The sequence below is a fragment of the Bidens hawaiensis genome, unplaced genomic scaffold, assembly GCF_021521415.1.
Source record: "Bidens hawaiensis isolate Kalapana, Puna unplaced genomic scaffold, B.hawaiensis_p1.1 tig00036308_1, whole genome shotgun sequence".
In the NCBI taxonomy this organism is placed as follows: domain Eukaryota; kingdom Viridiplantae; phylum Streptophyta; class Magnoliopsida; order Asterales; family Asteraceae; genus Bidens; species Bidens hawaiensis.
In genome coordinates this window covers 63,512-135,600 of record NW_027496325.1, presented here as the reverse complement: position 1 = coordinate 135,600, position 72,089 = coordinate 63,512, and the positions used below count along the sequence as shown (strand labels likewise).

Genomic DNA, 72,089 nt, shown 5'->3' with positions numbered 1-72,089 from the left:
TATTATTATTATTATTATTTTCAACAACACTTTAATTAATACTAAGATTTTGATTCTTTAACTATTATTATTAGTATTATACTATATTAGTATTATTAATAATAATTATTGTTATTATTATTATCATCATTAATATCGGTATTGTCAAAGTTTAATATTATATTAGGCTTCAACCCATTTTAAAAATTGAACCAACGTCAGGCATAGTTATCATTAACGTTACCATACTCGTTTAAAGGTTTCGTAGTTATATTTTTATTCTCTTAACAAAAATATTATCACTATATTAATCTATAATATTAATTAATAATATTATTATGAACTTTATTATATCAAATCACTTTATAAAACCGATCCTTTTGATTTAAACTCCGGTAATTTTTATTATATATTATTTTAATCATTTAAAGCAATAATATAATATTATTTTTATATTCCATTAGCGATAAAGGGTAATTTCCAAACGTTAACAAGGTAATCGATATTCGATTAATAACCGAACCTCTCATTATAAGTTTCAATATATAATATTAAGTTTAGTTATACTTTCACGAAATATCAATATTAATATTATATTATTTATTCTATTTAAGGTGTTTGTCATTTCAAGTCGGATCCGTTCTTTCTCGTTCGCTAGCTTGTGCATCATTTTATCTATATCTATTATTCTCGGTTTATCAATCGAGGTGAGTACTTTCATACCCTGTTTTCTATCTTTTATTTTGGGGTGACATTTCATACTTATTCATCTAAATGTTTTATACTTCAATCTTAAACCACAAACGTTATTGTATATTTTACTTAAATACTTGCTCGATTTGGTGTTCTATGATTATATGCTTACGTGTTTATCGCTTTTGGTTGGTGGAAGTCTATAAATCCTAGACTACTTGGCATCCCCTTTTAGAAAGGTGTCGTTAACATAATGCAATTAACGATAACTATAAAATCCTAGACTATCTGGCATCCCCTTATAGTTAGGTGTCGCTAACGTAATTCTATTAGCGATTTATCTTTTTATCGAAATTATTGCTTTTATTTATTGTTTCGTATACGAGTTTTGTGGCTTTTCCTTACTATATACTATATGCTCAAACTTATGAATTGCTCACCAACCTTTGTGTTGACAAACTTTATTTTATGAAATGTTACAGGTTTGACTTTTGTTGACTCATGGTTTTGACGAAAAACATTACCAAGACTATTAGGATATTATAGTAAAACGAATATATTTGTTTATTTGTGTGACCAAGATGTGTTTGTTTATTGATTTATGAAATAAACGAGTTGATTAAATATTGTCACTTTAATAGTGTCTTGTGTTTTGGGCAATCGGTTGCACCCTGGCATGTTCCGTCGCCTTTGGTCGGGGTGTGACATTGCATGTTGAAGAAAATGATTTTTAAAATAAAAAATCAAGGTTAACTCGTCTTACAGTTGAACTAGGAAATGATCTCCCGGAGGACACATCGGAAGACGATTGTGTTAGGAGAGCAAGAGTGTATATACTATACTTATTGGGTGGTACTTTGTTTCCCGATTCTTCGAGTTGCAGCGTATTTTTCTATTATCCAAGTCATTTACGAGATTTAGATAAACGTGAACGACTTAGCTGGGCAAGCACAGTGCTTTCATACCTTTTCAAAAATTTATGCAAAGGAGCATCTTCTAAAGCCATAGAGATTTCTGGCCCGCCAATGTTGTTGCAATTATGGGCGTGTGAGAGAATAAGTCTTGTTTCACCAACACGCTCAATGGAATATCAAAGTGGCAAAACATACAGTTCAAGGTATTTATTAAAATAATGAGTGTTTCTTTTTCTATTTTTAAAGCTCTCACACTTTTACGCCCTGTTCTTGAGTTTTTTTTTAAGGAGGGAAAGGAAAGAAAAACCAAGGATAACTAAAATATGGGTGTTCTTGAGTTTTTTTAAGGAGGGAAAGGAAAGGAGTATGAGGAGTTAGGAGGGAATAAAATTTTTTCCAATAAGTTATCCTCCCATTTTTGGGCTGATTACTAAGGAAAACAACATCTAATTACAATATTACCCATTAGAAAACACAATCGGCCTTTTCATCTGTGGGTTCTTCATCTTCTCATGATCGGCCTTTTCATAACACTCATCTTTTTCATCTGTGGGTTATTCATCTTCTTCATTTGGCGGCCTCTTTCATCTGCGATTTGTACCTCGGTAAGTCATCTTCTTCATCTGGCGGCCTCTTTCATGATCAATTTAACCTAATTGTTCAATCTCTTATATTATTTGCTGCTGTTCCCTTTGTAATTGATGACTTTTTGTTGAAAGTTTTTATTTTTGCTGAAAGTTCGTATTACTTGAGACACCTGATTCGCAAGCCAAGTATCCAAGTTTTTCGAAGAGTAAGAAAAGAAAGCTTGAGAAGGATGATGAATTTACAACAACGCTTATGAGTTCAATTAACAGTGATGCTGATGCTATTGGTAAAAGCACAAAGGTATTAAATCAAATTTTAATATTATTTTTTTTCCTAAAATTTATATATTTATCTTCACATGATTTCGTTGCCTAATACATTTAAACAAAAGTGACTATAAAAACAACAACTGTGGCTTCATGAAAATAAATAAAATATGGAATAATAATAATAATAATAATAATAATAATAATAATAATAAAATTATGCAATCATCTACAAATGTATAGTTTTTTGGCAAAGCAAAGGTGGTTATAAAAAATCTACTGAAGCTTCATAAAAATAAATAAAAAAATGGGAAATAATACAACCTGTAATGTCCACTGTGACATTGAAGTTTTAAGCCTAATGAGAAAACTTGCAGGGTAAATATATTCATTTAGTTGTACCACTACACCACCATGATCATCATTAACTGCAGGAAGTAGTTGAACATTTTCAACTCCGTCTTTAATTGTCGATCCGTGAGATATAATATCCAGGTTTGGGTTGTATTGCAACTTGCAAGTACTGAGTACTCTTTAAATAGCTTTTCCTTGATAGACCTGAAGTTTAATTTTGGGTCTTTAGGTTGTACTTTTGCTCCTACTGTGGTGAATTAAACCTTGTAGTAACTAAAACGACCATGATTTCATTGCCTAATACATGTTGTTTGTTACTATTTTAGGATTTATGCAAGGTAATGGAAGGTTCTCGTGCACGTGTTCACTCAGAGGAGGAAATCTACAAAGAGTTGGAGATTATGGGCATAGTGTCAGAGGAGGAAATCTTTGATGCGTATCTTTTTTTGGTTGAGCGTCTGGAAAAAGCACGGGCTCTTTTTGGTTGTCCTCTTAACAAGCGGGTGAATATGTTACGTAGAATGATGGGAGCATGGGAATGAGATTTGAAACTTTTTTTGAAACTTTTATGTTTTTTTTGGAAACCGAGTTGAACTTTTTTGGAACTAGTTGGTTGCATTTCTTGTTAAAAGTAGTTGGTTATTTTTTGGAGACGATTGCTTATTAAAATGTGTGTTTGTTTTTGGAGACAATTGCTTATTAAGGATGAGGGGTACAATTGTAAAAGTGTTATTTTCCTTTTCTTTCCATCTAACTTAAGAACATAGTTATCCTTTCCTTTCCTCTAATTTCCTTCCAACTCAAGAACACACCCAATTAAAAAAAATTTCCTTCCCTTCCCTTCCCTTTCTTATCATTCCCTCTCCTTTCCTTTTCTCACACTTTTAGATTGTTTTACTATTTATTAGGTGGAATTGTCATTTAAGTTTTCGTGAAATACCAAATCATGCACTCTCCCACTACCGTTCAAAGTTACAATCTTTACAAACATATGAGGTATCCAAATTTTATTGACATATAAACTTTATTCATATTGTGATTGGGTGTTAATATAATTTATTTTTTATTAACAGTTTTAAAGGATGCCGTATTTTCAAGAAGAAGACCTTTTTCCGGAAAGTTGTTTAAGTGGAAAAGATAGTTGGAGATGTGACATGACTCTCATATTTTGGGAAGTTGTTGAACCACATTTACCAAGCAGGGTTATGCGCCCATTTGGAGTGGTACATGATGGTCGGTTAATTTGTATATGTTTTAGTTCGTTTATTATTTAGTTTTAACTGTTTATTCTAGAACTATCGATACTTCATACGTGTTTTATTGGATTTCAGGTCATAGGCGTTAAAGTACTCATTATGGACCTGTCGTGACACAGAATGAAGACCCGGGATGTCCAGCACGCAAAACAATGAAATGGTTAAAGTTTGCTGTAACAGGGTCCCATCGCGGTACGCGATGGGCTTGCTGAGGTCCCCATCGCGTACCGCGATGGGTTATAAAATATCTTTGACTTCGGTCAATCGCGCTACGCGATCGACCCTTAAGAAGGCCCGTCGCATACCGCGACGGGTGTGCAGACGGGGTTTTGAGTTGATAACTTTATTTTCATCAAGAAGAAACCCTAACTCCGTTTTTGAAGAATAGAGGCGATTTCCAGCAGTTCCGATAGGCGATTTCACCATCCTAGCTCGTGTCAAGACCATACCTATGATCCATATCATCCGTATTGAAGATTCGATGATGTCGCGGCTCGGCTAATCTCCTAGAATCGCACCCGGGATGTTTAGTTTGTAACCTTTAACAGTTTTTCTCATGTGATTAAGAATACTTATGTTTTGTTATTGATGATTAATATATGATTATTGATGTTTGGTATTTCTGAGTGTTCGGTCGGTTTAGGTTTACGTTGGTCTGAACGATATGTTACCAGTTGCTAGATAATTAGTCATATAACTGTTTGGTTAGATTGAATACAATAAAAAATACAATTACCCTTAACTGAGTCACACTGGAAAGGACTGTTTTATAACCAGTGCCGTGTGTAAAGTAATTGTTGATGTCTAAGGTTTTGTCTGATTGATCAGTTTTCAGTTAATCGTTAAAAATTAATCTGTTAGGTTGCATGAGATACTGTTGGTTGCTTACTTGAATTCCCGGGTGTGATTTGCTTTGTTAACTGTTTGAAATTCGTTTACTTGTTCATTGCTTAGTTCTCTAAATTTACTAAAAATTGCTTGTGTGATCAGCACTAAAAGTTAGTCACCTCATAATATTAAATCTGTTACACGAATACATTGACCACATACTCCTTGTGATACGATACCCTACTTGCTCTAACTATTTAGAATAATTAGGTTTTTGATTGACTCAAACGACGGTCATCAAAATGGCGTCGTTGCCGGGGAGTTAGTGCGCTTAGTTTCTTTCGTGTTATCTAATTTTTGTGTTTAATTTTAATTTTAGTTTTAATTTTGTTTTCAATTTTTAGTTTAAATTTTATCTATCTGTATTTTACGCGGGTTGTGTTAGTTGTGCAGATTACATGTTTATGAACACCCGCCATTTGGGCCGACAGTCTCCGTTAATTTACGAGCCCGAAATTGAGAGGTTAGCTCGACAGAACCGAGTACAAAACAGAAACTCTGAGATGGAAGAACAAAACCAGAACCAGAACCAGAACCAAAACGGAAACCAGAACCAGAACAATAACCAAAACCAAGATCCACTTCCACAAACCAACATGTTTCACCCTGACAACATACCCGATCCACCAAACTTCAACAACCAGAATAACCAAAACAACTCAGCTCGTGCCTCCAGAACCCGGAATCAAAACCGAAACTGAAACCTTAACCGATACTTAAACCTTAACTTTGACCAAGCCGGACCATCCGCTCCAAACAATAACCCCAACAGCCGAGTTCGGATAAATATTGATGATGTTCAACTGAGTGTTCCGACTGAAGAAGAGGATGAGGGGGAAGATAATAATAGAAACGAGGGTTTTCGGGCAGCTGATGATAAGGTAGATCGATGGGTTAGAAGGAATCGAGCGGTTGAGCTCGAGAATGAGGTTGATGAACCAGAGATTGAGGGTAATAATCAGTATGAAGAAGAAGTGGAAGAGCCGGTAAATCGAAGACGGCCTGAACCCGTTAACAGAAACGGAAGGAATCGAGAAAGGGTGAATCGGGCGGAACGGCCTGAAAGAGTTCGTGATATTCCAGTTAACTGGGGAGGTATGGGAAACCCCGGGGGGGGGGGGGGGCAGAGGAGAAATTACATAGCCCCGGCTCATGGTGTTAACAGTCGGTTCAGACCGGCTATCTCAGATGGAGCATCCCCGTTGGTTCCATAGGAACGAGTGCAGGGACAACCAACTTTCAAGTCCCGACCATCTTACATCAACATCGTTCCTCACTTCAACGGGATGGCTTCAGAAGACCCGTATTCACACTTAACTGATTTTTCGGCTATCTGCGGGTCTATCGGTGACGGTACGTTTGATCAAGATGAAGTCCGGTTGCGGTTATTCCAATTTTCCCTAAAAGACAAAGCGAAACTTTGGTTTAACTCGCTATCGATGCACAGTATCAAAAACTGGGCCGAGATGCAACAAGTTTTTCTAAACTTGTTTTATTCACGGTCGAAGACTACCGTGGCCCGTTCCGACATTCGTCACTCTTCACAGTTACCTGGTGAGTTATTTCACGAAGCCTTTACTAGATACAAAGACATGATCAGGAAATGCCCACATCACCAGATCGAACTGTGGGAACTGGTAAAGTGCTTTGTTGATGGTTTGACATACGAGGACCGAAAGCATCTTATGGCCTCGTGTAATGGTCTGTTGCTGAATCAGCCTGAGGAAGATGATTGGGATTTTTTGGAATTTATGTGTGAAGATTCTAAGGCAGAAGTAGCAGCTGAAAGACGAAGACGTGGTAATTCCTCCAGGTCAGTTAAGCCAGTCAAGTCAGTCACGAGTGAATCTGAAAGAATTACTGAGTTGGAACGCGAACTGGCTGAGTTGAAAAAGGGTAAGAAAAGAGAGTTCGGGAAAGTTGGTGTTAAATTCCCGGTTTGTGAAGATTGTGGTGAAATCGTGCATAAGGCAGAAAATTGTCCCGAGTATAATGATGATGTGGAGGATGACACCGAGGAAGTTAATTATACTTACGGGGATTCCAAAGGCCAAGGGTTCAATTCGAACACATATCACCCGGGCCTGAGGAATCACCCGAACTTTCGTTACGGGAACACGTCTTCTCAGTTGAACTCGAACTTTCAGGGATCGAGCCAGAACAGATCGCAGGGTAATTACCGCCAGAGCGGTTATCAGCAGGATTCGAGTAATCAAAACCGGGGGTATAATAGAGACGGTAACCTAGGCGGAAATTCTTCGGGTAATCAGGATCAACAGATAGGGTCCTCGGGAAATTCTGATGATTCGGTGCACTCGAAGTTGGATGCGTTGTTGAAAGTCATGACCGATCACAAAACCGAAACGAAGCAACAGTTCGAGTTACGGGATAAGTCGTCAAAGGCAATGATGAAGCAGATCGGTCAGCTCGCTTCAGATGTGGCAAAGTTACAGAAAAACATGAGCCAACTCCCGAACGACACCATAGTAAATCCGAACCACTACAGTTCCAGTTCGTAAAAGCATGTCAATCAGGAAAGTATTTTACGTAGTGGTAAGAAATATGATAATAAGGTTGGAGGTCCACCACCATTGGTTGATGGGGTGGTGGAAGAGATTGATGAAAATCTCGTCAGTGATGACGAGCCGGAACTGATTAAATTAAATGAATCTAACAAAAGTGAAACTAAAAATAACAAGTCGGTTCCGAAGGATGACACCAACAACTCTAAGGATAAGGAAAAAGTGAAAACTGTTCCATATCCCGATGCTTTGTTGGCACCATCAAAGGCGAAGATGGCATCAAAACGTGGCCCGCAACAAGAAGAAATTTGGGAAACTTTTAAACAAGTTAAAACTAACATTCCTCTTTTAGAAGCCATTAAACAAATTCCCGCCTATGCCAAGTACTTGAAAGAGCTGTGCACACAAAAAAGGAGTCATAAGATTCCTAAAGAAATTGATTTTACCGATAATGTGAGTGCAATTCTTTCGGGTTCGCTTCCACCGAAGCTACAAGATCCGGGAACGCCCATTATACCCATTCAAGTGGGTGATTTTAAAATGACTCGGGCGCTTCTAGATTTTGGAGCTAGTATCAGTATTCTCCCGGGCAGTTTATATGACCAGTACGATTTTGGCCCGCTTCGTGCGGCTGCCACTACGGTTGTCTTGGCTGACCAGACACCGAAACTGCCCCGAGGAATATTGACTGACGTTATCGTCAAGGTGAAAGACTTTTACTTTCCAGTTGACTTTTTGGTTCTCGATTATGTTTCAGGTGAAAGGACCAAACAGCCTACGGTTATCCTCGGTAGACCATTTTTGGCTAACGCAAATGCCAACATTAATTGTAGAAATGATACTGTTGACATGACATTCGGTAACCATAAGCTGAGAATTAATGTTTTCACACGTGGAAATAATTCGGTCGATGACGAATGCTTCATGGCTGATGTCATTGACGAGTGCATCCCGCTATACGACTCTGTCGTCAGTTCGGATGGCATAGCGGAGACGTGTTTTTTGTTTGACAGGTCACAGGTGGAAACAGACAAGTTGCTGGAAGAGGAGGAAAGACAAATGGAGATCGCAGCTGTGCGAGGAGACCGTCCACCATGGTCAGTTCAGGTGGAACCGCTTCCCGAGAAGATTGATACCGGGTTGAAACCGTCAATGCTGGAAGCACCGAAAGTCGAGTTGAAAGAGCTCCCAAAGCATTTAAAATATGCTTTTCTTGGTAAGAATAATACGTTGCTTGTTATTATAGCTTCTAACTTATCTATGGAACAGGAAAATGATTTGATGGAGGTGCTGGTTGCGAATAAAGAAGCAATCGGGTGGACGATAGCGGATCTGAAGGGAATCAGTCCCTCAATTGTGATGCACAAAATCTTAACAGATCCGGCTGTCAAACCTGCGCACAATGCTCAGCGGAGGTTTAACCCGAACATGAGGGAAGTGGTGAAGAAGGAAGTGCTGAAGTGGTTAGATGCTGCCATTATCTTTGCCATATCAGACAGCACGTGGGTGAGCCCGACACAGACAGTACCGAAAAAGGCGGGCATCCAAGTCGTTAAGGATGACTCAGGTAACGAGGTCGCCACCCGGCCGGTAACCGGGTGGCGCATTTGTATTGATTATCGTAAACAGAACGCGGCAACATCAAAAGATCAATTTCGCTTCCGTTTATCGATCAAATTGTCGAAAAGCTATCTGGTCAAAAATTTTATTGTTTTCTAGATGGGTATTCCGGGTATAACCAGATAGCTATTCATCCTGAAGATCATGAAAAGACCACGTTTACGTGCCCGTATGGCACATTCGCGTTTAGGCGAATGCCATTCGGGTTATGTAACGCCCCCGCCACCTTTCAGAGGTGCATGATGAGTATCTTTTCAAATATGGTGGGGGAGTCTTTGGAAATTTTCATGATGATTTTTCGATTTTCGGCACATCTTTCGAGTCATGTTTAAACCAACTTGAAAAAGTTTCGAAAAGATGTGTCGAAACGAGCTTGGTTCTTAGTTGGGAAAAGAGCCATTTTATGGTACAAGAGGGAATTGTTTTGGGCCATGTTGTTTCGAGTCGTGGGATCGAGGTCGACCGGGCTAAGGTCCAAGTCATTTCCACTCTACCTCATCCCACCAATGTCAAAGGCATTAGATCGTTTCTGGGGCATGCTGGGTTTTATAGACAATTTATTAAGGGTTTTAGTGACATTATCAAACCCTTATGTAATTTATTACTTAAGGATGCCCCGTTTGACTTTAATGATGAATAAACAATACATTTGGGATGATCCGGATTTGTTTAAAATCGGTGCAGATCAGATGATCAGACGATGCATACCCGAGGAGGATGTCAGAGCGGTGTTGGAACACGCACATTCGTCTGCGTGTGGTGGTCATTTTAGTGGCCAGAAACTGCTCGAAAAGTTTTAACGAGTGGTTTCTTTTGGCCATCCTTGTTTAAGGATGCTCACGAGTTTGCGACACATTGTTTAAAGTGTCAAAAACTCGGGAGTATTTCAAAGAGGGACGAGATGCCCTTGAACCCGATCCTTGTTGTTGATATTTTTGATGTTTGGGGAATCGATTTTATGGGCCCGTTTCCTAACTCGCACGGTAATCTGTATATCCTAGTGGCCGTTGATTATGTGTCTAAATGGGTCGAGGCAATAGCCACCAGGACCAATGATCATGCCGTCGTTTGCAATTTCGTTCAAAGTAATATTTTCTCGAGATTTGGAGTCCCCCGAACTATCATAAGTGATGGGGGATCTCATTTTAAAAATTTTAAATTCGAGAAATTGCTTAAACGATACTGTGTTGATCACATAATTGCAACTCCTTACCATCCACAAACAAGTGGACAAGTGGAGGTTTCTAATAGGCAAATTAAAATTTTTTTGCAGAAAACCGTTCGGGCGGACCGAAAAGATTGGTCAACTAAGTTGACCGATGCTCTATGGGCCTACCGAACTGCTTTTAAAACTCCAATTGGAACCACCCCTTATAGACTTGTGTATGGAAAGGATTGCCATTTACCAGTTGAAATTGCACAAGAGCATTTTGGGCTACTAAACAGGTTAATATGGATTATGATGATGCAGGTAAAGCGAGGAAATTGGCTTTGTGCGAGATCGAGGAGTTGAGAGACGAGGCATACGATTGCGCGTCCGCTTACAAGGCAAATATGAAGAAATTTCATGATGCTAATATCCGGTTGAAGAATTTTGAAGTTGTTCAACGAGTGTGGTTGTACAACACGAGAATGAAACTCTTCCCGGGCAAGCTAAGAAGTAAGTGGACGGGCCGGTACTCGATTGTAAGAGTCGGGAATCATGGTCAGTATGAGATTGGATATTTTGATGATCATTTGAGGCAAGTGGTAAATGGCTATAGACTGAAGCCATATTTGGAGATGAAGGACATACACGAGCTGGATGAGGAATCGGTGAATTTTATTGTAACTTCACCGGTTTATGAAGATAACTGAGTTCGAGGCACTGTCGAGCTGTAGACTTTAAATTCAGCGCTTACGGGAGGCAACCCGGGGTTTGTAAGTGTCTATCCAGTTTTGTTTTTATTTTATTGAGTCTTGTACTTAGTGTCATCTCGAGCTTTGTGCAGTAAACGCCAAGTGTGGGGAAACTGGTTGAAGAATGGGAAATTAGAGAAGTTCGGTAAGCATGGGTGTAGTACATGTCACTCCAGGTATGTAAAGGTATTTTCAGTTTTGAACGTGTCCAGGGTGATGTCGGGATGCCAAAACAGGTACGTTTTCGATAAAATTAAATTCTGATTTCTGAACCCATCGCGGTATGCGATGGGCATGGCATAACACCCCATCGCTCTACGCGATGGGGTTAAAACCCTAATTTCTTCATAATTGGGTGGTGGTACGCTCCCAGTCCATCTTAACCCATCGCGTACCGCGATGGGTCTCGGATCCCCGCCTGACCCGACTGTTTATATATCTTCGTCTTCTTTCCTTCTTCCTTTCGTCTTCGTCTTCTTCCCTCTTCTTTTTTTCTTCTTTCTCCGGCGAACAACAACCACCACACTGAACCACCCACCATCACCGCCGCTACCCTCCCACTCTCAATCACTACCATCTCCGTCTCTTTCTGTTTACCCCACCGTCAAAACCCTGTCAACCACCACCTCCGCCCACTGTAACCACCCACCACCACTACCATCACCGCCGACTACCAACCATCATCCATCCCTGTCCACCCACACCACCGCACACCCGTACCACCACTCACCCTCACCACCACTGTCATAACCATCCACCACCGACACCACCCTCCTACAATCACCACCACTGTCGGTCGTCCGCAGTACCACCGTTTTCGATACCTATTTAGTTTGATATTGGATGTCGGGAAGGGTTCGTTTGTTACTTTGTTAATTTAGGTTGCGGGATTGTTGGATTGATTTTGCCGGGCTATTTGAGTTTGGGTTCCGTTTTGTTTAGTGTGTCGGGATAATTGCTTTATTACTTGTAGTTTTGAGAGTATTGTTAACGGGTTATGGGAGTTACTTTGGGATTATGATTTACTAGTTAGTCGGGTTGATTATTCGGTTGACTAATCGAGAGGGTTCAATGTGACGAGTCGGGTTTTGATTTTCACATTTAAAAATCATTATTTTATTATAAAATAAATGATAGTGTTTGTTCGATATTAAACGATTTATGTGAACGTATTTTTAAAATATTTACTTAATACTTCAAACCCCAACTCGACATATTAGTTGTTTGCTTTGCATGTTTTTCGAGACAGTTGGTCAGTTTGTGTCAAGTAAGTTTGTTTTGTCTTTTGTTTTGTTTGGTTGTGTATGGTTAATCGAGTTGTGTCGAGTCACATTTGTTTGTTTGTTTGTTTGTTTGTTTGGTTGTGTGTGGTTATTATTAAAATAATATTAATATTTTAATATTATTTTATTATGTGGGACGACCGCGAAAGAAATGCTATACGGTTGTCGCCACATTGACCGTTGACATATCTAATTTAAATGTTTGATTTTGCAGATATGTCTGATGCACCAGAGTCCTTGCGCACCCGCTGCAAGAGGCAGCGGACTGACCCTCGTGTCATCCGCTATGACAGTGAGGAGATACAGATTGTAGAGGGCATCGAGCCAGCGGATATTATGGACGATGATCGTATACCTCATCAAGTTCTCCGATTCTATTTGACATCAGAGGAGTATACGAGATATCCGCGGATCCGACAGATGCAACTTCTCCACCACCGTTCATTTGATTCGACATTGTTGCGTCAGTTGGGGATTCACGACCAGGTACGTGATTTATTGACAGGTCTGTGGGAAGATGTGCTTGCGTGTGACTCGATTCCGTATGTCGAGCTCACACGTGAGTTTTATTCAACTTTTAACTTCACGCCCACGGAGTTTAGTGAGCCACGCGCGGTATCATTCTCACTGGGACGACAGTTGTATGAGATGTCCGTCCCAGATTTCGCGGTGGCCACTGGATTTTATACGGTCGAGCAGGTTCAGGCGCCTGCCTTCCTCCAGAGTATACGTGGTTACACGACACATACTTAGGACCCCTGTGAGTACTGGCTCACGGAGGCCCAGCTCGGCCAGTATTGGGCGGAGATCGCCGATGGGGCCCCCTCCAGTGTTGTTGTGGAGTCGTCTATTCAGGACCCCGTCCATCGCTACATTCACAGGATCATTGCCTGTACTCTTGTCGGCCGACATTCGGGCCACGAGAAGTGTAGCAACTTAGATATGTTGTGCTTATATTCTATTCTTGGCCAGCGACCGGCCAATGTGGCGATGCTCCTGCTCACGTATTTCGCTCAGGGTAGCAGACTACAGGGATCCTCGGCACGCTTACCATTAGGGCCTTATATTACGAAGCGGCTTGGGGTTTTTGAGCGTTATCCGACTAGATATTTTACCCGGGGGCCACCTATAGGCGTTTTTGGGACATTGGAGGCCCGTCGGGCCGGGATCGTTGAGGAGCATGATCCAGTGGCTTTAGTACCGGTCCGACAGGGTCCACAGGCACCACCACCAGAAGGGTCGGAGGCTGCTGTTTCTCTACAGAGAGGTATTCCGACACGCCGTCAGCGTGGTCCGACTCCACATATCATGCTACCCCAGCAGCAGCATTCACTCTGAGAGACATCAGCATCTTCCTCACGCCAGCCGCAGCAGCCCGTCACATTGGCTATGATATATCAGCGGCAGTCGGAGATCCTGGAGGTGGCTCGAGCCCATCGACAGGAGGTTCGGGCCGAGATGGAGGAGGCCCGAGCACATAGGCTAGAGACCCGGGCCCATCTGCCCCGCCATGATGACTATTTTCGTTTGTTATTTGTCTCTTAGCAGGTACCGCTCCCACAGTAATTGATTATCACAGCGGAGCAGCCTATGGATCCGCAGGACGAGTCATCTGATGATTCCCCAGCACAGTAGCTTTTTGGTTACCTTTTTCACTTTATTTTGTTTTTATTAGTATCATGGTCTGTATTATATTATACTATATTTTGGGGATTCATGTATGGGTAACTGGTTGGGCTTTATGTTTATATATCTTTTGATTGCTGTTGTGTTTGATTTATTTGTATATTTTGTTGTAATCGAACTTTGTGGGTGTTGTTCGCTATAAACCCTCACGAGACCCCACTCGTCCTCCCGGGCTACCGGGGGGTTTACAGGGCTTGTTGCATACGCTAAATGCAATCGTGATTCCTACGAAAGTGAGTTAGGTCTTTTAACGTTTTTAACTAATTTAACAGAATTTATTATGAAACGAATTAATTTGGCTCGGTAAGTGTTTTAATAAAATTAACAAATATTCATTTTTATAACTCTTAAAAGACCTATGTCTTACACTTGTGAGAAGCTTGCTTCTACACATCTCGAGATTTTGCAGGTTCGATTGTCAGTTTGGTAATTGGATGAGACGAGAGTATACGAGTGTTATGAGAGTTCACGAGCCGACTGGTCCTTCTCCAGTCACGTTGATATCAGGTGATTTCAGTTTCATAATTTATTTTATTTTTATTACTTTAAAATGTTAAAAGTGTAATTGTATAATTGTTAGTAGAACTGCCACACATGAGCCCCGAAATTTTAAAATTGCTTAATAATCAAAAAGTCAATTTCAACCCCGTCCCTCAAATGTTCATTAATCGTTTTTATCATTTTTTTTAACTTTGAGGACAATGTTAAGTGTTCTTACATTGAGGACAATGTAAACCTCAAGTGTGGGGATGGGGGAAAATTTGAAAAATATTAGCCCGATAGTACCTCGAATAGTGTTCAGAAACCAAAGTTGTTAACTGTTAATTATTGCCATTAATGCCAAGTCATAGGTTTTTGGCCATGGTTGGTTTTTCAGCGTCTCATTAGTCTTGCTCACAAATGTTTTTATTACGAGAATTTGAAAATGGGGTCGTTTAGGCGGGGATAACGAGTCATGGGGACATGTACACATGTTTATATCGTCAACCCTATTCCTCCGGTACGTGTGTGAGTTGACCCAAATATATATAATACACATATAAATATAGTACACACATGTCATTTGAGTGCTTTCACTGATGCTCATGGATTACGGGATCACAGTTGGCAAAATGCAAAAGTGATAGAGGCAACTAGGTTAAGCCTCGTCTGGATGAGCGTGAGTGTGGGTATTGGGGGGTTGGGGCCTCATACATTATACATATGAGGATGGTTTATGTGAGGGGCTGGGGGTTGGGTCCCTTAGAAAACATTTTTTGGACTTATTTTTCGTTTGTTTAACCCCGACATTATGTTACGAGACGATCCGGCTTACTAGGTTTATTTTTAACTGTAATTGTATTTGTTTTTATATTTGTTCCATTGTTAAGAATCACGTTATTATGCTTAAAAAATTGAGAAAAAGACAAAAAGATGTCTGTTTATATTCAGTTATGTATTCTATTGTTCGTTGAAGTTCGTTTATGTAAAAAAAAATTGTGAAATCAGTATGTTGATAGTTTGTTTATTTAGATGTATATAATCAGTCAGTTAGTTGTATATTAGTTTCGTTTATTTAGATGTTTTGTAATAAGCCGGGTTGATCGTTTGAGCTACTTAAATATTTCCCTTCCATACCCTTACACCTGGCCCCGTTACAACCCTTTTAAAGATCTCTTGATTTGCATTTGTGCCAAAGCATCTTGATGGATTAATATGTACTTATCAGTGATATTTAGAGCTGAGTGATATTGGCACATCTTTTGCTAGTCCATATATTAAACCGAGAGGAGAGATGTTATATTACGAGTGGTATGAGCATGTGTGCCTTAACCGGAAACAAAGTACACCTGTCTGGGCGGCTCTATTGTTTTTTTTAACCGTATTTATGAGATGTCAATCTAAAAACAGTGTCAGTCTGGGAAACTGGGTATGACCTTAAACCTTACTAGTATTAATGGCGATAATCTACATACCTATGATGGAGGTCGAGGTTTGCTTTAGAGTTTTGCTTGAGGGCAAGCAAAATATAAGTGTGGGGATGTGATGGTCGGTTAATTTGTATATATTTTATTTCGTTTATTATTTAGTTTTAACTGTTTATTCTAGAACTATCGATACTTCATACGTGTTTTATTGGATTTCAGGTCATAGGCGTTAAAGTACTCATTATGGACCTGTCGTGACACAGAATGAAGACCCGGGATGTCCAGCACGCAAAACAATGAAATGGTTAAAGTTTGCTGTAACAGGGTCCCATCGCGGTACGCGATGGGCTTGCTGAGGTCCCCATCGCGTACCGCGATGGGTTATAAAATATCTTTGACTTCGGTCAATCGCGCTACGCGATCGACCCTTAAGAAGGCCCGTCGCATACCGCGAAGGGTGTGCAGACGGGGTTTTGAGTTGATAACTTCTTTTTCATCAAGAAGAAACCCTAACTCCGTTTTTGAAGAATAGAGGCGATTTCCAGCAGTTCCGATAGGCGATTTCACCATCCTAGCTCGTGTCAAGACCATACCTATGATCCATATCATCCGTATTGAAGATTCGATGATGTCGCGGCTCGGCTAATCTCCTAGAATCGCACCCGGGATGTTTAGTTTGTAACCTTTAACAGTTTTTCTCATGTGATTAAGAATACTTATGTTTTGTTATTGATGATTAATATATGATTATTGATGTTTGGTATTTCTGAGTGTTCGGTCGGTTTAGGTTTACGTTGGTCTGAACGATATGTTACCAGTTGCTAGATAATTAGTCATATAACTGTTTGGTTAGATTGAATACGATAAAACATACAATTACCCTTAATTGAGTCACACTGGCAAGGACTGTTTTATAACCAGTGCCGTGTGTAAAGTAATTGTTGATGTCTAAGGTTTTGTTTGATTGATCAGTTTTCAGTTAATCGTTAATAATTAATCTGTTAGGTTACATGAGATACTGTTGGTTGCTTACTTGAATTCCCGGGTGTGATTTGCTTTGTTAACTGTTTGAAATTCGTTTACTTGTTCATTGCTTGGTTCTCTGAATTTACTAAAAATTGCTTGTGTGATCAGCACTAAAAATTAGTCACTTCATAATATTAAATCTGTTACATGAATACATTGACCACATACTCCTTGTGATACGATGCCCTACTTGCTCTAACTATTTAGAATAATTAGGTTTTTGATTGACTCAAACGACGGTCATCAGTACAAACCATTCCTAGAAATTTGATCTTTAACAAAAAAAAAGAGCACATGAGAATGCATAAAGTCAACCGGAAATGACAAACAAAGGATTGGAAAAATGAACACTTAATTTATGTTGAAATGTTGTAGGGGAGGTTAAACAATGTTGTAAATGGTATACCATGTGATACAAGTGTGGGTAGCGAAGAATATATGACATGGTTTCTGGCTCGAACCATATTTTATATTTCTAACCCTAGTCAAACAGGAACCTCACAAAATTACGACGGTAGATTTGAACTATTGGTGTGTTAGTTATTGTATATAATTTTGTATTTAACATCTTATTTCGTTGTTTTATTGAATAACTAATGTTTCATCGTTCCTTGAGCAAAGCCTTGAACAATTCTGACATTATACTCTGTTGGAGGTTCAACGTAGCCGTCTTCATCAGTTTCATGTGTAGACAAGCTCAAATCTTGTCTCGCATCTTCCGAAGATTCAAAGATTTTATAATGAGAGTTGTCAAATCCCCCTTGATCGCCATTCTCTAGTGTCACTAGCTTGTGGATCTGGAATATCGTCTTGGCTGGTAAACATTGATGAACCGGCTGCTACATCATGAGTCAAAAGATTGGATTCAAGTAGAGTTGTTTATTGGGGTGTTTGTGAGACAGAAAAACTTCGTAGGAGGTCCATACAACCCACTTGTTGGACGGGAATTTCTGGTTCCCACTTAACGTAAATATCACCCCTTTTTGCTAGAAATACAACATTTCTAAACTCATGTCATTGACAATATGTGACGCTTCACATATCCCTTGAAACTTGTAGGATAACAACACCAAATTATAGGATTCTTTAGGATGACCAATAAGATTATAAATCATATCAGCTAACTCTTCATAAGACATTTTCAGAAGAATAGGAAATGAAGAAATTCAGGTTGATTCGTCACAAGAAACAAATCCATTCTCATAAGAAATATTACCACCCCAGATAATTCTTAGGAGAAATGGATTGAATGAAGACATCTTGATTGAGTGAGAATAAAATTAGAGAAAATGTCAAGTTAATAGTTTTATTCTGAACTATGTGTTTATAATCTATTTATAAGGTCATTTAAAGTGTATTTTCAATATAACCATAGTACATGATAAGTTATTGAAATGATATTACACTAAAAAGTTACTGAATCACATCTCTCTGCAAAATTTGTGAGATGAAATCTCATTGAAAAACTATTTACAATTTGAGAATCTTGCATGCTTTATCACGCTAAATAGTAACTTACATCATATCTCTCTGCAAAAGTTGCGAGATGTTACATTTTGAGAATCTTGCATGCTATTATCATCACTAAAGCACAAAACAAAAACATGCATGCAAATATATTATGTAAATCTGTTTAAAGTGTAGAGAATCAAGAAACATATCAAACTGTGGCCTTGAACCACGGGTTGACTAAAAAACAAAAACATGGTCTTGAACCACAGGTTGACTAAAAAATGAACTACTGGTTGACTAAAAAACAAAAAAGATGCATGTGAACATTCTGTACTTGACAAAAAATAATAAAAAACATCAAACCGTGGTTTCAAACCACGGCTTGACCATCAAAACCACATTGCTCACAGAAAGCAGTATTAGGTTTATATTTTGGGTGCAATCCGTCGTTTCAAACCATGGTTTGTATTATTGTATTCATACTTTATTTTTTTCTGAAAGCTCGCCTGACACACTTAACGAGAAAAAGACGAACCGTGGTTTCAAACCACAGCTACACCATTTATGAACATACTTTAAAAAGCATACCACTTGTTAAACAACTTTTCTTAAAAGCACTATTTATGAAATAAAATTCATGAAAACAACATAAAAAAGTTAGCTAGAAAACATAACGTGTGTTGTGAAACCACCGACGATTTTACAAGTTGTATGTCACCTTTTCACTTTTGTCAAACCGATAATATAAGTTTGTCTGCTCAAATAGTCTTTCTAAATAGTTATTTTGGTATTATAAATACCATGTATTGTAACGATTAATTTGCATCCAGTAATTCACATTCTCACCTTTCTTTATTCTCTTGTTTCTTTGTTATATTCAAGTTCCAATATTACTTCAATAATCTTGTTATAATCAGGGCTAATATTATAATACGTTATTAGCACGAGCCGCTTATATCCTAATAGGCACAAAGGTATCTACATAAGTATCATAAACACTTCTTTAATTCTGTACATTGGAAATATATACATATACTAAGTAATAGCAATAATGTGTATAATCATTGTTATTAAAATTTGATAACTATTCTAACTCTTATTTAAATATGCACACTAATATTTCATTTAGAAGTTAGATTTATTTACATTAACAATTCTATTCTTATTATTATGCATACTAATTATATATTTTATAAAAATAAACTTCATTTATTATCTTACTTTAAAATAATTAATATTATACACACACACACATACGAACGGTAATGTTACTGTTATAAAACGGTAATATAACCGTTGTAAAACGGATATAAATATTCAACTATAAATAACCAATTATCAATCTCAAATATTTCACAAATACAAAAACTTTCTTCTCGGGAATACTCAAGATAATATTTGGAAAGATGATTCATCCAGTTTTAATGTTAACTACCATAATGTTGATAATCTTATTGTTCTTAATTTGTAATCTCCCACCTAGAGAGTTTAATCTTTTCTTTTTTCTTTATCTATTTATAGCTCTACCTTTGTATTTTAGTAATAAAATGGCAAACATCGCAAAACTTGAATTTATGGCTCTCAATATCACCAGGGATAGTTATATGTCATGGACGGCACATGTCAAACGACATCTCAAATCAATGGGTGTTTTGAATACGATAACAGTGGGAAATAATTGTGAGGATCAAGACAAGGCAAAAGCCGATGTCTTCCTCCACAAACACATTGATGAGATGTTACAATTTGAGTATTCAAATTGTGAGGATCCATTCATTTTGTGGGAATATTTAAAAAGAATATTTGATCATCAAAGGAAAGTTCTACTTCCCACTGCTAAAGATGAATGGAACAATCTCAGGTTCCAAGATGTTAAAAAAGTAAATGAGTACACCTCTGCTTTGTTCAGAATATGCTCAACGCTCATATTTTGTGGGCAAACTGTTACTGTGGGAGATATGTTGGAGAAAACTTTCTCCACATTTCATGCATCAAATATAACCTTGCAAACGCATTATCGATTGCATAATTTTAGGAGATACTCTGATCTAAATGCATTACTCCTTGTAGCAGAAAAAATAATGAATTATTGATGAAAAATCATCAATCTCATCCCACAGGTTCATTAGCAATACCAGAAGCAAATGTTGCTCACAAAAGTTCTCATAAAAATTCTGGTCATAAATGGGAACAAGGTCGTGGACGAGGCCATGGACGTGGTCATTTTGACAAAATGAATTTTAATGATCGTAAGCATTCATTAAATGGAACACTAATTCTTACGGTTGTGGTCGTGGCCGTGGCTGTGGTCGTAACCAGAGAGCCAATAATTATCATGTTCCACAGAATACCAATTCCAACCACCACAATAAATGGAATGAAGCTGGTAGGTCCGAAAATAATGGCACACCCTGTTTTAGATGTGGAAGTACAAACCACTAGGCAAAGGCTTCTTGCACAACTCCACATCTGTGTGAATTGTACCAAGCATCTCTCAAAGGAAAAGAGAAAGAAGTGAACCATGTTGATAACTTTGATGATCTCAATGCTGATCTGAGCATTGCAGACTTTGATGTGGATCTCTGAAAAACAAATTTCGCTTGACGACAATAATTATATGCAATAGTTAAGTGTGTTTCTCATTATCTTTAGTTATGTAGTTTCCTTCATGTACTGTTTGTTTTTTAATTAAATAATGTTCTTAATTAAATATCATAATGTATTCGTTATACACTTATTATTTTTCTTAATACTTTTAAGATTTAAAATGAAAATCACTGAAGCACAAGATCAAACAAATGAAGAAGATATACGCATAGCGGATACTGGAGCCACGCATACTATACTTAGATCAAAAAAATATTTTTATAAACTGAAACCAACAAAAGGGATCATCAATAAAATATCAGGTCCTACAAACTTGATAGAAGGAGTGAGAAAAGCTAATTTAGCATTACCAAATGGTACAAAGCTCAAAATAGAAAATGCTTTATTTTCCCCAAAATCAACAAGAAATTTGTTGAGTTTCAAAAACATATATCATAATGGATATGATACTCAGTCAAGGACTGCTTGTAATGAAAATTTTTTGCATATCATAAGCAAAGATCAGATATTGGAAAAATTGCCAATGCTCCATTCTGGTTTGCATTATACATATATAAATGTGCCTCAAGCACATATGGCAGTCAAAGAAAATTATTGCGATTCTGGTATCATAAACTTATGGCATGACAGATTAGGCCATCCAGGATCCACAATGATCAATCAATCAATCAATCAATCAATCAATCATACCCAGTAAAATCCCACCGACAGCAAAGCTATAAGTAGGGTCTGGGGAGGGTGGGATGTAGGCACACCGTACCTCTATCCAAAGGAATAAAGAGGTGGCTTCCAGAGAGACCCTCGGCTCTAAGTACATGTGTATGAAGCAAAATAAAGAAAATCAAAGTTTAACAGTTATATAAAAACTACTACTAATTATAATAATATTAATAATAAGATCACAGTTTAACAGCTATATAAAAGCTAATAATACTTATAATAATAATAATAATATATGTAAGGGAAATACCATTATGGTATGTGACCTAAATAAGTAAGGATAATTGAAAATACACATGGGCATCCACTGAAAGGTCAAAAGATCCACAAAATAGATAAAATATCTCAATGTACATCTTGTTCTATTGGCAAATTAATTACAAGGCCTTCGCCATTAGAAGTCGATAAAGAAACACCAATGTTTCTTAAAAGAATTCAAGGTGACATATGTGGAACAATTCATCCACCATGTGGACCATTTAGATACTTCATGGTCTTAATAGACGCATCCAACAGATGGTCTAATAGCTCTTTATTATCGACTCATAATGTTGCTTTTGCAAAATTTCTTGCTCAAATTATCAAATTACGTGCACATTTTCCCGATTATACCATTAATAGAGTAAGGCTTGATAATGCAGGAGAATTTACATCACATGCTTTTGATGATTATTTCATGTATGTGGGGATTGTTGTAGAACACCCTGTTGCTCATGTACACACACAAAATGGCTTAGCCGAGTCGTTGATCAAACGCTTACAGCTAATAGCTAGACCATTAATAATGAGGACAAAACTCCATGTTTCTATTTGGGGTCATGCAATTATGCATGCTGGATTATTAATCCGTGTGAGACCAAGTGCAAATCATAAATACTTTCTCACACAACTTGTTTCTGGAAATGAGCCAAATATCTCTAACCTTAGAATTTTTGGGTGTGCCGTGTATGTTCCTATTGCACCACCACAACGCACAAAATGGGTCCCCAAAGAAGGTTAGGAATATATGTTGGATATGAAACGTCTTCCATTATAAGATACCTTGAACCTTTAACAGGTGATGCATTTACAGCATGTTTTGCTGGTTGCCATTTTAATGAAACAATGTTCCCGGCATTAGGGGGAGAAATGAAAAAGCAAGAAAGAGATATATCATGGTGTGTTCTATCATTGTTACACCTAGACCCAAGATCAAAACAAAGTGAGACGGGGGTTTAAAAAATAATACATCTACAAGAATTTGCAAATCAGTTACCTGATGCATTTACTGATATAAACAGGGTCACTAAATCTCATATACCAGCTGCTAATGCTCCAGCTCGAGTTGAGTTTCCAAACAAGCAAAATAATAATAATGCACCTCATGAATCCCAAAAACGTTTAAAACGTGGAAGGCCAATGGGTTCAAAGGATAAAAATCCTCGAAAAAGAAAGGGCTCTGAAAAGGATATTGGCCCTAAGGAAGGAATGATTGACAAAACCTTCCATCAAGAAAGAATAAATAATATAACATTCCCTCAGGAAGAAATAAATGATCCCAATAAGGAATTGTCAATCAACTATGGTCAATAACATATAATGTGGGATCGAGATGAAATGGAAAATATTGATGATATATTTTCTTATTCTGTGGCAAGTGATATCATGGAAGAAAATGATAACCCTGAACCAAAATTCGTAGATGATTGTAAAAATCGACAAGATTGGAACAAATGGAAAGATGCCATGCAAGCTGAACTAAACTCACTAAACAATCGAAAGGTTTTTGGACCTGTTGTCATTACACCAAAGTCAATAAAACCTGTAGGATATAAATGGGTTTTTGTGAGAAAATGGAATGAGAAAATGAAGTTACAAGATATAAAGCAAGACTTGTAGCTCAAGGTTTTTCTCAGAGGCCAGGAATTGACTATGAAGAAACGTATTCTCATGTTATGGATGCTATTACCTTTAGATATTTAATCAGCTTAGCAATCTCTAAAAATTTTGAGATGCGTCTTATGGATGTTGTCACAACTTACTTGTATGATCACTAGACAATGACATCTGTATGAAAATTCCCGAAGGATTTAAACTCCCCGAAGCATTAAGCTCAAAGCCTAAGGAAATGTATTCCATCAAGTTACAACGATCCTTGTATGGATTGAAAAAATCTGGAAGGATGTGGTACAATCGTTTGAGTGATTATTTGATAAGCAAAGGATATACAAATAATCTTATTTGTCCATGCGTCTTCATCAAGAAGACAACATCAGGATATGTGATCATAGCTGTGTATGTTGATGATCTCAATTTAATTGGGACAAAAAGAAATTAATGAAGCGATTGCTCTTTTAAAGAAAGAATTTGAAATGAAAGACCTTGGAAAAACCAAATATTGTCTTGGTTTACAAATTGAGCATATGCATAATGGGATACTTATGCATCAATCAACTTATACTGAGAAACTCTTAAAGCGTTTCAATATGGACAAAGCAAATCCTTTGAGCACACCAATGGTTGTTAGATCACTCAATGTTGATAATGATCTATTTCGTCCTTGCGAAGATAATGAAGAGATTCTTGGTCCCGAAGTACCATACCTTAGTGCAATTGGAGCACTTATGTATCTTACAAACTGTACAAGACCTGACATTTCTTTTGCAGTTAATTTATTGGCAAGATTCAGTTCATTCCCTACTAAAAGACATTGGAATGACGTTAAACATATTTTTCGGTATCTATAAGGAACTGCTGACTTAGGTTTATTTTATCCTAACGATTCAAAAGAAGGGTTAGTTGGTTATGCAGATGCAGGTTATTTATCTGATCCCCATAAAGCAAAATCTCAAACTGGATACGTATTTAAGAATGGAGGAACTGCGATTTCATGGCGTTCCCAGAAACAAACACTCATTGCAACATATTCAAATCATGCTGAAGTCATTGCATTGCATGAAGCTTCAAGAGAATGCGTATGGTTAAGATCTATGTCACGACACATATTGATTTCTTGTGGACTAGAGAAAGATCAAATTCTAACTCCTATCTATGAAGATAATGCAGCTTGTGTCTCGCAAATGAAGGAAGGGTATATCAAAAGTGACAGAACAAAGCATATACAACCAAGATATTTTGAGTATACTCGGGACCATATTAAAGACAATCAGGTTGAGATGAGACATGTCCAATCCAGCAACAACTCGGCTGATCTTTTCACAAAAGCACTTCCCACAAAAACATTTAGAAAACATGTCCATGATATTGGCATGCGCCATGTACGGATGAGTAACGACCTGCAACTTGAGGGGGAGCTATATACTGCACTCTTTTTCCCTTAGCTAAAGCTTTTTCCCATTGGGTTTTTCTTTAGTAAGGTTTTTAATGAGGCAGTAGTTCAAGACCCCGAAGTTTTGAAAATGTGTCATCCAAGGGGGAGTGTTGTGAAACCACCGACGATTTTACAAGTTGTATGTCATCTGTTCACTTTTATTAAACTAATAATATGAGTTTGTCTGCTTAAATAGTCTTTCTAAATAGTTATTTTGGTATTATAAATACCATGTATTGTAACGATTAATTTGCATCCAGTAATTCACATTCCCACCTTTCTTTATTCTCTTGTTTTTTTGGTTATATTCAAATTCCAATATTACTTCAATAATCTTATTCGGGACTAATAATAATAATAAACTAGAAAACTTTAGTGGGTAGTTTATGAATAAAATAAAAATGACGGTGATCAAAATTCAGAATTGTCAATTACGGAATACAGGAATATTGGAGTGAGTGGTGGATATGAGAGGCACAAGTGTGAGGTGGTGAATAATGTTATTATTGACTCTCATTGCCCTGCGTGCTCTCCTCCTTCACCCACCAGGTACTCTTTCAACTCTCATCGCCGGCTCCATGCCACAATAGGCATTATGATATCAGAGCAAATGGTTATAGCTAACTAGAATTATTATTATTATCCGAATTGTGTTTCAATCTGTTCATACTTTATTGTCTGTCTGTCTGTAATCTACAAGCCAAACCAGTAGGATTAGATTAACTGACTTTATTTTCAGAATAGTTGCCTTGTTAAAAGTAATATTTTATGCAACTGCATATTCCTAAATTATTAGTTGGCAAGTAATAAAGGTAGAACTGAGCTCTATAATCTCAAACCGGCCAACTTGCTCCCATTAGATGGTTTGGTTTTAACAGTTTATAAACACCTATAGTCTGTTTGCTTTACTGGTATAGGTCTGCTTATTCATTACACTATATTGATCAAAAGAATTCATACTTTTTACTTCTTACAGTTGATACATCCAAAATTAATAGTGAAGACGAAGAACATCCGCAACCTTACTTTTTTGATGTTTTAGTACATTAAATCCTATGTCCTGGTCTATACATACTTCAGTGAATAAACATAGCACCATGATTCACCAAACCCTCATACCTTTTGCTAAAGCTAAGATCCACAACACACAAACCGAATTCAAGAACCCGTCAACCTTACTGGACAGAAGTTCCAAGAAAGCATACCACTTGAAGGAACAAAATCCATGTGATAACAGAGGCGCAGTTTCACACCGTCAAAGGCCACGGATGCGAGTCAACTGCATGGCTAACGGGGACCCACAAGAGTCGTATGATGAAGATGAGGAGCTCTGCCCGGTTGAATGTGTCAGAGAAATCAAGAAGGATGAGGAACTACTCACGGTTTTGGATAAAACAAGAAAGGGTAACACTTTAGTTGTGGTCGACTTCTATCGCACCTCATGTGGGAGTTGCAAGTATATAGAACAAGGTTTTGCAAAGTTGTGCAAGGGGTCAGGTGATGAAGAGGCTGCAGTTATCTTCTTGAAGCATAATGTGAGTTTGTTTATTCGTGAGCTGACTTATTCGAGTCAAAGAAACTGTATATGTAAAATGTGGCAGTTAATAAAGTCTTGTGATGCATGTTGCAGGTAATTGATGAATACGATGAGCAATCAGATATAGCAGAACGACTTCGAATCAAGGTATTTTAGTTTTGTGTATTCAAAATTCCCTTTTTTTACCCTTCCCCGGGATTTAGTTTTGTAGAGCTTGGTTCATGGGTCGGGAAAAAATGGGTGTTACTAAGGTGTTCACAATCTGGTCTAGCCAATTTTTACAAAAAATTTGGTCCAGACAGCGAACTAAGGTTTTGAGAAACGACAAACTAAACTGGCTTGGTTGGGTTGTCGGCCGTTACACCATTTGGCGGTTCATAACTGACCTGATAATTTAGTCAAATCGGACCTTAAACACTGGCACAGATGGTGTATGAGCTTACAGCCAACACAACAAGGTGAAGTATTGTATGTGTAGTTGTTAATTTGAATTTGAAACTAGCCCATTGTGATTCGGTTTTCTGCTTATAACTCAAAATTAGACTCCAACATCCCCTTTAATGTTAAATAATTTAACCTGGTTACTCTGTAATTTGAGTTTACTTTTAACTTTGACACAGGCAGTACCTCTCTTTCATTTCTACAAAAATGGAACCCTATTGGAAGCTTTTCCTACCAGAGATAAGGAACGAATTAAAGCGGCTATTGAGAAATATACAGCGCCGACACCTGCTCCTGCTGCTTAATTAAACAAACCGATCTTGTAATACGCTTAAATTTTGCCACCTGCAGATAATAGTTAGCAATACCTGGCATGGTATCATATATATAATTCAATCCATGCTACACATACAAATTTGTAATATTCTTATTCTTGTAGTCTACAAAATAAACAATGAAAAATGAATAATGCCATATATTTGTTACAAGATAAGTCAAATATCCGTTTATTATCATTCGACTTCATTGATCCATGCTACAGATCGACCGCATGGTGGAAAACAAAACCAATAAGCACGATTACAACAAAGGCAAAAAATAAAAAATAAAAAGAAAAACGAGAACAACCAATCGATTATCAATAACCTAACTTTGTTGACTTTCCAAGTCCAGGTCAAACATCCTTTTGACTCTCATTATCATCTAATCTACATCTTCAATATTTGCTTTCAGCACCCTAAGCCTTAAGTGGGTTAAAAACATATAAATCGTCACCTATAATGCCTTTCGTCTTTTATTACCAATAAAAGACTATGGTAAACTAACCGAAGCCCTTCTTCTTTTGTGGAAACATAACTATCGGGGATCTATAATAATCTTTTACAAAAACATGGAACTCGTGATTTTTAATACACCAACTTTGCTGAACAATAGACGCTCATATCACCCGATCATCTAAGGTTCACACCTTTTCCTGCTGCATGACATGTCATCAACAAAATTTTGATCCGTTCCCTCTGTGACGATAGCATGTTGATCCAGTTGAGAAATTGCAGCTGAAGATAGCCTTTTGCGGGACCCGTTACTGAAATGCTGGATCCAAGGGTTCCCTGGTGAAACACGAGGCCTGTCTGCACATTTCACATGTGAATTTTGTCTTTTGAAACTTCTCTTTGACCAACAACCACGGCTAAGAACCTTGTACTGACAAATGAATATTATCAGAATGGTGGAAACATATAAAATCGCTTATGACGTTTGTAAAGTTATAAATAGGATTAGATTTTAAACCTGGCCAGATGAAACTGCATCAGAGCAGTAGGTATTTTGTGTTTGACAGCTTGGCATATCTAAAGAGTTGTATAATTGATCAACGAATGATGCTTCTATTGACTTCAGATATAAACTATGTTTCTCATTCGTCCATTTTGATGATTCCTTTTTCGGCGACATCTGATACAATAAGTTTTAGTCAGTACCTCATGTGAGGAAAGAACACATACATTTTATAAACATAGTAGAGAATAAAAAATATGTATATACAAGCAACCCTTAATCCAGATTAATGAAAATTAAAAGCACCATGTTTTTCCTCATTCAGAAATATATCAATTTCCTGCTCAAAAGACGTGTAATCTTTCTTTTGTGTTTCAGCTATGCTCAAAATGTGTGTCAACCTTTTGTTTTAAATCAGCACATGCTAAACTTTAAGGTCTTTATTAATGTGATAATGTCTCATTGATTCTTTCAAGTATCATATTACATAAGATCTCAAAATCTCACCAATTTCTCAGAAATCAACACAAAACACTCTTGCCTAACCGAAATGTTCGGCTATGATCTGTTAGGCTTTAACACATGCACAATTCTGCACATGATTGCCTTTTAGGAGACAGAAATCGAGATTTGAATCACGTTTAATTTGATTTCAAAAGCAATTATGCTCCAAAAATTCAATACAAATCATAAAATTCTAGCTCTGCCAAAACACCTCATAATAAGATACCTTAATTTGCTAAACACAACAGACCTACACAAAATATTACGGCAACAATCATATTCACATAACACGAAACCGATTTATCGCAAACACACAATTACGCAAATCGTAACATTCAAATCAAACGAGCGAGAAAATATCCGCAATTCAGATCAGAAGATGTTAACAAACTAAACAGATCCTAAAATTATTAAATCCAAATCTAACATCATACAATCAAATAAATAAAAAGTAATATAGATTTTATAATAATAATAATAATAATACCATAATTGAAGTCTCCTCCTGCTCCAGAAAGGCATCGTTACCGGTCATCTCAGACGCCATAGAACACGTCTCCGCCGCCGGAGAAAACAGTTCACCTTCCATAGATCTATTACAGAGAATTAATTAATTTAATAAAAATGAGAGAAAACTGTAGATTTGGATATTTGTTGGTGAATGAAATGAATAATAATATTATGAGAAACAAAAACTCAAAAAGAGCTTCAATAGGAGGAATGATAAGTGCCAGCTGTCATATGCTTTTACACGTGTTACTGGAACCACGTCATCTTCACGTCCACGTCGGCTACCAGATATTTATCTTGCCCGTTGATTTTTTCTGTGAACCAGATATTTTTGTGATTCCATTCCTCTCTCAAAATATCAGGCTGTCAACTGACCGCCTCTGGTTTTGTTTTACACGTGGCACGTTTTCAATGGTTTGATTCCTTTTGTAGGCATTTTCTACAATGCTACAACCCTTTATAGAATTAGAAACCAAGTAAATCCGATTATTTTTAAATTGAATCGACGTCCTTTCGAGATAAGTTTTATATAAGTCGATTTTTATTATTTTATTCTAATCTGAAGCTCTAAAACATCGGTTTAAAACTCAGAAAAAAACTTAACGACGTTAAAAATGTTATTTAACGGAGGTCCATAGAAACAAAAAATAGTTGAAATGTTGGACAATTGGTAATGGTTGCTTTAAAGATGAGATTATTATCGGTCAATACACAAAATGATTAAAAGAAATAATTAGGCATATAACTTTACCCTAACCATCAATTCAAAACGAAAAATATCCTGAATTCATAATTATCAACATTCAACATACACGTACCAGAAATTATAATCAAAGATATTTTATATATTGAAATTTCATAATTATGTATAACAATTAAAACATCATAACTATAAAATATCTCTATAACTCCTAAAAAGATCAATGCTAATTATCCCACAATGAATCACAGATTATTATCTGTTAACTGGCTTTTGAAAAGTCTCCACTCAAACGACATCCTTGTAAGCAAAACGTACAATATTGATTTTTATAAGAGACCAGATGTTAGTGCCCACCCCTCATTTAGAAGCCAATTCTTCGTCATAAATCATTGCAACGCCCCTTTTTCAGCCCCGAACTTGCAATCCACTTCTCTTTATATCTTTATAGAAGGCGACCAGATAACTATGAAAATGTTTCGAAAAAGCTAAGTGGTGTTATAGATACTTTACTCTTCCTCCTTCATTTCAACGGCTCTCAACAGGCATTTCCTAATGATCAAACTACTAAAAAAGTAACTCCACGTGATACTTAGGATTTATTGATTTGGCAGGCAAGACCCTATTCAATTCCGCGGCCGACAAGAAAGAACTAACTTAGACGCCTTATGAACTACTCATAAGTTTACACCAACGCTCACCATACTAGAACCCTCAATCACTTAACAAAATACACCTTAACTACACAACTTGATACCGTTAGGCTACAAGCCCTTTGATAGGTTCGCATAATTATAAATAAAACTTATGCAATAACCTTGAAGTTAAGACTATTGAAAAAAGAGAAGAGAAATAAGGTTAAGTTATGAATATCAATCATCTCTTCAGAAGTTTTATAAAAAAGATTAAACACTTTCTTGGAGTTAAAAAATTGACACAGCATTATATTGTATAATGACTTTGTTTCTCAACTTTAAAAATCTATACTGCACTTATATTGATCACAACAGTTGGTTTACAAAGATCATTCCAAATCATATCCCAACTAAAAAGAACCAACATTGAAGCTGCACCACAGTTTCATAGAAGACTATGAAGTAAGTTATAACACTCAAAATTGCATCCACACTGATCTTCTCAATTGTTATATTTTTACAGTAAAAACTTGTGATCTAAATGTTTCCAGATCAAAACCTGTAAAGATTTGACCAGTCTAAAGTCAACTTTTGTGCTCCTGCTCCTCCTCTGGCAATGCAGTTCCTTTCAAATCCATATGACCTGAAACAGGATCACATCAAACTTTCTAAGATATTTGACAAATAGTCAACTATATGTATGTGGTCAACCGTTGACTTTCATGGTAAATAGAACACATTATAAAATCAACATACCAAACAAGGACACCAACGATGGTGGCTTAGAAAGCCCGTTTGCACGCATATCTGCACCTACATAACAAATCATCCAAAACTTATGTTCTTTCTATTTAATCATACAATGTAACAAATATAACATAATATATAGTTGATATCTACATATATAATACATGCCTGTTCCAACTGATTTCAACATATCCGATTTTTAAAAAGTATATCCTATGAAGTTTGAGTCTTTAGATGTTAACATCTGCAAATTTACACAAAATTTTACATGATCTAACCACGACAACTCAACACCGTAAAAAAGTAACTTGTTACCTTTCTCCACGGTCCCACTCTGGGTACAGCTGACTGAAGATCTTCCACCTATCATATTCTCATTGTCAAATTATGTTGAATGTTTTTCAACCTATTTTTAAAATTTCACTAGAAATCAAATTACTCACTTCCGGAAACTTCTCGAAGTTTTGAGTATCCAATTCTCCAGTGACAATAGGTTTATAAGCAGCTTCCATTTCATACAACACATCCCATTTCACCCCATGGGTGCGCCTGAACGAACACATGCGTTAAATATTTCAAAAATTAATTGATAATTTCAAAGCTAAATCAATTAGCAAAGTTACTTTTTAATGGTACCTTTATTTCTTCAATGCCTCCTGTACCCAACCTTGATTCTACGTCACATAACAAATGACAGATCAGATCCCGGGCCTCTTTAGAAATCTTTGGTTCCTCGGGGAATTTCAAACATGTTTTCCAATTAATGATTTTGCGACATGTCATCCTAGGATCATCGGAGCAGAAAGGTGGGTATTCAATAAGCATATCATACATGATTGCCCCCAAACCCAATGACCACCAATCACACTCCATGCCATATCCTTTTTTTAACAGCACTTCTGGTGCCATGTAATCAAGAGTTCCTGCAAAAAAGAAAGTTTACACAAAGACACGTTACTGATAAACAAGGGTGTGCTTGAAACTAAAATAACCAACATAACTGAACCGAAATAACTGAACCCAAAACTGGCACAAACCGACCCTACTGATAAGTGTGTGGAAGAATAAAAATAAAAGCAATTTATTTTTCTAATATAATTGTGTTGGAGTTCTACCCAATTTGCTTTATTTTGGAGTTATACCTTCCTCCTCTTATGCCTTAGCGGTTGTTGTGGGGTGCTAGATGGGGGGTGAGCAACCCGTAGTTGCTCCCCTCCTTCGAGTGTGAGGGGTTTGGTCTTTGATTCTTGCTCTAACTCATCTCGAGTCGGGGTCTTTAGGGGTCCGTTGTCTTTTGTGTTTTGTTTGTTTTCTGTTCTCGTGTGTACATGGCTACCATAAAAAGAATTCGAAATGTAAATACAGGAGGGCTTGATCCTAGCTCCGCTTACGGTTTAAGGCCATGCCCCTTTAAGCATTTTCCACGAGTGTAAGGATGGTAGACCTGGGTCCTCGGGGTTTTTCCGATTACTTGAGCACATGCAAAGTACCCATTTCAAAACGGATACTCGGAAGAACCTTTTAAAAGATGCTATCTCCAAGGATTTGGACCTTTTTATAGATGTTGGGGAAGCCCTTCGGGCGGGGGGAAAATGGTTATGTGGGAGGTGCATGACTTTGCATGCCCTTAGCAGGGGGTGCAAGCATGCTGATGGTGTCTTTTCTTTTTCTGTGGATTCTGGAGATGCTGGAGAATTCATCGTTGGGATCCAGAAACCTAATCGTGTGTCTGTGGATAGGGACCCAGGTCCATCTGTAGGAGTGGTTGGGGATGTATCCCTTTTAGAACGGGTTTTCTCCCTTCCCATTCAAACGGTTAAGAGCATCCCCCCAAGTTGTCGTTTGGCGTTTGCTCAGACTTTGGCATGCGCTTTACGCAAGGTAGTGAATTCACCAGGCTCGATTGAGAATTGGGTCAAATTACTATTGTTGCCGCGTTGTACTTTAAGGGTGGTGAAACCTTCCACTAGGCAGGAACGCAGGTCAGGGAATCGAAAGTATTTGCAATGTAGTAGCATTCAGCAAGCACTTGCGGTGTGGAAAGATGGATCTGGTTTTGCTGACTTGGTTCTTTCTCTCTTTGATAACGTGGGGGGAAACACTTTTTCTAAAAGAGAGGTGGGAGGGGAGGAGGGTTCTGAAAACAACCTCAATATTAAACAATGTCTCAGGAAAGTCAGGGATGGTCATTTCACAGCTGCAGTCAAGGTATTATGCTCAAGTGGGGTTGCCCCTCTCGGAGATTCAACCATGAAAGCCCTCATTGATAAACACCCAGTGGTGCCGCCTCCGTCCTTGCCTTCTAGCTCTGTCGCCCTGCCTACTCTCTCTGTGGATGGGGACTGTGTGCTTAGATGTATCCGATCATTTCCTAAAGGGACCTCATGCGAGAGAGACGGGATGCGGGCGCAACACTTGTTGGACGCTCTTAGTGGTGAGGGATCAGTGACTTCCATGGGTCTGCTCTCAGCCATCACTGAAGTCGTCAACTTATGGCTAGGGGGTCTGTGCCCCAAGGTGCTCGCTGAGTTTATTGCTTCGGCCCCCCTTACCCCTTTATTAAAGCCGGATAATGGAATTCGGCCCATTGTTGTGGGGGCTATCTGGCGTAGGTTGGTTTCTAAAGTGGCTATGAAGATGGTTGGGAAGGAAATGACTCAGTATTTAGGGGACTTTCAGTTTGGGGTAGGGGACTTTCAGTTTGGGATAGGGACCCCTAATGGGGCAGAGGCGGTGCTTCACAGCGCGAACCGGTTTCTTAACTTCTTTCACGCGGACGGTATCTTAGCTATGCTTACCGTGGACTTCTCCAACGCCTTCAATATGGTCGACCGCACAGCCCTTCTCTGGGAGGTTCATCATCATTGCCCGTCTATCTATCTATGGGTCAGTTCCAATATGCCCAGCCGGCTAGGTTGTACGTTGGTGATGACTGTATAGGGGCTACTACTGGGGTTCAGTAGGGAGACCCCCTTGGGCCCCTCCTCTTTTCCTTAGCATTACACCCTCTTGTTCTTCGGGTACAAAATGACTGTAACCTCCCATTTCATGCTTGGTACTTGGATGATGGGACTATTATTGGTGGTGCCAACGAAGTCGCTAAAGCCCTAGACATTATCAGCTCGGAAGGGCCATCATTGGGGCTGCAACTTAATATTAAGAAAACCGAGGTTTTTTGGCCAGCGTGTAATGGGGTGAAAGTCAAAGATGGGCTTTTCCCTAGTGGGATTGGTAGACCAGATAGAGGGGTAAAGCTCCTTGGAGGGGCTGTTAGTCGAGATCCCTACTTTATTAAGGAGTTGGCGAGGCGGAGAGCATCTCGTGCGGTTGATCTTATGAAACTCTTACCTTGCCTTAGGGACCCCCAGATCGAACTCCTCCTGCTTAGGTCTTGCATGGGGGTTGCTAAGTTGCTTTTTGGGTTACGAATATGCCACCCCCATATGATGGATGATGCGGTATCCTGTTTTGATAAGGGGCTTCGAGAAGCCATCGAAGACATAGTTGTATGTGGAGGCCCGTTCTTTGGTGATCTTCAGTGGCGACTTGCATCTTTACCGATGCGCTTGGGGGGTTTAGGCCTTCTTTTGGCTCATGATGTTGGGGTTTACGCTTTAGTAGCGTCGAGGGCTCAGTCTTGGAAGCTACAGAATCACATCTTAAGGAATAGCGGGGTTGTCGACCTGGACTCAGACTACGTGCAGGCCCTGGAACGCCTAAATGGCGCTCTCCCAGACTTTGACATTGGCGGTTTCTCTAGTAAGGACACCGCCCCACCAAAGCCTCAAAAAACTTTGGCGAATGTCCTTTTTGGCAAAATCGCTCAGAGCCTGGGAGAAGTTTTTGGATTATCCCCCCGACAGAAGGCGGTTATTGAATGCTTACAAGGTCCTCATGCCCAAGATTTTCTGACCGTTATCCCGATTGATGGCTTGGGCCAAGGCATGTCTGCAGTCGAGTATAGGGCCATTTTTAAGTACCGTTTGATGATCCCAATGTACCCAGAAGACGAAACATGTCCGATCTGCCGTAAGGCTTGCCTGGATAAATTCAGAGAGCATGTGGTTCATTGCAAGGAGATGCCTGGGTTCAAATACCGACATGATTGGGTGCGGGACGTTCTTTGGAACATCTTAATGAGAGCTGGGATATCAGCTAAAAAGGAATCCCCCGTAAACTTCCTTACAGACCCCACGGAAGGGAGATCCACTCTACGACCGGCAGATTTGCTCGTCTTTGGTTGGGCCGGGGGGAAATACGCTTGTGTTGACCTCACAGGGGTATCTCCTTTAGCTGGTTTGAGGGATAATGAGTTTGTAGCTAGGCAAGCAATGAAAAGGGCTGAAACGAAGAAGGTGGAGAAACATGCTAAAGCCTGCGAAGAGAACCAACATGTTTTTGTCCATCTGGCTTTTGATACCTTTGGCTCCTTGGCACCGGAAGCTATCCGGTTCCTAACCAGGGTCCAACGGGTTGTGCATAGCAATGTGTCGACTCCAAAGGGGCATGGGTATGTCTAGCAGGTTGGGATTTGCAATTCAGAAATGGGTGGCGACGCAGCTTGTTGCCCACCTACCTGCTATGTTGATGTAATATCTATGTTTCTAAATAATGAAAAATTTGAATAAAAAAATGTTGTATGTTTAAAAATATAATTGTTAAGAAAGTAATACCAATGCACGCCGATTACGTTTCCACTGCTGCAATTTTTCCTTTGGCATTAGCCACGGAACTTGCTGCCCGTCGCCGTCAATGAGGCCCACATTTTCATAACCTTTATCGTTCAATAATATTGACGAAAACTTACTCTCGACAGGCTTACACAACCCAAAATCAGACAACTTTAAATGCCCATTTCGGTCAAGTATCAAGTTATCCGGTTTGATATCCCTACAAGTAAAAAAAATGAATTTTGAACCAAGTTTATGACGTTTTATTATTAAGAAATATATTAATATAGTACCTACGTATGTAGTTGTGTTGGTGAATAGAATGTATGGCTAAAATACTTTCTGCCATGTAAAACCGAGCAACATCCTCGGAAAGAATATCTTCTCTCATTAACAGAGTCATGATGTCACCACCGGGTAAATATTCCATAATTAGGTACAAATAATCAGCATCTTGAAACAAGTAAAAAAGCTTCACAATGCATCGACTATCAACCTCCACAAGCAAGTTCCTCTCGGACCGAACATGCTCAACCTAAGTACATGTTACATTTAAGCATCTCAGATTTTTCAGTTTCTTCACTGCAAATACTTATTCATTCGTTTTAGCGCGACACAGCCTAACCTACAAATTTAATTAGTTGTAGAAAATTATTTTATAAATAATTACATACTCATAACTTCATATGATGTGTTTTAAGAAATTGGTGTTTGTACCTCACCAAAAGCACCTTTACCGATCAATGTCAAAAGCTCGAAATCATCGATGATCCCCATTTTATGCCTCTGCAATCTCATGTATTCAGTCTATTTCTTCTCCAGATTACGAAGCATTTGTTCTTCTTCCTCACTCGATACCTGAGCTTCAACCGCCCTGCGTTGTAACGCTCATCTCCTGGAAACCATTCAATCAATTGTTAGGACCGGGCTACAAAAACACACACAAACAAACTGCTACAGAAAAGTAAGAAGACAAATATTTACGGGGTTCAGTCTAAGCTAACCTACACCCGCATGCTGCACCCACGATGTATAATAATAATATTATTATTATTATTGCTGTCGGTTTTCGTTACGATAGAATTACAAGTACAAGAACTACAATATATATGATGGGCAGCGATAAGCTTCACTTGTGTTTGATCTCCATTAAGTGAACATCATAATTGATAACGGACAACTATAGATACAATTAAATGTTGCAAGAGTTAAATTAAGGGTATGTTTGGCAAGGAGCTTTTAGAAGCTTTTATGAGCTTTATGGTATGTTTGGCAAGGAGCTTTCAGAAACCTTTAAGAAAAAACTCATATTTATTGAAAAGTTTTGCTTGGTTAGAGTAGCTTTAAGCTTCTAGGATAGGAGAAAAAACTTGAAGCTAAAAAGTATGTTTGGCAAAGAGCTTTTAGGAGCTTTTAGAGCTTTAAGCTAAAAGATTTTAAGAAAAAGCTTATACCCAATAATTAGCCTTGTTTGGTTGAATGGGCTTGAAGCTTTTGGGCTAGAAGAAAAGGCTCCATATTTGAACGCTACTTAGCTCCAACTAGTAGCGTTTAAGAAAAGCTACAATCTTTTGGTATTTCATATTTTACAATTTTGGTACTTGAACTTCCAACACCTTTTGTTAATTCATATAATAATTACATATTTAACCTTTATTCAAAACCAAATACCCCCCATGACTTTTAAAATGCCATAATTTTTTCACACGTTAATATTTTTTGTAAAAAATTACATCATAAAAAAGAGCATTTTATTCTCTTTAATTTGATTATCATATTGTTATACTTCTATAACTTTAAAAAATTAGCATATTATGTGATTATTGGTCAGGATCGGCAACAAGTCGATTCAGGAAAGCCTGGGTCACGTTTAAGACCAAATTAGGGTCAAAACGAGTCAATGCAAAAAGGGTTAATTTAGTTCGGTTCACGTTGGTACAGTTTTGAGTCGAAAGGGGTCAAGTCAGAATAGGTTTCAGATTAGAACGACGCACCGCGCTAGCACCCAGCTTGTTTTATTAAAAGCTCCAGCTACTGTACCAAACACCTGAATATTTCTAAAAAGCTACAGCTAACAGCTACCAGCTACAGCTTCCAGCCACCAGCTTCCAGTTTCCAGCTACAGCTACCAGCTAGTTTTGCCAAACATACCCTTAAGCTACAAGCTTTTAAGAAAAAGCTCATATTTATTGAAAAGTCTTGTTTGGTTTGAAAAGCTTTAAGCTTCTAGGATAGGAGAAAAAGCTTGACACTAAAAGCTCCAACTAATAGCATTTAAGAAAAGCTACAAGCTTTTGGTATTTCATATTTTAAAATTTTGGTACTTGAACTTCCAACACCTTTCGTTAATTCATATAATAATTATATATTTAACCCTTATTCAAAACCAACTACCCCCATGACTTTTAAAATGCCATAATTTTTTCACACGTTAATATTTTTTTGTAAAAAATTATATCATAAAAACGAGTATTTTAGTCTCTTTAATTTGAGTATCATATTGTTATACTTCTATAACTTTAAAAAATTAGCATATTATATGATTATTGGTCAGGATCGGCAACAAGTCGATTCAGGAAAGCCTGGGTCATGTGTAAGACCAAATTAGGGTCAAAACGAGTCAATGCAAAAAGGGTTAATTTAGTTCAGTTCACGTTGGTACAGTTTTGAGTCGAAAGGGGTCAAGTCAGAATAGGTTTCAGATTAGAACGATACACTGCGCTAGGGCCGTTAGCACCCAACTAGTTTTATTAAAAGCTCCAGCTACTCTACCAAACACATGAATATTTCTAAAAAGCTACAGCTAACAGCTACCAGCAACAGCTTCCAGCCACCAGCAGATTCCAGCTAGTTTTGTCAAACATACCCTTAAGCTACAAGCTTTTAAGAAAAAGCTCATATTTATTGAAAAGTCTTGTTTGGTTTGAAAAGCTTTAAGCTTCTAGGATAGGAGAAAAAGCTTGATGCTAAAAACTCCAACTAGTAGCATTTAAGAAAAGCTACAAGCTTTTGGTATTTCATAAACAATTTTGGTACTTGAACTTCCAACACCTTTTGTTAATTCATATAATAATTACATATTTAACCCTTATTCAAAACCAACTACCCCCCATGACTTTTAAAATGCCATAATTTTTTCACACGTTAATATTTTTTGTAAAAAATTACATCATAAAAACGAGCATTTTATTCTCTTTAATTTGATTATCATATTGTTATACTTCTATAACTTTAAAAAATTAGCATATTATGTGATTATTGGTCAGGATCGGTAACAAGTCGATTCAGGAAAGCCTGGGTCATGTGTAAGACCAAATTAGGGTCAAAACGAGTCAATGCAAAAAGGGTTAATTTAGTTCAGTTCACGTTGGTACAGTTTTGAGTCGAAAGTGGTCAAGTCAGGATAGGTTTCAGATTAGAACGATGCACCGTGCTAACACCCAGCTAGTTTTATTAAAAGCTCCAGCTACTCTACCAAACACCTGAATATTTCTAAAAAGCTACAGCTAACAGCTACCAGCTACAGCTTCCAGCCACCAGCTAGCAGCTTCCAGCTACAGCTACTAGCTAGTTTTGCCAAACATACCCTTAAGCTACAAGCTTTTAAGAAAAAACTCATATTTATTGAAAAGTCTTGTTTGGTTTGAAAAGCTTTAAGCTTCTAGGATAGGAGAAAAAGCTTGACGCTAAAAGAGGTGGTGCAAGGTTGGGTTGGGGTTGAGGTGTGGTTTGTTGGGTTAACGCATAGTTCTTGCGCTTCTCGTCATGGTGGTGTGAGGAGAAAGCTGGCTTGGATGACTCGGGTTTCGATTCTTTGGGCTCGGTAGAGGGTTTATCAGCTGGTTTCTTCGATCCCTTCAATGTCAAAGTCCCGGCTTTAACATGGTTATCAGTTAAAGTTGAAGCAAGATTGATCGCATCACCAAGTTCCTTGGGGCACTACTCAAAACACTATTTTGGATTTGTCTCGGTAGACCCCGAATTTACTTATCGATGGCACGCGAAGTTGGGGTAACAAGGTGAGGTACACTGAGTTCATTGAAACGAGAAGTGTAAGCTGTGTGCTCACCACTCTCTTGTTTGAGGTTCCAAAACTCAGCTTCCAAGTTCATAAGCTCACTTGGAGGGCAGAATTATTTGGTCATCAGTTCTTTCAATTCATCTCATGGCATAGCCATGGCGGCTTCGGCACCACGGGTTATCTTTTCCTTCACCCACCAGGTAAGTGCCCCTTTTTCAAAGACACTTGTAGCAAAACGGGTTTGCTTATCATCAGGACACTCAATGTGGAGGAATTTGCTTTCCATTTGTTCGTACCAATGAAGTAGGGCAGTGGCACCTTTAGTCCCATCAAACTCCGGGGGTTTGGTGCTGGTGAAAGTCTTATACGAACAGTGAGATGGTTTAGGCTTGCTTGAAGCAGAGGCATTATTAGCAGAAAGATTCTGGTGAATTTGGGTCATCATATCAGGAATGACCGCGGCTAGTTGTTTGGTGATCTGAGCGGTCAACTTGCGACTAGAGGATCCGGAAGAACGGCGCTTGTTGAAACGGAGAGACATTCTGCGAACAATGGTGACGAAATTCGTAAGCCTCAGAATAGGGTGTGGTATAAAAATCCTTATTAAAGTTTGCTTTAATAAAAATAAAATAAATAAACATAAATAAATAAATAAATAAAAATCATAACAATGGTAATAAATCTTGTGTGGAACTTTAGAGTTTTCATGAAATCACCATGGACTCTTATTTTCCAAACATCAAAGAAATTCGAAATCAAATCGAACCGAAAGACGGGTATTCGTGTACAGACTTCCAGTTAAAACACATTGTAAAACATAGAGGAGTGCAACCATATTCTTTTCACAAAGAGAACATGATCGCGGTGAAAACTTAAAGTTGTGATTCATATGGCGTTGAAAGTGGTATGCTTTGGCCTAATAGGATTCATGCTCTTTCCTAACTCTCCAGGTAAGCAACCGGGACCCGCGTCTGATTGGGATTTATACGCATTGCTTATCCTTAGGTTTCAATAATCTTGGTGTCAAGAGTTTCGGAAAACAGGCACGTCCCCCTTCCAGTTACTACATACCCGCCATAACGAACCATCTTTAAGAAGAATAAATATCGGAACACCGCAATGAAAATCAAATAATTGAAAATGTTGGAAAAATCTTTGTTTTTAGGCATAAGCCTTGGACTTGTGTATGCTTGTGTAACAAGTAGCACACAAGTCCATGTATGAATTGTAGTTTGTAAGCAAAATCATAAAACAATTGGGTTTTTGTAGGATACATATGCTACCCCCAAAACAATAAAAGAGTAAAAAGGGGGTTGTGAGAAACTCACCTTTGAAATTGGTAGGACAACTTGGAAACGAAACGGAAAGTGCGTTATATAAAACCGAAGGATCGAATATCGCGAGCTAAAATAATAAACACTATAATTACTAACTAAATAATAGAAAATAAAAGGTTGGTCTTTAAAGTTCATGTATGATTATTTGTATATATAGTTAGATACTTTTACACCTTTTAACGCATAATAATGTTTAAGTTTAACGGATTTAACGATCTATTATTATAATATTATTTATGAGTTTACTATTAAATTTGTATATAATGCTGCTTACGGGGTTTTAGTTTTATAAGTATATTTATTTGTTATAAACGTTTGTCGGTTTGAGAATTTATAAAGCTACCACAATTTTATATATATATATACATATTTTACGAGTTTTAATAAAACGATTCGAGTTTTTAGAAGTTGAATTTTTGGTTAAAAAGGTTAAGTAAACAAATGTAGACAATTGTTATTATATAATATTAAAAACTAATAATATTTGGTTATCTCACGTTTTCTACTATTCATGAAAATATACGATCTCGACCATACACGTGTTATCCAACTCATACTGTTCTCTCCTGGCCGCTTGATTTCTTTTGTTTCACTGCTAGGTAAACACTCTCTACTTCATCATTGGTGCCGCGAGGATGGTCTTGCCGGGTTCCGGATATCGTCGACTGTAGCGTTTTCGATTTCCGATTCGGAACCAAACGACGATGGTGTGGTTGTTCAGTGTAGTATCTGTAAACTGCATCCTAAATCGGCTGTGGCGTTGTCGGGTTCCAATTCGGAAAACTCGGTGGAGCCGGACGTGCTAAGGTGGGTCGTAATTGCGATTCGTTGAGCATCAGGCCTACTAGGTATGGTTATTAAACTACACCACTGAGCATCATTCCATTCGGTTGCTAGGGTGTATGATAATTAGTAATTGAGGTTTTAAAAACATGAATCGATTGGTGCCTTTTGGGGCTTTGTCCAGATGCTGCTTAATTTTGTGGGTTTCGTTTTTTGGGTTGCTATATGTTATCGGAGTTTAGTTTGTTTGTTTTTTTTTTTGTTAAACATGTACAACCTTGATTTGATGATTTTGATCCATCATATGTATTTTGCAGCCGGATTTGAGGTGTTTCACAATTTAAAAACATGAAACCAAAGCTAGATTTTCTTTCATATATCTTAAAAATCGGATTTCAGGCGATTCCTGTTTATAAAACATGAATTTAAAGGCTATGATGATTGCATGTGAATTGAGTTAAGAATGAGATTCTCCGCAACTTGGCGAGGCAATACCGGAGGATGGCAAATGTGAGCCGTATCTTTAGTTCTCTACTTGCAACCTCCGTTGCAGCCGTTGTGGTGTAATCGTCTTTCTACGATGATAAAACTGCCCTGAGCCGAATTTAGGAAAAGTTTGTTTTTTTACCTGGCAGTTCAAAGTCGTCCCATAAATAAGTCGATAAATAAAAAGCAATCGGTACACACATACAAAGTACAAACTTAAAGTAGGGTATTTTCTTTTAGTGCAACCGGTTAGATAAACCATAACCAATAATCCAAGTTTTCCTGTCACAGATAAAAGATAACCAAGTTAAGATATTTACGGGTTATGTTTTATCTCTAACAGGTCAAACTTTGCTATGGTTTATCTGACGGGTAGAACTCAAAGAGGGGCCTTCATTCACTTTACTTTGTACAAAGGAATTGTCAGCCATTATCTTTGCATATCAGTTTTGTTGTTTGTGAAGACCGGAGAAGAAATAGGTACACTTTTGTAAACAACTCTGTTTATGTATATGTAACATGTTTGGCTTTGGTGCCATTCATTTAAACAAAAAATTCTTCACTTCTATAAGATGTTTAAATACTAAAGCCGAAACAATATTCAGTTGACCACGAATTCGTTTGTGGTCCCTAAATTATTTATTTATATGTTTATTTGGTGTATCATTATGAGTTATGATATTCATTTTAATTACCACTGTAATTTGTGTTCTTCCGTTTTATTTGTAATTTACAAGATTGAGTTTATAATATTTTACTTTTTTTTCCTACCGTGTTGTTGTGCAATTATCATGTGACAATCATATGATCTGGTGCTCTAGCTTTGGGAGTAAAAGGTAATTGGTGTTGTGTCGAAGCATTCTTTTTGATGTTATGTATTGTCGTTTGTGTATTTAGATTTTGGAAATTTGCTTATGATTTTTCTAATTTGGTTTTTGGGTTTCTACAACACGATTTTTACTTCCTTTAGAGAGGAAGATTGTTGGTTCTACCAAAGGCTAGACTGATTTGACACGAGTCATGGTAAGGGATGCTTTCTAAAGAGTTTTCCTTTTACGATTTGATGAGTACCATTTGTTTTGACTCCATACGGACTGATGGCAGGCCACTCGGTAACGCTAGAGAAACTTCAACGGCTTTAGGCTAGACTAAAATACTTTAGGGGTTGTGCCATCTATGGATACTTTTTCGCCACTTCATTAATGATTATTTCTCTGAGTACATGCGTCAACTAACAGATGAGTCATTCTTATTTCTAATTGTTTAGAGTTTGAGTTATTAGAATTAGTTTAAATAGTCTTCTGTAGTATAGAAGATTTCTTCTTAGGCGTGTTTGTTGATGTTGTGATTACATAATTAGTTTGTGCGTGCAACAAAATTACAATATTGAAATTAATAGATGAAATGACCAAAGTCATGTGTTTTTGTTATGTTTATTTACTAAATTACGTGTTTCATTTTGTTGCACATAATGCAGTAAAGAAACTATAGCATAGTAAAGATCTCAAATACAAACTCCATTATCTTCTGCGAAACCGTGTTGACCTTGAGTCGTTTACTGTATAACATCTTTTATCGTTGTTAATCAACCGCCTCAGCAATGCGGGGGTCCAACAACTTGTTTTATTTAAAAATGATTTAAATTAATTGATAATGATTTATATAAATATATATGATTTATTATATTTATTTATTATAATTTAAAACAATGTAAAAAAATGTTGCAGTGACCGGGGTTCGAACCCAGGTCTTTATGACCACGTAAAGTGTACACAGCCACTAGACAATATTGCTTTTGTTGCTTAAAGATATAAAAATAAATTATGTACAACATCTTAACTTCATCTTCTCCACCATAAACTCTAGGTGTTCAATCCTTCTAAACTGTTCCATGTTTGATTAATTTGTGTTAGGGGTTTTATTTTACGGGTTAAAACTAATCAAAACCATGTAAAATTTACCTTGGATGGTGCCGGAAAGTGGACGAACGGTGTTTGGCCGGAATCGGAATAGTATGAACGAATTCGAGATTACCAGGGGTTCGTTTGTGTAATATAATGGTCGCCGATCGTTTGGACGGTGATTATCGTCCTATTTATAGTGTCAACTCGATTAATTAGTGTTAAATTCGAGTTATTGCGAGTTTTAATAATTTCCGGCGGTTTATGATTAATTACAAGTTAATAGTGCTTAAATGATACAATAAATCGCGTAATAATGTTAAGGAGTTGTGGAGACGTCGTTTGGGCTAATTACCGGATCAAAACGAGGTTTAAATGGTGGTTTTAATATCGCCGGCGCCGGAATTCCGGTCGCCGGACTCTCGGCCGGAAAAACGAGGGGGACAAGGGCTGGCTGGGCTGTTTGGTTTTATTTTTTTTATTTTTTTATTATTACTTTATGTAATTTACACTTATAGTTCTTGTACTTTAGTAATATATAAAAACTAACTTTAAAGTTTGTTTATTCTTTAACCCCCCCTTGAACCTTATAATTGTACATACTTGATTAAATCTTGGTATAATTTAATATCTTTAGATTATTCATATTTTACGAATAAGAAATGAACGGAAACAAGCTTTAATCATTTAAATTGATATAAATAGATAACTTTCAAATACGAATATATTGAAACGACTAAACGGGTCGGTTTAACAAAAACAAATACAAATACGAAAAATTGACAAATGTCACAGCATTCTCTACTTTTGAGAATTTCGTCCCGAAATTAGGTAGAAGAATCCGTAACAAAAAGATGAGGATACTTCGTCGCATTTGGACTTCTCGTTCCCAAGTAAATTCAGCGTCACATTTGGATTCCCAACGAACCTTTAACAAAGGTATACGACTACGTTTAGTTTCCTTGTCTTTGCGATCCATAATTTCCACTGGTTTCTCGACAAAGTGCATTGTTTCATCGATACGCACTTCGTCGAGTGGTACATGGAAATTTCCCTCAGCAAGACATTTCTTCAGATTTGAAACATGAAATGTCGGATGAACGTTAGAAAGCTCTTGAGAAAGTTCGAGTGTGTAAGCAACACTACCAACACGAGCAAGAATCTTGAAAGGTCCAACAAAACGAGGAGATAGTTTGCCTTTCTTGCCAAAACGAACGACACATTTCCAAGGAGATACCTTGAGAAGGACACGGTCACCAACATTAAACTCAAGAGGTCGTCGTCGGTTATCAACGTAACTCTTTTGACGGCTACGAGCGGTTAAGAGGTTTTGTCGGATTTGAGCGATCAAATCAGTAGTTTCTTGAACAAGTTCCGGACCGGTGATTTGGGTTTCACCAATTTCGTTCCAACAGATAGGTGATCGACATTTACGACCATAGAGTGCTTGGAACGGAGCCATACGAATACTCGAATGATAGCTATTATTGTACGAGAACTCAATCAAGTGAAGATGAGAATCCCAGTTTCCACCGAAATCCATGACACATGACCTAAGCATGTCTTCGAGCGTTTGAATCGTGCGCTCGGATTGCCCATCGTTTTGAGGATGATAGGCGGTGCTAAGATCCAATCGAGTTCCCAACGCCTTTTGAAGCGATGACCAGAAGTGAGAAGTAAAACGACTATCACGATCGGAAGTGATACGCAATGGTATACTATGACGACAAACGAAACGTTGAACTCAAGTATAATACGTACGTGTCAAATATTGATATCCAAATATCCAATTGAGGAATCCAGCACACCCGACCCATATCCAATCCAATAGAATGTTACCATTACCAACAGTTATCCTCATCAGCATCAAATGATGATGAATTCACACACAGTTAACACCACCAACACCCTTCTCTAAACCTCCAAATTCACCTCATCAACTGGATTAAAATATTAACTAGGGTTTATATATAGTTTATATTTACCAACGGTGCAACCGCTAAAACTCACTCTCACAAACATGGAATCATCATCTTTACACAGTCACCTCCACCACACAAACCTAATTATCTTTCCACACATATTATCCACAGCTCCTTCGATAGTTTCATTTCCGTATCGACTCTCCACATTGCGTTTTGCTGGTTTGAAAGCAGGTAGTAGTAGTAGCCGACGGCAGGATGAATATGCTTACGATTTACTCAGAAAGCCGGTGGTGGAGGTGATTGATTATGAAGATGAAGATGATGAGAGATGAAGACGGCTGGATTGATTGGGAGGACAGGATATTGGAAGATACGGTGCCTTTGGTTGGTTTTGTTAGGATGATTCTTCATTCCACCAAGTAAGATAGATATTCACACTTATTGTTTGTCCTTATGTATCAATTACTCTTATTATTGACCCCTAGATTGTTGGAATTAGAGAGCATTAGGAGGTTTTGTTTGATGGATTGAAATTGTATACGTTCTCATTAAGTTGTTAGCAACTTTAAGCTATCTGCCTGTTAATTTTCAGGGTTTAATGTTATGCATACTCCGATTGTTAAAACAAAGTTTCTTCTTGTTGCAGATATGCAAGTGGTGAGAGGTTAAGTCCTGAGCATGAGAGAACTATTCTAGAGAGATTGTTGCCACATCATCCCGAAAGCGACAAGAAAATTGGATGCGGCATCAAATACATCACGGTTAACTCTCTCTCTCTCTCTCTATATATATATATATGTGTGTGTAGGGGAGGGATCATGAGAAAACGCTTCTTCGTGAATCGTGAGTAAACTGAAAAACTACATACTAATACATGCAGTATATGGCGGTATATGTACTAACAACTACATATATGTAATACTAATAGGGAAAATTACCAAAATAGGCATGTTTGACTAAATATTCGTAAAATACAGATACAAAATTTTGCCAACAAAAATTGACATGACTAATCACATGGTGACACATAACCCGCCTGGAAACATTAGGCACCAAAGGGGATCCAAATGAGTCTAACCTCATGCTTTTAACGCATCTTGGGAAATTGTCTAGGATACAAAGGTGCCCTGTCATCAACACGTGAGATCCAAGCTGGCCAAACTGTGCGCCTTTTTAGGCGTCTATGGGAATTGTTTGGTGCACGACATCATTGATCCCATTCATCATTGTTTAGGCACCACTATATCCCTGTCATGACACATGTCATAATAAGGTTTTACCAACTCAGTTTTTCAGATATTTCGAATCGGCCCATTTGGGGCCTAATGGTGCCCAAAGGGTCACATGTCAACATTCGGTTAGCCATGGCCCATGCCTATTTTATTTTGGTTAGCAAAATTTTCTATGCCTATTCTAAGAATATTTCTGTTAAACATTCCTATGCAGTTTTTTGGTTTTCTCATGGCCTATGTTTGTATGTGTATATATATGTAGACACAAGTTTTTATCTCATTGTCATCAAACGCTGACACCTTAAGATCTCAAAAAGAGATTTTTGTCAAATTGCCTTGATCTACTATGTTAATTGTGGTAACTAGATTGCATATTTGATCCAATGTGTACTGCAAACTTGAAGAAAAATATCATATGATCATAAATTTAGCAGCAAATAGTTCACAGGGTATCTGGTATTATTTGATCCAATGTGTACTGCAAACTTGAAGAAAAATATCATATGATCGTAAATTTAGCAGCAAATAGTTCACAGGGTGTTTGGTATGTTTATTAAGATAATTCGGGTTTGGATTTTGATGTTTCTGAATATTGGGTTTGAATTGCTTTTTTAATGTAGCCACCAAAGTCGGTTTTCTCAACAGGTGTTGCTTGTTTACAGGTTGGTTACCATCCAGATTTTGAAAGCTCGAGATGTCTGTTCATAGTGCGAAAAGATGGAGAATTGGTGGATTTTTCTTATTGGAAATGCATCAAAGGTTTAATAAGGAAAAACTATCCTTTATATGCAGACAACTTTATCCTAAGACATTTCCGAAGGCGTAGGCATAATGATTGAAGCTGAATCATTGTATACATCGTGCGTATCACAGCTTTCATATGTATTGCCTGCAAGTTACAAGAAACATAGGCTATGCTATTGTGTGATGTTAGGTTGCATCAAGATTAGTGTGATTTTTTCTTCGTTTTGTGGTGCATATTGCTAATGCATACGTATGCAAGAATGCAATTATGCACATTTTTGATCAATCAATCAATCAATCAATCATGCCCAGTAAAATCCCACCGACAGCAAAGCTATAAGTAGGGTCTGGGGAGGGTGGGATGTAGGCACACCGTACCTCCATCCAAAGGAATGAAGAGGTGGCTTCCAGAGAGACCCTTACATTTTTGAGAAAAGTGTAAAGATAAACTCTGGCCTTCTTTGCAGTTGAGATTTCTCTTCTATTTTTGGCATTGTATAATGATAGAGTGGAACACATAGTTATGTTCACACTGGTTGATCTTATTATTTCATTATGTTGTTTATGTGAATGTGTACATGTTTGGTTGGTGATGGCAGGAATTTAAGTTAATTGCATAATTTGCATGTGCTAATGTTAAGGAGCTTAGTCACTTTTCACTTCACAATCAAATAGTTATAATAATTGTAGTATTGGTGGTGATGACGGCGTGCGTAGAAAACCAAAATAACTGAACATTGATTGGAAAACCCGAAAAAGACAGTCGAATCAACTGAGAAACCGATAGTTTAGTTTGATTTTGGTTTTCTATAACCAAATTTGTTCGGGACGGTTGAATCAATTGAGAAACCAACAGTTTAGTTTAATTTTGTTTTCTATAACCAAATTTAATGGTTTAGGTTATGACTATGTCTACAAAGAAATAAAATTTATGGTTTATTAGTATATTTTTATATAAATAATATATTATATGTTAGAAATTTTGTTAGATTCTTTATACATACTTTAGTGCATGCCTTAAGAATATATGAAACAAAAACTTTATCGGATTTGTCAACCGAATTGGGACTGGCCCATGCCCAGAATCAATATTGGTTACGCAATCTTTTTCTCCAATAATTGAAAAATTTGAAATAGCGATTCTGAAAACGATAGAATATAAAAATCTCGAAACAATTATTATAGGTTGTGGTATGAAATAGAATCAATTTAATTATATACATAACAGTAGTTGTTGAAGCGTGGCCACCTATTAAATACCAAACAAATCATTATAATCTTACTATTTTTCATCACACATCCATATTGTGATGATTATATGTTATGGTGTCCATACCACAGATCATTTTTTTGTATGAAAAGTGTTTATATACGAAAAGTATACAAAGGAAGAAAATAGTTTAAATAAAAAGAAGTTGTTTCCTAGGAATGGTAAGAACCAACAGAATTTTGACATTTGACATTAAAACCTATGGTGAAAGAACAATTGTAGGAAACTATGTTGGTTATAATGGTGAAAGAGTAATTGTAGGAAACTATGACGGTTTTTTGTAATTTTAAATCTCAACCATTGATTGATATGATTCAATGACTATGATTTATTCCTAGTCTTCCTAGAAAACTACTTGTTTTTAGAATAACCCTCCCCTACAAAGGAAAGTGTAAGAGAGAAACAAAACTATTAGGAAATTGCACGAATCATAAATAATTAAATAGTTGGATGACACATCAGTAGAGTATTCACTTATTTCAACTAGTTTTAACAAAAAGTTTGCATAAGTTTTTAATTGGCTGAATCAATCAATATTATCATCAGTTTCACTTTCAACTGCTCACAAGGAATGTTTACACATCGCTATCATATATTCATACTTTCTAAGAGCAAGTATAATTAGGACAACTCAACTACGTACTAGAAACATATAATCAATTCACTTTAGTATGCATGTGTCACATGCCGTGATCATCATAAATGAATAAATTCTATTTTCACTAATAACGGAATAGGCAATGTAAGTCTACCAAATATAGGACAAAGTACAAATGTTCAAATTTAGTAAAGCATATTATTAATAAAACTCCAATACATGAAAAAAAAAAAAAAAACCATTGACATTTATCTTAACTACTATATGTCAGTAAAGTTTTAGATGCTTTCTTAATTCTTACATTCCATCAGACTTCACTAGGCATGTAGTAATGTATTATAACAGATTTCTTGTGAAATATAATTTATATAAAATGAAAAGGGTAAAAGTGAAAAGAAATAGAAAGTAGAAAGGGGTAGTTATGGTGGGACAAGAACAACAAAGTTGACGATGACAAAGGTTATATTAAAAGCATCTCGTTTACATCTATCTGTTCGTGTGGTACGTGTTTTAAATCAATATCCTTTTATTACGGCTATGCATGTAATGTATTATAATAGTTCCGTGGATCCTACGCCACCACATCAATGAGATGTTACATATTATTTAATCACCATGCATTACTATCACCATGATTGCCTTATATTAATGTATTAACATACAACATCCATGTTCTTCCCGGTTTCATTTTTTATTAAGGAATTTACAAATGCTTGTATAATTCTCGAGTTTGTATATTACATAGGGAAATCCTAGAACTCCTCTGACTCATTAGGCTAACTGGCCAAAATATTAATACAGTTTTATACATTGGATGTACGCATACACAATCAAAGTATCAAATCGTGTTAGCCATAATGTGACACAACAAAATCTTTTAACTAATAAGCTTCATATTCCAATGATCAACATTACTCTCACAATGGAATATTCCATAAAATGAGCCCTTATAAGATGGACCAAAAACTAGTCATTTGTAAGAGGTCGGTCAAATAGTCGATTGAAAAGTGTGTAAATCAACAGAAATGAATTTTGGGACCAAACGTGGTCCATGGTCACTGTTACCATTTAATAAATGACCCTCTTAATCAATTATAGTTGCTCCATAGTAACTCGTTTTCTTGATTGGTTTTAAAGATTTAAGGCTTGAAAGGGTTATGACTGTGCATCTTAATCAAACCCAATATCTTTTGAGGTCTCTTGGTCGTGATAAGGCTACAACCCTCAGACCACTTTCAAAAAACACACACACGGAAAACATAAGAAAATAATTGTTTGAAACAAAAAGTGATCGATTATAAAAAATCTAAAAGTACCATAACATTAGTTTAGTTCCATTTTAGCTTTGAACCATAATAAAAATTAAGTGATCAATACTCACCCTATTATATATTAATATAGGGGGTCCTAAAGGAAGCTTGGTGTAATTCATTATAAAAATTCGAACATGAATTCAGTACATTTCTTACAATACATGCCAGTTTATGCAATTTCATAATGAATGGGCGTAATCTTAGTATTCATATTAGATAGAGAAAGTGAGAACTACGTACGATAAATTTGTTTTACAATTTATTATTTCGTTTGATTCAAAACAATAGAGCTTGATTATCCACTAAATATTTTCTTTCTGGACACCTAAGAATTTTGTTTCAATTTCTTTGATATGGTAAGTTATAACTATTTTACACTTGTCATTCCCCCTTTAATGAGACGCTAAGATAGTTAAAGTGTAAAATAGAAGATTCAATCCCTATATAGCAAACCATTTTATACGTATTATATATTTATAAAAATATATTTATAAAAGAGAAGTTTAGTGCCGCTAACCAAGTAGCGACACCAAACTTGCCCGTACCATTTTGATTTCTTTTTTAGTATTGATAGCATAGCGAACGTAACGAGAACCGACCTAACGTCAATTTTTGTTTACGTAACAGAAATAGACTGAATTCGTGTAAACCCACTACATCAACGTACGGGACTGAAAACGCTAGGGTTTTGATGCCATTTGATTTTTTTTTTGTTTTAGTTCTGGTACCATAACGAACGTAATGAAAACCGACCGGATGCCAATTTTCTTTTTATTTTTTTGTTTTAGTTCTGATACCATAACGAACGAGAAAGAAACCGAGCATATTCGTGTAAAGTCACTGCCTTTTGTTTTAGTTCTAGTACCACCGTAACGAAAACCGATCGACTATCAATTTTGTTTTAGTTCTGGTATCGTAAGAAACCGATTGAATTCACGTCGACTTATCATCTTAACGCTCGAGACCGACAATGCTTGAGTTTTACTATCACCCAGATTTGACCGGGGGTAAATTTCTAGTTTATATATAAGAAAAAAAAATTTATAATCCAAGTGCGTCGATGATAAAAAAATCTAGTCAAAAAACAAATATAAACACAGATTACCACCCCACTATTGTGTCAGTCAGTGTATTAAGTATTCAACACAATACCATCATGGCCTCGTGATTCCACTCTTTCTTTCGGAATTCCCCTCCAAGATACCCGCCATTTCCTCCGCAATCTCACCAATTTACTACTAAAGTTACAACTCAACCTCTACATTCCATTAACAACAACAATATGCAAGACCTAAGCTTCCAACAACACAATTACAATTACAATTACAATTACAATTACAAGCTAAACTTGATGTCTTAAATTAGTCTTGTGTTTTCAACAGCATTTGTCCGGACGTGCTGCTTTTCGTCATTTCTCGTCCGCTAGGGGTCCAGATCCAGATCAAAACAACCCACAACAACTGATTACCAGGAAAAATGAGGAAAAAACAAAATGTATATTATTATTATTAACTTTTCTACAGTGTATTTTAATAATTCAACTAACTGACTGTTGAAGATTTGATGCAAATCATAGACATGATTATTATTGATTATTGTTTCCTGCTGTGTATGATTATATCATAATGTGCAGCTACCATAGGCTACATTGATGCAGAAATTGATAGTGACAAGAATCAAACACTAGACTCAGCAAGAAGCTCATTCTCTCAAGCTTTAAAAGGTATTCATTATTTAATATTTAATCTTGAATTTGAATCTGTTTAGTTAGTTTGTTAGTGATTGTTTGTTACTTAACTGAATTAGTTTTGCTTTATGTAGATTGTCAATACAGGAAGTCTAGATCTGAAATTATTCAAAGGAAGTCGGACCGAAGACGACCGACATCATTGGATCTGAAGAATCAAGTGATTAATAATAATAATATGAAGAGTTCCTCACCAAGGCTCACTATGAAAACATCTGTTTCCACCAGGAAAACGAGTACGTTCCCGAGCCCGGTAACACCATACTACAGTCCTGCAAGTGGGATTCAAAAAGGTTGGAGTTCAGAACGTGTTAACCGGAGGCAGGCGAATTCAGGATTGATGAGTTATAATAGTGGAAAGGCATTGCCTTCAAAATGGGAAGATGCTGAGAGGTGGATATGTAGTCCGGTTGGAGGAGATGGTGGTGTGAGGCGGTCGGGTCAACAGCCGCAAAGGCGGCCCAAGTCAAAGAGCGGGCCGCTTGGGCCTCGTGGGTCGGTTTACAACTCTACGTATTCTCCTCAAGTGCATATGTTTGATGGTGGGAATATTGGGAGTTTGTTTGCTGGATCGCCGTTTTCGAGTAGAGTAAATGGTGGTGATGGTTTGTTTGCTAGGTATCATGATCAGCATGATAATAGTGGGAGTTTTCCTTCATTGAATGAGCCTTGTTTGGCACGGTCACTCAGTGTACATGGTTGCTCCGAGTCGCTGAGCGAGTCATTGTTGCGTATAACTCAAGGTGTGTGGTGTTAACCTTTCTGTTTGCTTTGATCGATAATTTTAAAAAGATCTTTGGTTTAAATGCATATTTTTGTATGATTGTTTGTTTCTTAATTCTAGCATCTTCAAGTTAAGTATATCAATTTGTATGCATTTTGGGCAAACTCATGAAACGACATTGAGTAATCAGGTTTCGGGTTGGCATATCTAACCCGTTTATAAAACGGGTCGTGTTTAGGTTGACCTATTTAATTAAACAGGTTGTGTTTAGGTTGACCTATTTAATTAAACAGGTTGTGTTTAGGTTGACCTGTTTAACCCATTTAGTTAAGAGGTCGACCTGCCAATCTGTTTAGTTAAACAGGTTGATCAACTAACCCGATTATGACCCTTTTTAACCCATTATTTAACAGCCCACCAACTTTATTAACACGGTTACAACTTGGTTATCACCTGCCAACCCGTTTGACACATTTAGATAAACGGGTTATACGGGTCGTGTTTGGGTTACACGATTTTAAGTGTACTCACGTTTGGGGTTGATGCTTTTGACACAAATAAAAATACAGGTCGTGTTTGGGTCATAGACATATATATATTTGCATTGTTTTGATAATCTTTTGAGACATGAGCTTAAAGCGAAAACAATATCATTTTTTACAGATGGTAGAATCGGTCGCATGACAGATGCAACTACCAACACACCTCATGATGCTTCAAGAAGAGATATGGCAACCCAAATGAGCCCTGATGGTAGTCCATACTCGTCTCCTAGAAGAAGAAACTCATACTCTATCCACCTTCCAACTTCTGCGGGACGTACAGGTGGATGATCAGATCAGTTTATCAGGATGGTCCATGAAAACAAGAACTCAAGTTCCAGGTAGGCGGTCCGCCTCTGAAATGGTGGATGGTTGGAAAAGAAAAGGCCTTGAGGTTCGAGCTGCTGATTGGGATGTTTCAGAGATGGCAAAAAACCTCTCCAAGTATGCATAACTAATTTTCGGTTATCTTTTCACGTTTGAAACGTTTAAAGCTTGTTTTTGAATATACATTGTTTGTTATGTTTTTCAGGGTGAAACGGGAGGAAGCTAAAATTACTGCTTGGGAGAATCTGCAGAAAGCTAAAGCAGAAGCGGCTATACGGAAACTTGAGGTTTGTTTTCACCTTTTTTTTTGCATAACTGTAATTTGGATTAAATATTCGTGGTGACAATTTTTTACACTACACGAAAGTAATTAGGTTTTGGGTTGATGGGCCGTGTTTGGATTGACCTATATAATCTATTTTATTAAACAAGGTGACCAGCAAACCAGTTTGTGACCCATTTAAATTGTTTATTACAACCTCTAAGCTCGTTTGGTTGTGTTCAAGTCAAATGATTTTAAATGGGTCTGGTTACAGGTTGATGTCTTTGACAAGAATTAATATATAGGTTGTATTCCAGTGGATCTGATCTGTTCTTCCTGTTTAATTAAACATGGTAACCTGTCAACCTGTTTGTGACCCATGTAAACCATTTTTTGCAACCCCTCAACCTGTTTTACTTGTTTCAAGAAACTGGTTAAACGGGCTGTGCTTATGCCATGTCTAGCTTAGGGGTGATGTTTTTGACACAAATAAATATATTGGTTATGATCGGGTTGACGTGTTCAACCTGTTTGCAATCCGTTTAAACCATTTATTGCAACCCCTCTAACTCTTTGATTTGTTAAAAAAGGGTTAAACAGGCCATGTTCAGGTCACTCGAGTCTAAGTGTGTCTTGGTTAGGGTTGTTGTCTTTGATATGAATATATATATGGGTCATGTTGGGTTGACCTGTTCAATCAAACTGGGCGGCCCTCCAACCCGCTTGTGACCCGTTTAAACCATTTATTACAACCCTTAGCCCGTTTGACTTGTTTAAATAAACAGGTTAAACGGGGTATGTTCAGGTCGAATGATTTTAAGTGTATCCGGGTTAGGGTTTACATCTTTGACACAAATAAATACACCAGTCATGTTCGTGCACAACGATTTATCCCTCAAACTTGATATGATTGATGCTTTTACGATATGTATTTGAGTAATGAAGTCCGGTTATGTTGTATAGATGAAACTGGAAAAGAAGAGATCGTCATCAATGGATAAGATAATGAATAAACTAAGATCAAATCAAAAAAAGGCTCAAGAAATGAGAGGGTCGGTTTTATCCAAACATACTCATGATCAAGTTTCTACTAGAACTTCTTCTGCTTCCTCTTCGTCTTCACACAAAGCCATAATGAGGACTCCACAGATAGGTTCCTTAAGTGGCTGTTTTACCTGCCATGCATTTTGACAAGCTGTTTATGCTCGGTGAAGCGTTTTAAGACGTCTCAGAAGTTTCGATACATTATGTAATATGTGTTTCCTGTATGTAATAACCAAACAAACTGTAAAAGATAAATTTGACTATGGTCATAACAACCATCAATGGGAGCAGACAGCATTTTGAAACTCGTGATAGGAAATCAAACAAACCAACTTGTGAATGGGTGAGTGCTACGGGAGGTAAGTGGTTCGAACGTAGTCCAGGAAGTTTGGTTATCTGCCCCGCATGAGAGAGGTTCTGTGTTTGAACCAATGACCTTTCCTTGCACTTTTCTTGTTTTAAAGTTGCATAGTCATTTACACCCTGGCATGTCCGCTTGGTGTTTGATATTTATAACCAAAATACAGCTTAGACTCGAACTTACAGCCTTTGGTCAAGTGGCGGTCTCAGTTTTTTTTTTGTAATCTATAGGGGCCGGCTTTTATCAATGTTCATATGAATCATATCTCTTAACTTGACGTCCGAGTTTTAAATATGGGTTGGGTCACATAAATAGTAATAAATAGTGACACTTTGTTGCAACTGGTAAAACGAGGAGGTACAATGAGAATTTGAGGCAACAGAGGAAAAGGTAATGAACCATACAATTTTGGCATTCAAAAACCTTAGCCCTTAGGGGTCAATTGAAAATCACAGCACATAAAAAAAAAGAAAAAAAAGAAAAAACAATAGGGTAGGTTGACCCCAGCACCCTATATGTGCGAGTCTTTTTATTATTTTTGAAAAACTATCATCTTTTAGCATTAAATAAAGTCTACCTGTATGTTTCATTTTATTGTTTATAATAATCAGATAAATTTATACATAAATGATATTTTTTTTGACAAGATGATAAATTTATAGATAATTAGTATTCTTTAAACGATTTTCTACATCATTATGTTTCTGTTTCTTATAGATTGAGGAAATTTAATGCAATCTCCGACCCATTTTGGCAAGCTCCAAACCCACAATTAACATAATTCCTAGGGTTTGACAATTTATATACGAGATATGAATACACGACTTTAACATGTAACAAGTAAGACCTTAACATGTTTCGTGTACTAAACATGTATGCATATACCTTCACGATTTTAACATGTAACAGGTAAGGCCTTAACATGCTTCGTGTACTGAACATGTAGACACGAGTTTACCTGTTAATATATGTGTCTAAACAGGTAAAATACATGTTTACCTGTAAAGAGTACATGTTAAGTATCGGGTAGATTTTTATAAATATATATATATATATATATATATATATATATATATATATATATATATATATATATATATATATGTTTTGGATAAAAATCTGCTAAGGATAATGTATCCAAATTTGTAAAGTGAGGTATAGTGATAACACGATGACAATGAATGTATAACCGAAATCTTGATGAACACAAGGATTTGATCACGTGGGAAAAAACCCTTAATTACGATAATCTTTACTTCGGTAAAAAACTAACGAGGTAATCTTTGGTCGAATCGCTTCGGTCAAGGATTAACAAGGTAATATTTGGTCGGATGGTACGTGATTATAGTAATCTCCGGCACAAAAAAAACCCCGGACAGTGAAAACTATCACCGTCAAGTTTATTAACGGTCAAAGGTGATTACAATTGTTGTGGAGTTGATGATCAACTAATGCTATGTGAGTACAAAATATCTTAACCACTAGAGTACGTGAGATTGTGTGTGTTCTACTGTCGATCTCAACTCCGTATATAAAGAAAAAATGAATACAACAAACTAACAACTATTCCTATAATCTCGCTAGTCTTCCACCTTCTTCCAACGTGCTAATTGACCACGTGCCACAGAAATCCGATAGCGAGATAAGCGGGAGAATAAGTCCAAAAGCCGTTGTTGATATTTAAACATCCGTCTTCACATGAAATCGTCCATTAATAGCTATGTTGAATGAGGATCCTAGATCCATACTCCAGCTAGATGAGACTCCATAAGGATAATTGATGTAAGTACGTCTTAGAATTGTTATACCTGTCTAACACATCACCATACTAAATGCAATCATTAGTAAACAAATAACACCGAGGATCATTGATCCTTTATAATCTGTTACATATCTCAAGGATAATCTATCCATAAGATAGTTAAGGATTAAGGATCCTCAGCATAAAATTCATGCCCTAACAATTGCCCCAAAAATGGCGGGTGACAGTAGAATACAGCTGTCATTTTGAAATTCAAAATTACTGTGAAAACAGATAGATGAGACGGTTTTGCCAGAATTATTTACCATTTAGCCCCCAGGTTAATAATAACCGTTTATATATGCCGCCCTATATCTTTGATTATAAGCACACCTCCAGCCGACGCATCAGGTATCCTTTTTACTTCTCTCTTATTTTCTTTAACCATGTCTGCTGCTTCGTCTTCTTCTTCTTCTCCGTCTCCCTCTAAACCTTCTGAACAAACCTTCGACGATTCTGAGTTAACAGAAATGGAACCCCAATGTCTGCTGGCCAACCTGTCCACCGAAATCTGTAAACTCACGGATCCAGAGGTTGAAGACTTTCGCTCATTGTTCCCTCCGAAAACCCTATTCCGACCTTATGAATCCAGCGTCCGTTGCGATGTATATTCCAAGGTCTGGGTTTTCTTTTCGGCGACTCCATTTTTGATCGGCTACAAATATCCCTTTCCATATTTTACTCAAAGCTTCTTCGATTCTACCGGCATATCCTACATACAGGCTATACCAATGGTTTGGAGGGTTCTCAGCACTATCGAGAGAATCATAGAAGAGCAAGAGATGGACATCGGCCTTCCAGAGTTATCACACTTGTACACCCTAACTACCCACGGTCCTGCCCGATTTATCTTCAAATCCAAGCCCCGACAACCTCACCCGATATCAAAAGTCACTTTAAACGATACCTTGTGGAGGAACCAGTTTTTCTTTGTAAAACGTGACTCAATACCAGGGGGGATTGACCTTCCTTTAAAGTGGGTTAGAAAGGGTAGGATCCTGGATCCTTAAGAAATAGCAGGATCCTTGATGCATTAACTTGAATTCTGATTTTTCCTCTTTATTTGCAGTTGACAACTTTGCTTCTTTAGGCAAGTTACCTGGCACAGAAGAAAAGACAAAACGGTTCCTAGCACTGGATAACGAGATTAGGACCTTTCAAGCTCGTTTCATTGAAGGTTTTTGTGATATCTCCTCAGGTTCAAGCATGTCAAGTAAGTTAATAATTTTAATATAAATAAGATTAGAATAAGAAAACTTATCTGTTATTTTTTTTTTCTTTCCAGCCACCAAAAAAATCCCAGAAGTCAGCCGACAAGTTCTCCTTGGAAGATATTGACTGTATGGTCACCTCCACTGTTGTCAAGAAGGAAGCTCCGAAGGCAGGCACTAGTTCCGAGCCCAAGACTGCAACAACCAGGGCTAAATCCGCGGCTTCCAAGAGGAAGAGGTCCTCTGATCCTGAGACCCATTATGACATTGTCCTCTCTGTAAGTATCCTATATCCTGACACTTTGATTTGCAGGATCCAATATCCTTCTGACTTTGATTACTTTGTCTGTTGTTTATTTCTAAAAGTTTATTAGATATAACTATAGCATTATTGATAGTTTTGAAAAATAACCTTGAGTAACAGATCTTAGGATATAAAATCCTTATGAAAATTACTTAGGATAAAATATTCTTACAGAACAAACTCTAGGATAAAATATCCTTAAGCACTGGTAAAAATTTTGTAATAAAATAATTTCAAAGTAATAATCCTCTAAATCTATTGCAACTAAGATAATACATAAATTCATTAATAGAAACCATACCAGAAGGTCTAGGTAGACCTACATTACCATAAGTACTGAACTCTCAATGATCCTTGAAGGAATAACTTTAGGATTCTGGATCCTTAGAATTTTGATCCTCACAATGAACTTAGAAAATCTGTTGCAAACAACTCATAGTGTTAGTGGGATTAAACCCATTAAGCTGGGGATAAGCCCATAAAATAAACTGGGGACAAGCCCATGAACTGGGGACAAGCCCAAAACTGGTGTTAAACTGGGGACAAGCCCAAACTGGGGACTAGCCCAAACGAAGATATCGTGAAAACGTTATAAACCTTAGCTAACATGAAAATGTTAGAAACCTTTGTCTTGAGATAACGTGAAAACATTATAAACCGGTGGTATGGTACGTCTACCATAATTCGTAGGATCCTCTATATAGCCGAAAACAACGAAATTTTCAGCCACTAAGCGTGTACTGGTCCTGTTGCCCCGGACTATACGTTGGATAGCGTGCGCTCAAGGCGAGAGTGTAGAAACTCTATTTATAAGAAAGGTGAAAACCTTTAAACCTTAGAGGATATGACCATCGAGGGTCATACCCAAACGTGTGCTAGGCCAAGGGAAATAGGATAGTACCTTTAATGTAAAGGAAAGGTGGCCAACCTCTTGATCATCGAGCATATTATTATAACCCTGCATTGATACTTAAAACTTGGAAAAGATAAAATGTTAAGAATACGTTATCCTTAAATTATTAATAAGAAATTGAAAAGGATAAGTAATCGGATAGGTATTACCAATTTCGGGGATCCTTGATCCTTTAAGGATAATATATCCTCTCAGGATACTGGATCTTGATCAGAAAAAATACTTCTTGAGGTGGATAGCATTCCATGCTCTTGGTAATCTATCTCCTTCCATTGTGAGAAAATGATATGCCCTCTTTCCTGCTTCCGACTCGATCTGATAAGGTCATTCCCATTTGGGTGCTAATTTTCCATCAGCCGGATTGGTAGTATTTTGGAAGGCTTTCCTCAAACTAGATCTCCTTCTTGAAATCTTCTGATCCTTATATTCTTGTTGTGTGCCCCAGCTACCCTTTGTTGATAAGCTGCCATTCTGATTTTGGCTAGGACTCTGAGTTCTTCAATAGTATCCAAGTCTTCAAGAAGGATTTCTTTATTAGCTTCAGGATCACGGATGCTCGTTCTTGCTGTAGGAACCACCATCTCTGTAGGGATCACTGCTTCTGATCCAAATACCAAGGAAAAAGGTGTTTGGCCTGTTGCATTCTTAGGTGTTGTCCTGTCGGCCCAAAGAACATATGGTAGTTCTTCGGCCCATTTTCCCTTCTTGGATCCTAGCTTCTTCTTTAAATTGTTGATAATGATTTTGTTGCTAGAATCCGCTTGACCATTAGCTTGAGGATGCACTGGTGTTGAAGTAATCATCTTTATGCCCCAGCTGTCACAAAAGTTAGTTGTTCTTTTCCCAATAAATTGAGAACCATTATCACATAAAATCTCAGAAGGAATGCCAAATCTAGTTATAATATTCCTTTTAATAAAAGATATAACTTCCCTTTCTCGGACTTGTACGGATGCTTCTGCTTCAATCCATTTAGAGAAGTAGTCCGTCATGGCAAGCATAAAGACCTTTCCACCTGGTGCCTTTGGTAGCTTCCCAACAATGTCCATTCCTCATTTCATGAAAGGCCATGAAGAGGATATATGATACATTGGTTCTGCTGGTTGATGAAGGATATTTGCATGCCTTTGGCAGGCATCACACTTCTTCGAGTACTCAACTGCATCCTTCTTCATTGTTGGCCAGAAGTACCCAGTTCTAAGTATCCTGGAGAATAATGCCCTTCCTCCTGTGTGGTTGCCGCAATCTCCTTCGTGAAAGTCTTTAAGTACTTCTTGGATTTCAGAATCCTCGATGCACCTCAAGTATGGACCTGCAAGAGATTTTCTGTATAGCATATCATCTAATAAAACGTATTGTGATACCTTGAGTTTGAAGGATTTAGGATTCTCGATAGTTGGAATCTCTCCTGTTTGAATGTACTTCTTGAGCAGAAGGATCCATGATTCTCGGTTATTTGAGGATAATGGATCCCAGAGTACAATTTCTTTGTCATTCGTTATCTCTCCAACTTCTTGTTCTCCTATTGCTGGTGAGAGAACATGAATGATTGGAATCTTCGTATCTTCTGGAATTTTCAGAGATGAGGCTAGATTTTCCAAAGCATTTGCCCCCGTATTTTCTTCTCTTGGTACCTGCACAATCCTAAACAGTTCAAAGGATTTTGCTAGTTCCTTCACAACATCTAGATATTTGATTAGTTTTTCTCCTTTAACAACATATGAGCCATTAAAGTGGTTAGCAATCAACAATGAATCTATATATACTTGAAGATACCTGATCCTCATGCATTTAGCTAATTGCAAACCTGTGATCAAAGCCTCGTATTCTGCTTCATTGTTTGTTGCTTGAAACTCACAGGCTATAGACTGGGGTAATATGTCCCCCTGTGGCGATTTCAGTAGGATCCCCAATCCTGTTCCTCTTACATTAGAAGCGCCGCCAGTGAAGAGTATCCAAGGATCCTGGGTCTTCTTTAGTTGTTGGACCTCCAAGTCAGCTTCTTTCTATAGGTCACTAGTGAAATCAGCCACAAAGTCCGCCAGTGCTTGAGACTTGATTGCTGTTCTCGGCTCGTATTGGATATCATATGCACTTAATTTCACAGCCCACTTGGCCATTCTACCTGATAACTCTGGTTTTCTAAGAACATTCTTTACAGGATAATTAGTTCTTAAAATAATAGGGTGAGTTTCAAAATAATGTCTCAATTTAGTAGAAGCCATAATGAGTGCAAGAATTAACTTTTCTAAATGAGAATACCTGGCTTCTGCATCTAGAAGACTTTTACTTACATAGTAAACGAGATGTTTTCACCTTTATGATCCTTTACTAAGACGGCACTCACTGCATTTCCCGAGACAGCTAAATACAAATACAAGGATTCTCCATCCACAGGCTTCATTAAAGCTGGAGACGAGGATAAGTAATCCCTCAAGGCCTTAAGCGCAGCCTCATGCTTTTCCGTCCACTCAAACTTCTTATTCTTCCTAAGGATATCATAGAAGTCCTTGCACTTTTCGGAGGATCTTGAGATGAACTTGTTGAGAGCGGCTATTCTTCCTGTGAGCCTTTGGACATCTTTTGCGTTTGCAGGAGACTTTAAACTGAGGATGGCTTCAATCTGCTCGGGGCTTGCTTCAATTCCTCTTTTAGTCACAATATTCCAAAAATTTTCAAGCCTTAACACCAAAGTGGCATTTTGCCGGATTCAATTTCTTGTTATACTGGTCGAGGATATTGAATGCTTCTTCAAGATCTCTGAGGTGATCCTCAGCTCTCTTTGACTTCACCACCATATCATCTATGTAGACCTCCATAGTCTTACCTAACTGATTCTTGAACATCATGTTGACTAGTCTTTGGTATGTTGCCCCTGCATTTCTTAGTCCAAACGGCATAGCAGTATAACAGTATATACCGGTAGGAGTCATGAATGTTGTATCCTCTTGATTAGAAGGTTCCATCTGAATTTGTTGGAATCCAGAGGAAGCATCCATAAAGGTAAGCATTTCATGTCCTGCCGTTGCATCCACAATGGAATCTATATGTGGTAATGGGAAAGGATCCTTGGGGCATGCCTTGTTTAAATCGGTAAAATCGACACACACCCTACACTTTCCATTCTTCTTTGAAACAACGACCACATTAGCTAGCCATCGAGGATACTGAACCTCTCTGATCATACCGGCTGTTAGGGCCCAAATTTTATAGTCGGATCTATGCTCAGGATCCCGAATATGCTCAGGATCTCGAATATGTTCAGGATTCTCGAATAAGTTTAGTATCCTGAGTATTAATGCTAATAAATAGATATTCTCTCTTGGTGTTGATTTATAATTGCAGATATTAATTGTTGATTTAATCCATGCGAAATACACGGTTGGTGGTTACATAAAACGTGTGGAATGAGTTATAACCGCTAGGATTAAAGGCCAAGTAATGGTCAATGGTCAAATATTGATTATTATGCTGAAATCTCGCACTTATAGTTAATATTAGCATGTGTGGGACCACATTTGATGAGTAACTCCCAAAAGAATCGGTCAAAGACGTGGGATGAACACTGAAGAATGTGGAAGAACTCTATTATTGTCAGGAATCATTTCTATGTTTAAGGATCCCGGATTTACTAACAGGTTTTCAATATTCGGTATCCTCGATAATTGCTAACTGTTGTATTATCCTCGAATATTTGAAGTTATTTCGCAGATGGGACTATGTTTGACAAGTGACTTCTTAAAGAATCAGTCAAAAACGTGAGGAGTAACGGCTAAGAGACATAACCTCGCATTTAAAGCCATTAAACCACGAGATCAAAGCAAGAAACGTTTTTATTAAATACAAGGGCGGATTTCTCGGGATAGCAGTTGTAATCTTTTATTATATATATGAGCTGATAACATCATTAGAAGACACACTTTCACTCACATATCTACTAGCATACTTTGTAACACTTAGCATTCGATCACTTATCAGCTCCACCACTTGTAATCACCTATTTTCGTTATTAATAAAGTCTACGGTGATAGTTTTCACCGTCCGGGGGTTTTTTGTGCCGGAGATTACCATAATCATTTACGAATCCGACCAAAAATTACGTTCTTAATCTTTGACCGAAGCAATTCGACCAAAGATTACGTAGCTAATTCTTGACCGACGTAAGATTATTGTGATCAAGAGTTTTTTCCCTCGTAATCATATCGTTGTGTTCAATCTTATTATCAACAAGCACTTCACCTCACACACTAATTTGATCAAAAGTTGCTTTGCCAATTTTTGACCGAAAAAATTTGGCGCCCACCGTGGGGAAAACGGTGCTTTGATCATTATTCACTCTCAAACGAAACCCTACTCTCAATATTCACAACATGTCTTCCCAACCAAAGATTGTTTCTTCTTCTGCCGCAGCCTCAGATTCCTCTGGGACACCTTCCATGCCTCCTCCTCCTTCTGCTGCTGTTATTTCGAAGAAACCTGACAACATTCAGAAGAAAACTGCTACTCCAGTATTTTCGGGATCGAGACCATCTCCCCAGGATCCCGTTATGGTATCTAATAATGAACTTTTGTCTATTTATAGGTTACATGAACAGATGGATCGCCAGAACAAGACCAACCTGATGCTGGTGAAGGAACTGGAATATATCAGAAAAGCCAAGAAGCCGGCAGAAGAATTCACGCCATTAATCCCAAGATCTCTGGATTTCACTCCTCCAGGATCCTCAAGATTGGTGCGTCCGGAGTCAACCACGCGTACAACCCTAGATCCTAGCTCTTCCAGCACGTAGGGTCTGCGGGATTGTACTCATCTGGATCCCGAGGATACTTGCATGCATCCTTTGCTGGGCCGTTTCAACATGAAGGATCCTCAGGATTGTCGCAGCAGGGAGGATCCTCAAGTCCTTACCAGCAGGTGCTATCCTTAGGATTTCCGCAACAGGCAGGATTCTCATGAGTACCTCCATCGGGGTTTTTCAATCCTCAGCAGCCATTTGCTTAGACTCAGCAATTGCAGGGTCCTCCGAGGTGCACCAGGGAGACTTCATCCCGATGCAGGCTAACACTTCGGCCACTCCATTTGTCACTCCAGGAAATACTATGTTCGGGAATGCCAGCTACAACACCCAAACCGTTCCTTAGAATATCAATCAGGGTAACACTTTCAATACAATTCCTTTTAATGCTAATCAAGGATTTTTGCAGGATGTAGGCATAAGTTCAAGTTTAGCCCGAGAATTACAAAAGCTTAAGGACATGATATCAAATGTTCCTGGTGTTACCCGTCCCATAGCTGAAGTTCCCACTGATAGTCACAGAATATCCCGATTTGTACCATCAATTGGTGACGTACAGATCCCAAAACGGTTTCAAACCCAAAATATGAAACTGTACAATGGTTCAACGGATCCCGAGGAACACGTTGCACAGTACAGAGAGCGTATGGAGTTCAACCCAATCTCTATGGAAATCAAGGAAGCATGTCTTTGCAAGGGATTTGGGTCTACCTTGACCGGAGCAGCCATGAAATGGCTACTGAGTATTCCTCCTAACACTATCAATTCTTTTTCTCATTTGGTTAACATGTTTAATAAAAAGTTTTCTTGCAGTTGAACTTTTGAGAAAATGACAGGTGATCTTTATAGGGTTACCCAGAATCCTGGGGAATCCTTGAGAGATTTTATTACCAGGTTCAATAAGGAGTCGCTGGAAATTCCGAATCTAAACCCAGCTTCAGCAGTGGAAGTTCTCAAGTTGGGGTTAGAAAAAGGCTCCTCTTTCTATGATGATCTCGTTATGACTCCATGCAGGTCCTTAGACGAAGCAAGAAGCATAGCTCTGAGGTTTATCAGGCTAGAAGACGACAAGAAAAACTCTAAGGTCGATATCCCGAAGTATGATCAGACGAACAGGAAATCCGAATCCCCGGGAAAATCATATCGAGCAAAACCTTACTACAAGCCTGATAACCCCAGGATTAATGCAGTAGATGAGGAAAATGATGAAGAATATCCTAAGATCTCTGAATATTGTTTTTCTGGTGGATTATTGTGTGCCATACAGGATTTAGGTGAGAAAGCCAGGTGGCCAAGGAAAATGGAGAGACCAGGAGCCTGGAAAGACAAATCAAAATGGTGTGCCTTCCACGAAGACTTTGGACACTTGACTGATGATTGCATTGCACTCAGAAGGGAGATCAGCTATCTTCTCAGCAAAGGCCACTTGAAAGAGCTACTTGGCAAGAAGAAAGGAAGAGAGCAGGATCTCGAGAAAATTCCTGAAAAGCCGACTCCTCCACCAAAGGATGCAAGAACAATCATGTTCATATCCGGAGGATACAACATTTGTGGAACCTCCTATTCTACTGCAAAGAGAAATGCTGACCAAAGAAAGTTAGAAGTGGCTAACAGGCCAACAAAGACATCTGTTCTCACTCAAGAGAGGATTATATCCTTCGATGAAAGTGATAGAGTCGATGTTCAAGATCCTCATCATGATAGTTTGGTAATGACTCTATATGTGGCTAACCATTATGTTCGCAGGATCCTCATAGATAGCGGAAGCTCTGTCAACATTATTCAATTAGACGTGCTGAAAAAGATGAATATTCCTGAGGATGAGATCATCCCCAGTTCCTCAGTATTGGTTGGATTCAGTGGAGAAACTAAGAACACTATTGGGGAGATTAAGCTCCCAATATATGTCGAAGAGGTAAATAAAATGCAAAAATTTTATGTTATTGACTGTTTATCTTGTTGCAATATTATATTAGGCATGCCCTGGATACACGACATGAAAGCAGTACCCTCGACTTATCACCAATGTGTGAAACTCCCAAGTCCGTGGGGAGTTATCAAAATTATCAGTGACCAACAAGACGCGAAGAATTGCTACACCTCTTCCATGAAGGGTACTGCTAAACCCCTGCAGGCGTAGCAATTATAGAAGCCAGCACGAGATGTAATGGAGGCCAGGGAAAAAGAAATTAAAGAAGTACCTCTTTATCCCGAGGATCCTGAAGTCAAAGTGCTAATAGGAACGAGTATTCCTGAGGATATTGAAGCAGATCTGCTCGATTTCCTCAAGACAAGGCTGTCAACATTTGCATGGAAACATGAAGATTTGACAGAAGAAAGTTTGCACCTGAAAGAAACATAATTATTCAAGAAGAAGTAGAAAGACTCTCGAAGGCAAAAATGATCAGGGAAGTTCAATATCCCAGATGGTTAGCAAATGTGGTGGTTGTACAGAAAAAGAATGGAAAATGGAGAGTTTGTGTAGATTTCACAGACTTGAATAAGGCTTGTCCTAAAGATCCATTCCTTCTACCACACATTGATTCGAAGGTAGACGCTACAGCCGACCACGAGATGTTGACATTTATGGACGCATCCTCAGGATTTCAGCAAATCCAGATGGAGCCCTCAGATCAAGAAGATACGGCTTTCATGACTCCCACAGGTATTTATTGTTATATTGCTATGCCCTTTGGACTTAGAAATGCAGGTGCGACCTATCAGAGGTTAGTTAACATGATGTTCAAAGAGCAACTGGGGGACACGATGTAGGTCTATATTGATGATACAGTGGTGAAGTCCAAGAAAGCCGAGGATCACCTCCAAGATCTCAAGACCGCATTTGATATCCTTGACAAATACAACATGAAATTTGTAACATCCCGAAATTTCCAAGTAATATTAATTATGTTACTTAATAATAGAGAGAAAGTTTACCCGGGTTATCAGGAAATAAATAATAGAATAGGAGTTGGTATGGGTCGGGCTAGTGTTGGGTAATGGATGTGGGTTGTGGACTTGGATTAATTAGGATGGGTTAAATGAGAATGGGCCTTAGGTCCATGGGATCTCAGGGATATAAATACCCTAACACCCCAAAATATCTTCATTCTATCTTTATCCAAGCACACTCCACACACACATACACTAACTTCGTCGGAACCGGGCCGAGCCAAGGGAAGAATCGGACTGATCCGAGAATGAGAGAGGGCGACTAGTTGCGTTAACAAGTTAAAGGAGATCCAAACAAGCCCAAAAAGGTATGATTCTTGATCTTTGAAGTTTAAAGATCCAAGCTTTTTAGTGTTTAAGTGACCGAAAATGGTCGGGAAGCGTAGTGGGTGATATTGAACCATAGCAAGGGTGTTAAAATCGCTCAAAATGCTGGAAAGAAACAGAACAGCGGCTGTCTAGGCAACTTCGCCTTCATCTGGGCAACTTCGCCTTCAACGCGACGAACTTCGCCTGCAAGCTAAGTTCGCCTGATGAACTTCGCCTGCAAGCTAAGTTTGCCTGATGGCAACTTCGCTGTAAAGTTAAGTTCGCCTGATGATAACTTCGCCTGAAGCCAAGTTCGCCTAAGGTTTAACTTCGCCTGAAGCTAAGTTCGCCTGAGGTTTAACTTCGCCTAAAGCCAAGTTCGCCTGAGGTTTAACTCCGCCTAAAGCCAAGTTCGCCTAAAGCCAGCTCGACCCCAGCCAGGGGCTCTGCCCCTTGGACCCTGCTAGGGGCTGCCGCCCCTAGACCCCGCTGCCAGGGGCGCTGCCCCCGGACCCCCGTTCGTTGTAGGTAGTAGTTAAGACTGGAAAGATGATATGAGTAGTGATAGTTGTTTGATACGTGTACTTGTTATACAGTCAGCCGTGCACAGCTGAAGAAAGGGATTACGATTAACGGTGAACGTAACCGTGTTCAGGTGAGTTTCTAGCCCCATTCCTTGTTATGTTTTCGGGGCTGTGTGCATACTCGATGTGTTATTAATACATTTATCCTAAGTGATAAGTGTCTGTCATATGTGATATGTGTGATAGATATGAATGATTGTTTGTCGGTACGCGAACGATCTCGGATATTGCGCGTACTGTCAGGTTAAAAATAAAGGTACGAATATTATATATCGAAGATGTATGAATATTTCAAATGAATACTTTTCGGGGCGTGAACGATCTTCGGATATTGCACGTAACGACAAGGGGTATGGTTGTTAAATGAATGAGGTAAAGAATGCCTAAAGTGTTCTTATGTTATAATGTAAGTATGTGTATATAGGTACACGAATGGCAGGTGAGTTCTACGTTCGACATAGTAAGTTAGGATGGCAAATCCCTCTAGCTTCTGTCGGACATAGACTCGGCTGGTAATGGCGTAGTTAAGGACTGCGAGCCTTATACGTGAAGTAGATGATATATGTAAACGTAGATAAGGACTGCGAACCTTATACGTAATGTAAATAGGCGTCAGCATAGGAAAGGACTGTGAACCTTATACGTGCTGTATTTGTAGCATAGGGGGGGGGACTGCGAACCTCGTACGTGCTATGAATTAGGTTGCAACATAGGGAAGGACTGCGAACCTTGTACGTGTTGTGGATGTATTTCAGCATAGGAAAGGACTGTGAACCTTATACGTGCTGATTTTGTAGCATAGGGGAGGACTGCGAACCTCGTACGTGCTATGAATTAGGTTGCAACATAGGGAAGGACTGTGAACCTTGTACGTGTTGTGGATGTACTATGGTATAGGGAAGGACCGCGATCCTTGTACGTACCATAATTGGTGAACATAGGTAAGGACTGCGAACCTTGTACGTGTTCACGACCTTGAGTACAGCTATAGACGGTGAACTATGAACGTACTCTCGGTAGACTGAGGTTAGTGATTGTAGATATGTATGTATGTATGGTAGCAAGTATGTATGTAGAACAGAAGGGTAACTAGTGAAGTATGGATATGTATCTACAGATATGTATGTATGTGTATGTATTGTATGGCGTTCGATTAACTAGAACTCACTCAGCGTAGCTGACTTTTAGTATGCACGCAGGTGAGCTGATTATAGAGCTAGCATGAGGATGACACACGGCATGGATTGAACGGCTGGCATCTGAAGAAAGACGTAAAGATGTTTTAAATATAAAGTTTTGTGTTATGGTATCAAAGAAAAGATTTAATGTTTTGTAACAAATGATTGATGTTTTATATTCCGCGAAAAGTTTTAATAAACTCTGATTTGAAGGACTGTGTTTATGAGTAAATCCGACGTTAAAGTAGGGCTACCGGGTTCGGGGCCTTACAAAATTGAATCCTTCAAAGTGCCATTTCGGAGTGAAGTCTGGCAAATTCTAGGGTTACATGGTCACCAAAAGGGGGATAGAGGCAAGTCCGGAGCATATACAAGCTATCCTAAATCTGAAATCCCCAGCGTCAGTCAAGGATGTTCAAAGGCTAACCGGCAGGATAGCGGCACTCAATAGATTCATATCGAAATCCTCAGAAAAGTGTAAAGAATTTTATGATATCCTGAGGAAGAACAAAAGGTTCGAGTGGACCAGTAAGCATGAGGAAGCTTTAGCATCCTTAAAAGCTTATCTTTCTTCCGCTTCTCTACTGGTTAAACCCGAGGAAGGTGAATCCCTATCTCTATATCTAGCGGTATCAAATAATGCTATAAGTGCAGTTTTGGCTAAGGATCTTGAAGGTCAACAACATCCCATATATTATGTAAGTAAAAGTCTTTTGGATGCTGAAACCAGGTATTCTTATCTTGAAAAATTAATTTTAGCACTTATTATGGCATCTACTAAACTTAGACACTATTTTGAAACTCACCCTATATGTGTTAAAACTAATTATCCTATTAAGTCTGTTTTGAGAAAACCGGAAATGTCAGGTAGAATGGCAAAATGGGCTGTGAAGCTAAGTGCATATGATATAACATATGAACCTAGGACTGCCATCAAATCCCAGACATTAGCAGACTTTGTGGCAGATTTCACTAGTGAACTTAAAGAAAAGGCAGACTTGGAAGTCCAACAACTTGAAGAAACCAAAGATAAGTGGACTCTATACACTGATGGTGCTTCAAATGTTAGAAGAACAGGTCTCGGGATTCTGCTGAAATCGCCACAGGGGGACATTATACCTCAATCCATATCCTGCGGATTTCAAGCCACAAATAATGAGGCAGAATATGAAGCTTTGATAGCAGGATTACAACTAGCAATTGACATGAAAATCAGGTTTATTCAAGTATATGTTGATTCTTTATTATTAACTAATCATTTTAATGGTTCATATACTGTTAGAGGAGAAAGACTAATGAAATATCTAGAGCTAGTAAAAAATCTAGCAAAGTTTTTCGAAATGTTTGATGTTTCATAGGTACCTAGAGAAGAAAATGTTGAAGCAGATGCCCTAGCATATTTAGCTTCATCCTTCAGGATACCAGAAGGTGTCAA

The 72,089-nt window shown here is 37.9% G+C and overlaps 1 protein-coding gene and 3 pseudogenes across 4 annotated transcripts; 3 read left to right on the top strand and 1 right to left on the bottom strand.

Annotated features, from left to right (window-relative positions):
- Positions 1-25,981: 25,981 nt before the first annotated feature.
- LOC143588314 (thioredoxin-like 4, chloroplastic) lies at positions 25,982-27,693 on the top strand. Its single transcript, XM_077069353.1, has 4 exons — positions 25,982-26,505; positions 26,601-26,654; positions 27,128-27,386; positions 27,570-27,693. The coding sequence occupies exons 1-3, from the start codon at positions 26,026-26,028 to the stop codon at positions 27,251-27,253; spliced, it is 660 nt and encodes a 219-aa protein (XP_076925468.1). The 5' UTR covers positions 25,982-26,025; the 3' UTR covers positions 27,254-27,386; positions 27,570-27,693.
- Positions 27,694-30,937: 3,244 nt separating this feature from the next.
- Positions 30,938-36,877, bottom strand: LOC143588320 (uncharacterized; annotated as a pseudogene). Its single transcript, XR_013145089.1, has 9 exons — positions 36,707-36,877; positions 36,283-36,614; positions 35,991-36,209; positions 31,956-32,256; positions 31,763-31,868; positions 31,635-31,682; positions 31,488-31,563; positions 31,329-31,385; positions 30,938-31,215 (listed from the first exon to the last, which is right to left on the bottom strand). The product of XR_013145089.1 is annotated as an uncharacterized LOC143588320 (transcript).
- A 9,660-nt stretch (positions 36,878-46,537) lies between these two features.
- LOC143588319 (protein DCL, chloroplastic-like) lies at positions 46,538-48,694 on the top strand (annotated as a pseudogene). The gene is made up of 3 exons (XR_013145088.1): positions 46,538-46,861; positions 47,089-47,203; positions 48,337-48,694. The product of XR_013145088.1 is annotated as a protein DCL, chloroplastic-like (transcript).
- Positions 48,695-53,180: 4,486 nt separating this feature from the next.
- On the top strand, positions 53,181-56,594 carry LOC143588318 (uncharacterized; annotated as a pseudogene). The gene is made up of 5 exons (XR_013145087.1): positions 53,181-53,322; positions 53,421-54,089; positions 54,734-55,056; positions 55,145-55,226; positions 56,165-56,594. The product of XR_013145087.1 is annotated as an uncharacterized LOC143588318 (transcript).
- Positions 56,595-72,089: the final 15,495 nt, after the last annotated feature.

Excerpts from the sequence above, each read along its gene's own strand:
- LOC143588314 (XM_077069353.1), top strand. The coding sequence starts at position 26,026 with ATGTCCTGGTCTATACATACTTCAGTGAATAAACATAGCACCATGATT. Across the intron at positions 26,506-26,600 it reads TTATCTTCTTGAAGCATAAT|GTAATTGATGAATACGATGA; the intron begins GTGAGTTTGTTT and ends TGCATGTTGCAG. Across the intron at positions 26,655-27,127 it reads CAGAACGACTTCGAATCAAG|GCAGTACCTCTCTTTCATTT; the intron begins GTATTTTAGTTT and ends ACTTTGACACAG.